At 39.2% G+C, this 57,500-nt stretch overlaps 1 protein-coding gene across 2 annotated transcripts; it reads left to right on the top strand.

Moving 5' to 3' along the window:
- The first annotated feature begins 12,083 nt into the window (after positions 1-12,083).
- GCP1 (glycoprotease 1) lies at positions 12,084-19,306 on the top strand. Of its 2 annotated transcripts, none has more exons than XM_086803736.1 (13): positions 12,084-12,480; positions 12,575-12,619; positions 12,756-12,830; positions 13,646-13,742; positions 13,825-13,915; positions 14,221-14,270; positions 14,444-14,634; positions 14,755-14,840; positions 15,089-15,194; positions 15,499-15,579; positions 15,675-15,789; positions 18,862-18,950; positions 19,033-19,306. In XM_086803736.1, exons 1-13 carry the CDS (start codon positions 12,169-12,171, stop codon positions 19,165-19,167), a joined length of 1,473 nt encoding a protein of 490 aa, XP_086659862.1. In that variant the 5' UTR covers positions 12,084-12,168; the 3' UTR covers positions 19,168-19,306. The 2 variants fall into 2 exon arrangements, with proteins under 2 accessions (XP_086659862.1, XP_086659863.1); XM_086803737.1 differs by having other exon boundaries at positions 12,085-12,480; positions 15,089-15,167.
- The last annotated feature ends 38,194 nt before the right edge of the window (positions 19,307-57,500 follow it).

Here is a 57,500-nt window from a genome sequence, read left to right as displayed (position 1 = left end):
TAAATAAATAAAATTCCCAAGCCCCATCCCAAGTGGTGAGCTCGCTAGTTGGGATAAGGCTTGGGTTTTTTTTCTTTGCTGTTTTTTTATGGTGAAATAGTAAAGAGAGAGAGAGAGAGAGAGAGAGAGAGAGAGAGAGAGAGAGAGAGAGTGAGAGAGTGAATCTTTTTGTTAAAAAAACCCAAGCCACATCTCAAGTACTTTGGGATGGGGCTTGGGGTTCTCTCTATAGAGAGAGAGAGAGAGTGAAATCTTTTTGTTAAAAAAACCCAAGCCACATCTCAAGTACTTTAGGATGGGGCTTGGGGTTCTCTCTCTCTCTCTCTCTCTCTCTCTCTTCCACCATCAAATTTTTAAAAAAAAATAAAAACAAGTGAATCTAAAAATTAAAAAAAGAACCCAATCCCCATCCCAAGTGGCAAGTTTGCCACTTGGGATGGGGCTTAGATCCTTTTTTAAAATTCTCTCTCTTTCTGCCACCCACAAGTGGGGCAGATTGGCTAGTACGAGGGCCCTTATAAAGGCCATGATCCACCCGAGTTCAAGTCCCACCGTTGGTCGTATATGCCCTCGTATTGCATTCTACTGACGTTAATACCTCTCTCTCTCTCTCTCTCTCTCTCTCTCTCTCTCTCTCTCTCTCTCTCTCTCGCATCTATTCCACCATCAAATTTTTCACCTTTTTTTCACTTAGGATGGTGTCGATGGAGGCATTGGGTGAATGTGTAGACATGGGTGTGGTGGCAAGAGATGGGATGTGCATGAGGACAATAGAAGAGAGAGAGAGAGAGAGAGAGAGAGAGAGAGAATTGTCCTCGTGCACATCCCATCTCGTGCCACCACACCCATGTCTGCATGTTCACCCCCAATGCCTCCATCAACACTATCCTAAGCGAAAAATTTGATGGTGGAATAGACGTGAGAGAGAGAGAGAGAGAGAGAGAGAGAGAGAGAGAGAGAGAGAGAGAATTTAAAAAAAAAAACCAAGCCTCATCAAAAGTGGCTAGCACCACACTTTGGATGGGGCAAAAAGGTTTTTATCACTTTTTAGTTTTTTTAAATTTTATAAAAAATAAGGAGAGAGAGAGAGAGAGTGTGTGTGTGTGTGGTTGAAACAAAGAGGGGGGAGAGAGAGAGAGGTTGAAAGAGAGAGTGGGGGAGAGAGAGAGAGAGGGGGGGAGATTTATATATATATAAACCCAAGCCCCATCCCAAGTGGCGAGCTCACCACTTGGGATGAGGCTTTTGCTTTGTTTTGTTATTTATTTATTTATTAATTTGACAATGGAGTAAGGGGGGGGGAGAGAGAGAGAGAGAGAGAGACATAAATAATTTATTTATTTTTTAAACCCAAGCCCTATCCCAAGGGGCTAGCTCAACCCTTGGGATGGGGCTTGGTGTTTTTTCCTTCTTTTTTTTCACTTTTTTCTATTTTTAAAAAAAACTTTATGGTGGAAGAGAGAGAGAGAGAGAGAGAGAGAGAGAGAGAGAGAGAGAGAGAGAGAGAGAGAGAGAGAGAGAGAGAGAGATTTTTAAAAATAATTAAAAAAACCCAAGCCCCATCCCGAGTGGTGAGCTTGCCACTGGGCTGCTTTAGTCATAATATGGAGAAGAGTAGGGTTTTTGGTGTGATTGCTAGTGTTATTCAAGAAACGATTATGTTTGGACAAGAGTGGATTGAGACCACTTAATGAGGTCTAAAATGTAATGAAGAATCGATGGAGCATTAACACTCATCATGGAGATTGAGACCACTTAATGAGGTCTAAAATGCAATGAAGAATCGATGGAGCATTAACACTCATCATGGAGTATGATGGAATGAAGAATAGCAAGATAGATTTAAAGCTTCATCAATGGCTAGAACCTATCCTATCGAGGCCATCTTGAAGGAAAGGAGCCTGTGTATCAATTCTAGTCAATTTCTTCCAACACATCCTAATCCTCACCATCCATTGCTCCTACCCTATATCATAAAACCCTTGTTGCTATATAATACCTTACCACACAATCATAGCTTCTATCAACACTACCAACAGGACCCCTTTCACATTAACCCCACAAAATCCTAACAACTCTGACTTTTCACAAAACTTCCCCAAACTACCAACGAAATGCATCACTAAATAGTGTTAGGTCCTGACAAGCTTACTAATAGCTTAATGTTATTATCATGGTTACACAATCCCTTCCTCCTACTATTCGTTCACTTTGGTAGGCTAGAGGTGGTGTAATGCATCTCCCTACCTAGATCTTTCTGGATTCCTTGCCTCCTTGACAAGTCTTGGGGTATAGGTGTTACCTTCCTCATCAACATATGTTGTTTGATTAATGGTGTGCTGGTCAATAGGGGGTGTATTAGGGAATATGGTCAAATCCCTTGTTGGAAGAAGTCAAAGAATAGATAAACCAAGATAGCTCCTTTTCACTCATCACTGCCTTACTTATGCAGGAAAGTAAGAAAGTACAAAAATACAAGTTAAATGAAGGATGCTTACATTTTAATAATCGGTTGTGTAACCCCAATGTGGATGGGATAATAATCGGTCAATCATAAGAGCATGAATTATGTCTCAATGAGCACCAAAGAAGATGCAGACTCTTCATTAAGAGTTTGATTTTGAGATCCAAGGAACTAGAATGTGGTTGCAGGTGCTCTTAATATAAAAGTCTCTTTACTTGCAATATCTATGGTCAAATCCCTTGTTGGAAGAAGTCAAAGAAAGTACAAGGATATGAGTTAGATGAAGGATGCTTGTATTTTAATAATTGGTTGTGTATCCTAATGTGGATGGGACAAAGAAAAGGATTTTGACACAAATAACAAGACATCCTAGTTACATAAAGACCTACATGTTAGTGTGAAGAGTTTCTTTTGGCCTAGACTCAAGAAGGATGTATTACACCACGTATGTTAATTCTTGGTTTGTCAAAGAGTCAAAGCTAGACAAGTCAAGATGCCTGAAAGGCTACACCCCTTGAATTTCCCGCAAATGAAATGGGAATACATAAGCATTGATTGCATTACTGGGTTACAATAATGGACAAATCGACCAAAGTTCCCCATCTGATTTCCCACAAAGAAGACTTACACTGCATTAGATATTACCAAGAATCTTCTTAAAAGAGATATTCATATTATATGGGTTACCCATAAGGATTGTAAGTGATAGAGATACTATGCTTACCTCTAGTTTTTGGACAGCTTTTTGCATCTGGTAGAATTTGCTTATAGTGCTTCATATTATTTGGTTAGAATGCTTTCTATCATTGTAGCATTTGGGATGAGCCCTTTCAAAAGTGGATGAATTATTTGTTTATAGTGCTTCCTATTATTGTTGCATTAGGATGAGCGCTTTCAAGGCACTGTATGGTCGGGATTACCTTACACCATTGACTTGGTCAGATCTGTTGATTAGGGTCGAGGTGTCAAAGGAAATGCTAAATGAGATGGATCGATTGAAAAGACACTAAGGCTTCCTAGGATAGAAAAAGGTAGTATGCTGATCCCTTAAGGTCTAACAAGATATTTAAGGAAGGAGACATGGCATTCCTTCGTGTACGACCCAAGAGAAGTTCTTCAGACCCTATGTGATCACAAGGAAAATAGGAGAGCATACATATGACCTACTTCTGAAGGTTCACAATGTACTTCATGTTAGCTTGCTCAAAAAATATGTTCCAAAACTTAGCCATATCTTAGATGATGAGAAATTATCTCCACACTCTAGTGTTAATTAAAGTTAGGACTTGAAGAAATTTTGGATGTTTGGGAAAATGCTCGTAGGAACATGATTATAAGAGAATGTTTGGTTAAATGGAAGTTTTACCCAATGGAGGAGGATGACCTTGGAAAAAGAACAAGATCTAATATCAAGGATTATCCCCAGCTTAAGATGAGGGCATCTCGATTCTTCCAAGTGGAAAGGGAAATAAGATCCCTCCTTGATGGCCCTTACATGGTATGATAAAAATCTCTTCATTTGTTAAGCAAAAATCTAGACAGAGAAAATAAGTCCAAAGAGAGAAAGGTGATTTTCAAAAATTTATTTGAAAATAAATCTCCCTTTTGATCCAGAAACTCATGTGAGAAATTATCTCCACAATCTAGTGTCAATTAAAGTTAAGACTTGAAGAAATTTTGGATGTTTAGGAAAATCCTCTTAGGAACATGATTATAAGAGAATGTTTGGTTAAATGGAAGTTTTACCCAATGGAGGAGTATGACCTTGGAAAAAGAACAAGATCTAATATCAAGGAGTATCCCTAGCTTAAGATGAGAGCATCTCGATTCTTTTAAGTGGAAAGGGAAATAAGATCCCTCCTTGATGACCCTTACATGGTATGACAAAAATCTCTTCATTTGTTAAGCAAAAATCTAGACAGAGAAAATATTTGAAAATAAATTTTCCTTTTGATCCAAAAACTCGTGAATAAAATGCTCTTAGGAACATGATTATAAGAGAATGTTTGGTTAATGGAAGTTTTACCCAATGGAGGAGGACGACCTTGGAAAAAGAACAAGATCTAATATCAAGGATTACCCCCACCTCAAGATGAGGGGACAAAATTCTCTTCATTTGTTAAGCAAAAATCTAGACAGAGAAAATAAGTCCAAAGAGAGAGGTGATTTTCAAAATTTTATTTGAAAATAAATTTTCTTTTTTATCAAGAAACTCGTGTGAATAAATAGAACTCCTATCAGACATCAACGAATGAGTGAGATTTTTAGAGTTCTACCTTGTGACACGAAACGTAAAAGTTAGCTAGTTGTTGGATTTTAAAAAAAACTGATCATTTGGTATCATTTTATCCTCTTGTAACATATCAAAATTCATCGCCTAAATATTTTAAGAGCATTCGAATAGTAAGATTTTAAAAATAATTCCCTAAACTTACTCATTAGTATTAGGGTCATAATTGATTTTTTTAAATCATTCCCTAAACTTACTCAATCATCAGTATTAGGGTAATAATTGATTTTTTAAAGTTAAAAAAACTCAATATTATGACCCTACTAACCAGAGAGAAAGGTGAGTTTCAAAATTTTGTTTGAATGGGAATTTTTCTTTTGATCCTAGGAGCTCGTGTGACCAAATAGAACTCCTATCGGACACCCATGAATGAGTGAAATATTTAGAGTTCCAGCTTATGATGGGAAACACATAAGTTAGCTAGTCATTTGATTTTTTAGAAACTGGTCATTTCATATAAAATGGTGGCCTTGTAACATATCAAAATTCATCACTAAATATTTTAAGAACATTGGAGCAATAATAATTTAAAAATAAGTCCCTAAACTTAACCAGCTAGTATTAGGGTCATAATTAAATTTTTTTAATTTTAAAAAGAGTAAAATGACTAGTCTTGAAGCTTCTTAATTGTGTCTGTGCATATGAAAGGATTGTAAGTACTTGAACCTTAACCAAATGAAATAAAATGCTATTTATAGGACAAATAAACCATAAGGATTATTAGCACCCGTAACTTCATAAGAGGTTGCCCGTCCCATATTGGTCCCAAACCCAAGGTGCCAATAAAAAAAACACTTAATTACTTATATAACCATCATTAACTAGGATTATGATCCTTAATCACCCCCACCAAGTCCAAAAAAAATAAAAATAAAAACTTCAAAACCAAGCCAAACAAGCTCTTGAGTTAGGCGATGTTAGCCTATAATTCCATAGGAAAAAAAGACGTGTTTAGACATATGAACCTAATGACGTGAGCTTGGACATGTGAGCCATGAGTCCGGACACTTGAGCTTACTAAGATGAGTCTAGACATGTGAGACTCTCGATGTGAGTCTAGAGGTAGGTATATCTAATATTGTACCAACCTACTATTACCACCTTAAAGACTTGTAAGGACATACCTACTCATGTCCTTAAAGGATTTTCTTGTCATACAATATGTACCAACTATCATTTCTAATGAAAATTCTCATCCTTTGTAATTATTAGGATATTAAAGTATAATTATTATGCCCAATAATTACACAGCCAACATTGTCATAAGCATGTTACATAGAAGTCTATGCCCATGGTAGGCCTATTTCATAAAAATAATATATGTGAGCCTAGTTCATAAAAAAAAGGCGTGAGCTTGCATATGTGAACCTATAGAAGTGAACATGCATACATGAGTCTAGAGACAAGAGTCTGTAAATGTAAACCTGCATACGTGAGCCTGGACATATGAGTCTAGAGGCGTGACCCTAGAGATGTGAGCATAGCAAAAAAAAGTTCAAAAACACAAAAATAAGCCTAAATTTTTTAAAAGGAAAAAGGAAAAAGTTTTTTTTTAATAGGGTTGAGTAGAACAGACGTATTTGAAATCAATTTCAAACCTACTTCAAGAAGCACTAGAGCACATTTCACTAGATTGAAACCCTTGATGCAAACCCGATAAGTACTAATAAACAATAATATAGTTAACTGTAGTGTATCAAACCACACTTCCTTAAACCCACCCAGCCTTTGGTCCTAGCAAACGACTAGCACTCAACATAGCAACAATAGAGCACTCTCCTATTATGAAAGCAAAACTTCGTCAGATCCACCTTTGACAGGGAGATTTAGGATAACATGGGCCAACTAAACACAGATGTGAGTCGAGGAATAGCAGAACACTTGTAAGAGCCACCAATGGTCCTCTAAGCCTCGATTCACCAACTAGATCTTTAAACAACACCATAAACTTCATGAAAAAAGCACTAAACCACCCTATTTTTGGGCAAAGCTCTAGTGATGGAGTGAAAGAAGGACTAGGAACCTCAAGATTTTCCCCCTCAAGAAGTGGTTAAACCATGCCTGACACTATAATGTTTCTTCACATTTGGTGTCGATCTTAAGATGGATTTATCCCAAGCAAACCATGCCCATAAAACAACCCCAACAACTATAGTACGTCAATCGAGACATGTATTCTTTTATGTACATTAGAATTAAAGTAAACACATATGGTGCAAGTAGGAGTCCCACCTTCTCAAGGAGCCCATTATACATGCTTCTTCACCAAAAAACAAAGTTCGAGTTCTTCTTCATTTTGAGTATTAGGAGACCATGGTTCAGGTACTAGAGGGACTGTGTTCAAGATGGAGGCTTCTATTATAACTTTTGGCCAAGAAATCTAAGCACACATTTGGATGATATAATTGTTGATATTAATGATGAATTCTTGGGATTCGAAGAAGTTGATGATCACTATTGTGGACCATAAAGTAAAAGGCCAAAGCAAGCTTTTCAACCCATGGTTGATATTAGAAAGGGAGACTTTGTTGTTATTCGACCATTGGAACCAATATATCCTATATGAATGGGTGTAGCTTAAAGTAACATAGATGTGAAAAAATCATCTAAAAACTACAAGAGGATTTTAATACAATATTGGTCACTTGTATGCAAATAGAGAAATGTTCGTGATGCTGAGGTTTATAGAGATAGTTGGAATAAATTCTGGATGTGTAACAAGAAGGATCTTATGCGTTGGAAACTATCAGGACATGATAGTTTTACTAAGGGACGGAAAGTGCCACAAAAGATTCAAATTCTAGCAAATGTGTGTGCTAAGGCAAAGGAGAGTTCGGCAACATAGGAGGACTCTGATGAAGGCCAGTGAGTTTAGATTATTAGAGTACTAGTTGGATCTATGTTGGTCACTTTTTGTTTATGAGTTACTACATGTTAGTCCCCTACTATTTAGAATTTGATTTTTTTTATACTTTTCTTTCAAATTTTATGGATCTTTTCTTGGCTACATTTTAGCTCAAACAATGTTTGTAAACACCCCATATGTGTTATTATCAACCTTAAGTAGCAACACTTTCAAATTTAGTGAAATTACCAAAGTCATCGAAATTACCAAAATTAATTTAAAGATGTCATTTCATTTTTTCCAAAATGCATGGATTTTTTCAAATTTCTAAATATGGACTTGTGGCTTTATTTCATGATGATGAAGGAGAAAAGTGATGTGTTTGCTCACTTTTAGAGATTTAAAGCCTTGGTTGAGAAGGAGAAAAGGTATGTATATCAAATGCCTAAGATCATATGGTGGGGGAGAGTATTTCTCCAATGAGTTTAGTGATTTCTTGAGAAAGCAAGGAATCAAGAGATAATTTACATATGCAGGTACACTCCACCAAAACAAGAGGATGGTGTTATAGAAAGCAAAAATATACACATTGAAGAAGTGGACACATGCCTTAATGCCAAAAGAATATGCTAGATTATTTTTGGGCAGAACCAACATCAACTATGAACAAAACCCCCTCCCCATTGCATCTGTTCATGGTATGACACCTAAACAAAAGTTTTCAGGTATAAAACCAGATATATCTCACTTGAAAGTATTTGGGTGTATTGCATATGTGCATGTTCCTGATGAAGTGAGAAAAATTGGATCCAAAGGCAGAGAAATGCATCTTTGGTTATTCTTTGGAGCAGAAAGGTTATAGATGTTATAACCCTACTACTCTCATGAGATGTAAGTAAGCAAATATGTTATCTTTGATGAGACGAGTAGGTGGTGTGCACCAATAAAGAAAACAAAAGATTTTGACGTAAGAAGTAATGATGCTGCCCCATATGTAAAGCAGTAATAATAGGTACTTAGTTGATTTGGAGAGTCCTCTAGTAGTGGATCCAATATTAGTCCATGGTCAGGTAATTTGAGGAAAGATGTAGGTACACATGTATTACATAAAGGATGCATCTTTTTCACTTGATGTGAAAAAGATAATAGAGGGATCATGTTATTAGTTATTTATGTGGATGACTTAATTATCACTGGTGATAGTGATGCCGACATACATGATGCCGAGAGGCTTTTAAAGCAAAAGTTTGAGATGAAAGATTTGGGTGTTATTGGACATTTTGTCCAAGCATGGTATGATAGACTATAAGCCTATTTCAATGCCATTGGAGCAAAATACAAAGCTTTCCACACATACAGGTGAGCTTTTGGAGGACCCCTCTATATACAAGCACATAGTGGGTAGTTTGACCATTACTAGGCCAGATTTGAGCTATGTTGTTGGACTTGTGAGTCAATTTATATACAAGCCCCCAGGAAGCCACATTTGGATGTGTCTTGATGGACTCTCACGAACATAAAGTCCACAGTTGATTATAGACTTTTCTATGAGGCTAGCACAGAGATACAACCACATGGGTACATAGATGTTGATAAGGTTGGTAGTGTCGAAAACAGGAGATCTACCATTAGCTTTATGTTTTCTTTTGGGACTGCTGTTGTGAGTTGGAGTAGCAAGAAACACTCGACAATTACCTTTGTCAAGTATAGAGGTAGAGTACAAGGGCGCTGCTATGGGCAGCTTGTGAGGTAGCTTGGTTTCAGAAACTACTTAGTGATATGGGTGAGCCCGTAGGGCTGTTGTCATTTATTGTGACAACATGAGTAGCATACAACTAGCTAGTAACCCAGCATACCATGTTAGGGTGAAGCACATTGAGGTGTATTATCACTTTGTGAGGGAGAAGGTTCTATAACAGGTGATGTAGATTTGGTATATGTTAACACAGAGGAACAGGTGGCTGACATCTTCATGAAGGCACGTGGAGCAAAGAAGCTCCATAAGTTTAAGAGCTTACTTGGAGTACAATGTGTGAAGTTGAGCTTGAGGGGGAGCGTTGAGATATCAAGCTTAACTAGTGTTATGGACATTGATGACCCGCCTGGGTGATAGCTTCTACACTTATGTCATTGGCACGGTTGGTGAGATTATAGTTGATATGTTGCCAGTAGAGGCGATAGGTTATGTGATGGAGCCACTTTAGATTACTAGAGTCATGGCATAGTTATAGCACTAGTTCATATAGTCGGCTTGACACTATGGATCAACTATTATATGTTATAGTATGAGAGTACTTTCCCTTATAGTAATATACTCTTATCTCTTTATGTTAATGGTTGCAGAGAAGAGAAGAAGATAGAAGAAAATTTAGCCATCCATATCTCTTGTGTCTTGCTGTTTGTGGTGTGTGTGTTTGTTTATATAAGGAACTCAAGCTCTCCCCCTCCTCCATATTCTCTTTATATTCTCTATGCTCTTATGTATATAGATAAGAGCTCTATGCTTCTATCTATGCATAGCTCTATACATAGAGCTATCCACACTCTATAGAGTTAAAAGAGCTATGCATGCTTATGGAGCTCATGTCTATGTATAGCTCTATGCATAGAGCTCTTATGCATACATAATGCATAAAGCTATCTGTGCTCTATGGAACTCAGAAGATCTATGAATGCTTATGGGAAACCTCTCTCTAAGAGCATGCATAGGGCTCGAAGGGGAGCCGTCCACAATAAAAAAGAAATTTCACACTGACATAGTTGTTTGCTTGCTTGCCAGCTTGATAGAATTTGTCATATATGCTTGCTAGACTTCAACTTACAAGGAAGTAAAAGAAGCAAACAAAAAGTTGAAGCAAGGGAAAAAGGAAGCAAAAGGTGAATTTGTTTTACTTTTTAGCAACACTAGAGTTTAGGGTTTACCTTACTTACTTTACTCATGTGCTTGATTCTTGGTTTTGTGCTTGAAATCTTAGTTTCTAGAAAACACATAAAAAAGGAAGATTTGTAAACCATAATCCCTATTAAAAGTAAGGACAACGCGCATGCGATTTCAATATAATGATTGAAGCTAATATGAGAGGTACAAAGCTTTTTGAGGTGCCAAAATTTTGAAATGCAAATGAATTGCAACATTATAAACATTGTTGCATCACATTTGTAGAGACACAGCTAGTGAGACAGGAATGCATTCGATCATATTTTTTAAAAGGAGAATGACAATTAGGGGGCATTTTTTTGACCCCCAGTTTTTTGATAGTGGTTTAAGTTGACTATGGGGGTTAAGGCTACATATGAAGAATCCTTGTTGACTATGGGGGTTAAGGCATTTTTTTGACCCCCAGTTTTTTGATAGTGGTTTAAGTTGACTATGGGGGTTAAGGCTATGTAAGTAAATTTACTTACATATGAAGAATCCTTGTGAATAATATCTGATCACTTTGTATATGTAAGTAAATTTCACTACACTCTAATGGACTTTTGCATGCTCAAGCTTCCTTTAAGAGCTCAACTCCTTCTTTCCCTCTTGTTCTTAAAGCTTTCTACCTACTCTTTTTATTTTTATTTTTTATAAGAGGTTTATTGATATAGCTTGAAAATAAAACACTATGTCATCAGTGTGTCATAATTGGGAGGCATGAATTAAATTTTTCTTGTTTATTAGGCAAACCCTCTTGATTGAAGCATCTATTTTGAGTGGAATAAAGCATGAAAATGTAAAGTAAATGGAGCTAGTAAGTTGTGAGAGGTACACATAAAGTGCTTTTAAATAAACCAACTTGAGTTGGTGTTGGGATTGAAGAGTGGAATTGTGAGTTTGCAAGCATGAGTCCAAACTAAGGAAGTACTCCAAACTAGTAAGTTGTGAGAGGTACACATAAAGTGCTTTTGAATAAACCAACTTGAGTTGGTGTTGGGATTGAAGAGTGGAATTGTGAGTTTGCAAGCATGAGTCCAAACTAAGGAAGTACTCTCTCTTTAAGATAGCATGGGAATGCATTATGCACAAGGAAGCATTTCCTTGGAGATGGATGCTTGGTATAGAGAGTTGAATAGGTAGATCGTGTTTTTTTCAAAACACCCTAATTGGTGCCCATCAACATGATTACTAATTTTCCACCCCTAAATCGTGCCCTTTCTCTTCCATCACCGCTAATTAATATTACATGGAATTAAGAAAATTATCTTCTAGCTTAAGTTGTCGCCAAACTATTGGCGAGAAATTTGAATGCACAATACTCTCTCCTCGATCCTTAAATTACTAATTTTTGTGCTAAACCATCCTAATTTTTGTGCCAAACCATCCTGAAAGAACGCCTTGTGTGTGTAGATTTTTGAGCTAAACCATCCTGAAATGCCCTATACATTTTTGTGCTAAACCATCTGACTCCTCTAACCATAGGAAGTCACCCCAACTAGCCCACACACACCTAAGGCTAGTAATTTTCCGAAGGTTTGAACATATGGTGTGCACCCTTGTCCACTCAAATGAAGGATACCCACACTTGAGCAGATGCAAATACATACATAGTCGAGCAGAGAGAGAGAGTCGAGAGAGAGAGAGACATCATGAGGTTACTTGGGCAGTGCAAAATCGCCCACAAAGTAGTTCCTGTCTCTACAAGGATGATGATGATGATGACGGGTTCTCGGTTGCATCACTACCAGGTCGAGAGGCTTCTGCCGCTCAGCTTAAACTTCTCAACCGGTGCAAGATCTAGCAAGTTCTTTGAATCTCCCCGCCATCGCAGCCTCTGTTGCGCAGCGTTTACACTAGCTCACAGGCTTCACACCACCGCTGTGCCTCAGAACAATATCAGTCGACGTGATTTGTTAATACTGGGCATCGAAACCAGCTGCGATGACACTGGTGCTGCCGTGGTATGAAAAAAGCATGGGTATGGCTGATGAATATATAAGAAATTTGGTGAAGTTCTTTTCTGAATTCGTTTATGTATTTGTGGGTCTCAACCAGGTTACAAGCGATGGTGAGATTCTCAGCGAAGTTGTTTCTTCTCAGGTCTGTACATCCCTAAGCCTAGCATATCATGGTTGCCAAAGAGCCTATGCCTCACTAATGAAAGTAACTCATTTTTAGACTTGGAATTCCGAAGCTGTTTGACATGCTAAGTGTTGTACTGATTTTATTAGTGAAGGCAGAGATGTTGGCTCAGTATGGAGGTGTGTTTCCAAAAATGGCAGAGGAAGGGCATGCGAAAGTTATAGACAAGGTTGGGGTTTTCTCACTTTTCTGTTACCTTGTTGTGATCGACGCTTGTTCAATGCGTGCATTTTCAATGCAGACACAAGCGTGCAGAGGATAGGGGCAAACACATGACTACAAGTGCTTCAAGCACCACTAGAGCCCTAGAGTGTATTCATGAATAAGGGATACCTCCATGTATTCTGTGATCATGAACCGGATTGAGTTTATGTTTTTAAATAGTAGCATGTCAACTCTGGATTTATTTGAGCAGCATCCTCTGCGATTGAAAAATTCTCTTACCGGTAGACCTGGAAGGCTTCGGAGCTGTTATAGGGCGGTTTAGAGTTCATCATTCTTGCATACCTGTATGCTGACACAGCTAGCCAGAGGCAGCCCTCAGCAAGCAAAACAAGTATCTAGAGATCATCACAAATGCTGGCCTATAAAATCATTGTACTTGATTGAAGTAATACAAGTCACATCTTTGAGTCATGCAATTTATCTCTCTTTGAAGCATTGTCTTTCTCTCTATAACTCACACTCTCTCCCTTACTTCTCTGTTAATCAAATGCCATAGCCATGTTTGCCTTCAAGGCTCCATAGCTATCATAGCTTCCATTAGCCCTAGCATAACACATGCATCTGATGTATGGGCCTGATGCATGTGACAGGAAGCTGTGATTTACACTTCTTATATACTTGACATTCTGTGTGTGTACACATTTTCCTTTATACTATCTTCTTTCTGTGCTATGTGTCAGCAGCAATTCCTACTGTTTGCTACTCAGTTTTTTTGTAAAATATCTTCTTTTTAGTGGTCTGCTTTTTTGCTTTGAAAAGGTTGTGACTGAGGCCCTCTCCCGAGCACACATAAAAGAATCAGATCTATCAGCTGTGGCTGTTACCATTGGTCCTGGATTGAGCTTATGCCTAAGGGGTTAGTGTTAATGACATGAATATTCAATCTACTCATTTTAAAGGAATGCTTCGTATCAAAGTGAATTGATGGATTTGTGCAGTTGGTGTAAGGAAGGCCCGTTCCATGGCCCGGACCTATCGGCTGCCTTGGATTGGTGTGCATCACATGGAAGCCCATGCGTTGGTTGCCAGGTTATAATACTGCAAACTAATGAAGCATGGAATGGAAAGATAATATGGCTTTTTCAGTCAAGGGAAAATTTGCAGCTCTTTTTTTGTGGGTCGGGGGATTTTCGCTTGCTTATTTTTATGATACCAACATGTAGAAAACTCTGGTGGGCTCTAGCCTGAGTGGTTGCGACCAGGCTCGCTTAATGGCTGGTCCCAGGTTTAAACCCTGGCACCTTAGGTTTCAAAAAATCCTGGCACCTTAGATATGCCTTTGCTTCTAGTGAAACTCATCTTTGGTGATATGACTTCCCCTTCCATGTGTGCAGGTTGACAGACCGGCAGTTAGAGTTTCCTTTCCTAGTCCTCCTTGTGTCTGGTAATTGACTTACTATTTCGTGAGATCCATGGATTTTTTCTCATTGTCATTCAATCACACCCTTGGTTGTGCTGTTTAGCTAGGGAAGCATCCTGCACAGTTAGTGACCATTATGCCCACATACTGGGGCTAGTGTTTTGCTTTTGGTGTCTCATACATGGGGTGGACTGCAGGAGGCCATAACCTTCTTTTGCTGGCTCAGAAGGTTGGAGACTACATCCAATTAGGAACAACCATAGATGATGCAATCGGAGAAGCTTATGATAAGACAGCAAGAATGTTGGGCTTAGATTTGGCAAAAGGGGGTGGTCCAGCTGTTGAGGAACTTGCTACAGAAGGCAATGCTATGTCTATCAACTTCTCAGTAAGCGCGTGAAGCTTCCTACCTTAAGCTTTTATCATGAAGCTGGATAGAGCAACTGTAGGTGGAGTATGCATGCATGTACACACGTTACAATCTGATGGAGTGGCTTTCCTCTGCCAGGTCCCCATGCGGAGCCATCGAGACTGCAACTTTTCCTATGCAGGTTTGAAGACTCAAGTGAAAATGGCAGTCGCATCTAAAGACATGTAAGCTGTCCGTGTGACGCATGCATGGATCTTTAATAGTTTGTACTTTGCTGACATCTACTCAGAAGACTTGTCTTAGTGTTGTTGCTGTCAGATGATCTGACAATAAGCAAGGGGCCCACTGCTCGTGAATGGGGAATCAAGCCCTTCCATAGCCTGCCGGCCTCCATTTTGTTGACTACTTGTGTGAAGGCCCCAAGTAATACTTAACAATAAGCATTTTAAACTTAATTGAATTCTGCTTTCAGCAAACCGGACTGTGTACATATAAGAGATGCAAATGCAGAAGACCGGCAAGTTCGAGCGGACATTGCTGCCTCTTTTCAGGTCCGAAGCAATTGCCAAACATGTAAGGTTAATGTCTTTCAAAGTCACAATGATTATTGCTTGTAATCCCACACTATGCATAGAAGCTTCGAAAGTGGGACTTTTCAACTGCATCCAATCATTATACGGTAGTATGGTAGGGAGCTTAGCATTGCTGCACAGCATGAAAGATATATCACACTTACTTGAAACCTGCTTAATCAAGTGTATCAAAGCATTAGTTGAAGGATTGTCAGAGAATTAACAATGCACAAAAAATCATAATTGTTTATGAGACCAAAGCAAGGCCTCAACCATTTTCGGCCTAACCCAGTTTGGGATCTTGAACTAGAGAGTTGCTGTCCTACACTTGGAAGAGAAGTGCTCGAGAGCTATTGAGTGGGCTAAATCAATGAGCTCAATCAAATTCCTGGTACTTGAACTGGTGTTGATTGTTAAAATTAGGCCTGCTTTTTCTTTTTCCTAATGTTCATGCTGAGTTTTTTTTTTGGGGGCCTTTTCGATCAGGTTGTTTCAGGTGGTGTTGCTTCCAACAAAGTGGTGCGAGAAAGGCTTGGAAAGCTAGTAGAGAAGCATAATCTTTGCCTTTCTTGTCCACCTCCAAGATTGTGTACCGACAATGGTCTCTCTCTCTCTCTCTCTCTCTCTCTCTCTCTCTCCACACACACACACACACACACACACATGTATATATGCGTATATATGTACGCACATATATACATGTACATGTATGTATTATACATGTATTTTATATATACACACGTGTGTGTGTGTGTGTGTGCGCGCGCGCGCGCTCGCGCACGTATATATCCACTTACATGTGCACACACACACACACACACATATATATGTGTGTGTGTGTGTGTGTATACACAAGTATGTGTGTATATATATATGTCACACACACACACACACACACACACACACACACGTGTGTGTGCACTGTGGGAGCATATATTGATACCAAGTTCTACACCCACTATTGGGCACTAATGAGGTTAGTGGGGATGTCGTAGTATCTAGTCCATTCTATGCATGATGGAGTTGATGGTTTATTTTCTTGTGGATGACTACCATGAGGTTATAAATTGCACTTTCTTATAAGGTGAATTTGGGCATGTTCCTGGATTCATCTATATATATGACACATGGCATACTTACCTTATCCACACCTAAGGGTGGGTTCACACACACTAACACACTATATGCACACACACACACACACACGCGTGTGTGCGTGTGTGTGTGTGTGTGTGCATATAGTGTGTTAGTGTGTGTGAACCCACCCTTAGGTGTGGATAAGGTAAGTATGCCATGTGTCACTTGTCTAGTATGTGTTTGGGATTCCCTTGAGTCAATAGATAAGGCTTACAGCCTGCAAAAGCATGCACTTATCAAGCTATAATCGAGTCGTGCAAATACTCTCAAGAGCCTTGTGCTCTCTCTCTCTCTCTCTCTCTCTCTCTCTCTCTCTGCACACATCATGGAGATCTTCCATCCCCCATAGCTCTTGGCACTCTTGGGATGTCTTGATTTAAAACATGGTATCAGAGCTGGTTTAGGGTATTAGGATTAGCCTTTCAGGGTTTCTAAGCCACCCTCAGTTGTGATGCAGTTCATTGTCTAGCTCATCTTCACCTTCTTTGTGTGTGCTCGCCTAAGCGAATCTTCACCTATTGTCTCTGCTGCGACTCTTAAGTATTGGTGCCGTCACCCATCTCCAGTACTGATAATCGATGTTTCCTGTTGCTGCTGCTGCCGCCTTCGTCACATGACGTAGATTTGCTGCCCTCGCCAAGTGGCCCATATCTGGCTCCACAGCGGGCAGGCTTGCCTCCTTTGCGCTGACCACGATCATCAGCCACCGCAGTCCATTTCTTTGCCACCCACTTGTGCAGCTTTCTGTCGTTTCTGGTTGCCACTGTTCCCGTCAGCGCTTGCCCGTCGCCTTGCTCTGCCCAGTGCCACCTCTCCTGCAGCCCCTGTCCACGCCTTGTGTCCCTGCTCTGGAATTGCTACTGCTCCAACCACCTGTGCCTGCAAAAAAATCATCATCAAAGGTGGTGAATATCATTTAATTCAAGCATATATATTCAATTAAATTTAGGGCTTTACCATGAATGTGCTCAAAATCAGTCAATTGAAACCCTGCACTTCACCGAAAATTGGGGATTTCTATAAAATCAGAGAAATTAGCCCAAAATTGAAGCTTCTGCAACACTCAAAAGTTGGTGGTTTTGCAAAATTTGAATCATTTGCATCAAATTAAGATTTCAGCATCATCCAAAATTTGGGGCTTTTCCAAATTGAAGGCTCCGTCGACACATTGAAGACATTCCTTGGTCCTTGGGCCTAAAATGATTGGCCAAGCGTCAATTGCTTGGCGACGCCATCGAAAATGGCATCTTCATCGACACTTCACCAGCTTCGGAAGTTTATTAACTTCCATAAAATATTTCTTTTCTGTTTTTTATGTGTGTTGGGTCATCCTCGGAAATAGATTTGTAGTAAGTGTTCGTCATGTCTATCAATTTTTAATGTTTTTGTACCGCTTTATGCTATTAAAGGCTCCACTATTCTAGTCTACTCGTGATTTGATCAAGGGAGGGTTGATTTTCTGAGAGACTAATGTAAGTTATCAGTGGTCAAGCTCTTTTGGCACCTATTCCAAAGACCTTTGATTCTCTACGCATCCATGCTTGTTAAGCCTTTGAGCTATGCTTGTTGAGTCTTTGAGCCTTTTGTGCCAAGCTCATTGGCCTTTAAACCACACTTAGTAGGCTATGAGTTTGCAGTAAGGAACATATCATAGATGGAGCATTAGAGTGGATTGTTGAACCCAAATCATTGTGGCTATTGAAGGTTATCTCAAGTCATTCCACCATCGCTCCGAAGGGGGGTTTGTTGGATATTTTGGAGTCTCTATGTGTGTATCCATTGTGTAGGTGTACTTGGGTTTGTGTACCCGCTTGTGTATGTGTGTGAACAGCCCCTAAAAGGGTTAAGTGTGTTAGTGTGTGTGAACCCACCCTTAGGTGTGGATAAGATAATACCGTGTCACTCGTCTAGTATGTGTGTGATTTCCTTGAGTCAAAAGATAAGGCTTACAGCCTACAAAAGCATGCAATTGGTGTAAGTTCAATGTATCTAATCAAGCCATCATTGAGTCATGCAAATACTCTCTAAGAACCTTGTTCTCTCTCTCTTTCTCTCTCTCTCTCTCTCTCTTTGCACACACCATGGAGATATTCCATCCCCCATAGCTCTTGGCTTGCCTGGGATGCCTTGATACACACACACGTACGCGCGCGCGCGCGCACACACACACACACACATACATATCTATACACATATATATCTATATATGTGTGGTGTGCGCACAATTCAACCGTATATGTGACCGTTTCTTGCACGAAGCACATGTTATATATGCGTGCATGTGTGCGTGCGTGCGCGTATGCATTTGTATCATTCAACCTTATATGTGACTGTCCCTTGCATGAAACACGCGTGCGTGCGCGTGCGTATGCATTTGTATCATTCAACCTTATATGTGACTGTCCCTTGCATGAAGCACATGTAGTCATCAGTGAGTCCTGGCTTGCATGATAAATTATGTGCAACTCATAACAGTTGACGTTAAGTTAGCTCTTTGTATGTAAGTAGGACCTTTTATCATTTGTACATTCGGCAGGTGTAATGGTAGCATGGGCTGGAGTGGAACATTTTCAGCTTGGAAGGATTCAGCCACCTCCACCTATCGATGAACCAGAGGATGTTTATGTAAGCAAAACTTAAACCTTGCCCATGATACTCAAAGACAAGTTTGTACCTGCAGCGTCTCTTATTCTTTTGATGGATGCAGTTGGATTTAAGGCCTCGCTGGCAGTTGGGTGAGATCTATGCTGAAGGGCAGAGCAGTGCTCGATCTTTGAAGACAGCTCATGTTCATCAATCACTCACAGCTGAAGTTCGCACTGGCATGCAGTCTTCATTGTGATTGATTAAGCCTTAAAATGTTATGGGTCTTACTCAATTCTTTTATGCTTCCCTGATTGGAAAGAAGCTATGCAAATTGTATCCGTTTGCTGATTGTTTTTACTGTGTTCCTAATTTTCACTGCCAAGTGTCTTTCTGAAGTTAAAGCTGCATGCCATCGTTATTGTGCCCTTCCTCTCCATCTTTGCATCTCATACCTGGTGGCTCCATTTTCCATTTTTTGTGCATGACAGCCCCCTTATCCTTTAGACAACTTGCATAATGCTTAATAGGGCTTGATAGCATGCATAGGATTTCTTTGGAGTGATAGGTCAAACTATCTTTCTTGAAGCCACTATCTTGAGTGGAATGAGGCTCATATGAGAATGGAATAGTGAGTTATGAAAGATTATCTTGAGTGTATTTGAGAAACTAATACGAGGAAGTGTAGGGATAGAATAATGGGATTGTAGGTTTGCTAGTATGAGTTGCAGAAAGTAAAAGATGATGAAGAGCCAATAAAGGAAGATCTTGGCTAGATTACAAAGAATACATAGGAAGCAAAAAGTATGTGTCGAAAGAGCACTCAAGGTTCAAATGAAGGAATCAAATTTGTTTAACTTGTCTGATGATTCAAGATGAGAAGCATAGATACCATAAGGTGAGATCAGAGAGACCGTACCATCAAGCACCCAAGCCCATATTCTCTTTCACAAGTCACCCACAAGGTGCAACAAAATATAGAAGGAAGAGAGTGGAAATCCCCAACATCCCATATAAAGACAATCTAGTGTAAGGAGAGACATATCCACCATGGAATGGCATAGAGAGAAAACGCGTTATGCTTGCTTTCAATCAAAGTTTGCTAATGATATTACAATGGAAATATTTTGAAGGTGTGGAGATTGTTAAAGAAATGGATGGTAAAAAGGAGGTGGTAGTGACGACATGCTTTAGAGATGTCAATGCTCTCAATGTGATCAAAAGACATGGGAGAAATACTCTTTTGATGTAACTAGAGTTGAATGGTTTGGTGGATGTCAACCTTGGATGGGCTGTAGAATCAATGTTTTTATAGAAGCTTTATATGTGATTCAAGATGCTCTCTTGAGAGAATATATTTTGCTGTCGAGCTTCCTAATCAAGGACTAAAACCAATGAGATTGACGAGGGATAGTAGGTTTTACATTGCCAATTTTCATTGAGACACTTACAAGATCCGAACTTCTACCAATCTCTTTTGCAATCCTAAAAAGGCCATAGCTTAGAACAACAATGGTTAATCATGACATTGGTAATAGTCATAGCTTCAAAATCAAGTCAAATTCTAGAATAGAGAAAAGAAAATACAAATTTATACTCACACGAGTCATAACATTGGTAATAGTTATAGCTTTTAACCATTGAGAGGACTTCTATTAGCTCAAAGGATGTTGATGATGGTATCCATTGTGATGAGCAATTAAATCAATGCACATGCTTGTAGGGATTGATAGCCTAGTCATCCATTACCATAGGATACATGGGATAGAAGAGGCAAGGTCAACTCAAATCAAAGCAGGTGAATATGGCTTGACAGAGAATGTCTCTTCTTCTCACACCTCATCTTCAACCGGCTCTAAGTTACATAGGACAAAGTTTCCGTGATTCCAATGCCCACTAACGATTAGGAACTAATCCTTAGTTCTACTTGCACAAACGTGCAGTCAAAAGTTTTTAGGAGGGTGAGGCCTATTGGGTACTTACTAAACCAATACACTTTTAGTGGATACAACACTATGAACTTTATTTCTAGCTCATCAGGTTGACATGGAGATGAGTTTTGAAAAGGAATTTAACGTTAAAGGAAGATGCATTTTCAAACTCAAAAGAAGAAATGATTTTGCCTAAACCAAGAGGCAAGCAAAGAAGAATATCTCAATTACCTAGAAAAGAAGTGAATGTGTTAGTAGATCTTACTCATTAAATAAGTTGCAAGTGCTTATGGATGTTTCCAAGATAAGGAGCTCAATCCCATTTTCCATTTCACTTCATGGCACTCCATGAAGAGAAACTTCTAAGCACATGTACCCATGGGAGCTTATGCTTCATAATAATTATATGTCATTGATGCCTTTTGATCTAATGAAGGTACAAGTTGTCAACAACAGTATTTGCACAACTGAAAAGGCCATCCATATATGAAGGCTATGCTCGTGGTGGTTTGAATAGCTTGCAGGTGATGGAGTACATGGGCTTGCAGCCAAAGTGGAAAGCCAAGTTAAAGAGGTGGAACGTTAATCACTTTGGTTATGGCATTGCCCAAAGATGCCCACATCCACTCTTTGTAATTCATTCTTCTCTTTTGTAGGTTGGCACTAAAGCAGCCTTACTTGAGCTTAATAGATAAATAGGAAATCTAATGACTTGATTTGTAACATTATAACACACTAATCTCGTGAGCCAAGCACTACCTTTAAGTCTTGGCTAGGAATAGTGTGAAAATGACTCATGTACGAAAGACATTCTCTTGCTTGTTTGGTGCATTGATGCATGATGTTGGTCGAAAGCTTGCATGTAGGCTAGAGAAACAGAGTTAGGTTAAGGAAATATTCCCATCTTCTTTGAGAAGCTTGGAGAGAAATAGGTTGGATGATCACTTCAAGCATCCATCCACGTGAGGAGAGAAATAGGTTGGATGATCACTTCAAGCATCCATCCATGTGAGGAGAGTCTCTCCGAATCCCCCATTGATGACAAAGAATCTCTTGGATGTGACAACAAGGAGATGTCAATGGAGTGGGTAGCACATTGTCAACATGAAAGTTACATTTTGTTGCTCTTGGCAAGTCTTACAACACATGTTAAGGTAAGGCAAGTGCTTGAATCTTCTTACACTTACTACAAATAGTTGTTGGTATTTGTATTGGTCCAAGTTCTTTTGTCCCTTTGTTACTCATTCCCAGATAATGGAATTAGCAATCTCCTAATGAACCAAACATACTTCACATGCACCATTGGCATGCACTAAAGGTTTGAATGCCTCCTTTTCTTTTTCTCTCTTAGAGGATCATAATAATGACCATCTATTTTTCCAACCCCTAAGGAATGAGCATTGAGTTCCTTACTTATTCTACCATCATTTATCACTTATGAAGTTTCTTGCCAAAAATCCTTTTATAGCCATTGCTTTAAACATTTGATTTTCAATATTTGTTATCATGGTTTCCAAAGGAGAATATTTTTTGGTGAGCTTTTGTGGCAAGCTGCAATGGCAAAATAGTGAGCTTCTCTAGTTTCCTTTACCCCCTCCCCTATGAAGAAATGTGTTTGGAAGCTCACCATTTTAATACATACATTTATCATATATGTATGTTAATAGTATGCTAAGCTCACTAAAAGCTCAAAGTTGAAATGATAAATCAACTCACATGCAAGGACATTGTGAAGTAGAAAGTTTTTTTTAAATATTCTTATGAAGAAAATAAGTATTTTCAAAAGTATAGAATTTTATAATTTTAACATGCTAGATAGACTCATTGGGCCTATTCTTCAGGTCGATTTAAGTAAATAAACATGATGATATTCCAATGAGTTTTGAGAAAGTTATGGCCATTTTAAGTTTTGGGGGCGTAGGGACCTAGACAAGCCAGCACTGGCTTATGTGGGCTCCCAAGCCCAAAACTGAAAATGGCCACATTTCTTTAAAAAAAATAAAATAAAAGTGAAAAATTTTACAGTTCTGACATGTTAGATAGTATTTGGTAGTATTGGATTTTTGTAAGTGTCTTTTTTCCACAACTGAATGCACAACTGAATGGCACCTTCTTTTTGCATCCAATCACTTGCTTTTGGGTACACTTTGTATTGAATTATTTGGCACATTACTCGACAGAAAGAACCTAAATTGGAGAGGTTTAGAATATCCCACTAGTGTATTTTAGTCCTCACATAATTATCCATCTTTCTATATATCTCTTGATGTCAAATAAAATTATACCATACATTACCTTATAATAAAACCCCCAAAGTATATAATAAGGGTGACTAGTCACATGATTGCTTGCTCTAGATGCTTTTATTCCACATCGTGCTTTTTAAAAGTTTTACTCCCAGAAGCAGAGGAAGCTTACACATGATGTATTTAATATCATCCATTAATGTAGAGAGAGAGAGAGAGAGAGAGAGAGAGAGAGAGAGAGAGAGAGAGAGAGAGAGAGAGAGAGAGAGAGAGAGAGAGAAGTTTTAGACTAATGTCTAAAACTTGGGGTTAAACTTAAAAACCTTTACAAGTTTCTTCTTTGGGAGTGATTTCCACCAACAAATGGCTCTTAGCTCTTAGGGAATATCAATCTACAAATATTTGCACTTATTTCCAAACCTTGGGCTTGGGCTATAACAACCTTAACCAAGGGACTTTGGGCGAGGATATATAAGGATTTGAATTTGCATCTAAAACTTTGGGTAAGGCTTAGGCCCTAGTCATATAGAAGGCTTGAAATTGTGTCAAATTATTATGGTTGGGCATGCACATGCCTTGAACTCCCAAATATGTGGACACAACTCGTGATCTTCTATGATTTCTTTGGAGGTAAAATTGCTTGTGGATAAGAGATCTTGGGCCTGATATGACATTTTTTCAACTTGTGGTTTTTACACATAGGCATTCTCATTAGCTCTTGTTAGAAATTGTGGGTTAGGCATACACATTAGCTATTGTTCCTAGCTTGAACTCCAAAGATTTGGACTTGTGTCCAAATCTCCAAGTGCTCACTTCAAGGGTGGGTTCCATTTTGGGAGTAAATTTCCCTAGGCTAGAACTCTATGTCAAAATCAATCTTAGAATGTTTAAATGTGTCCAAACTTGTGGTTGGGATTATACCCTTGCATAAATCTATCATGTTCAAATCTTTGGGCTAGGCATGTAATCATAAAGTTATGGGCACAAGACCAAATATCATCCAAGTGCTTAGTTTGGGAGTTGTCTACCCCTAAACCTTTATTTCCAAATTAATATTTGGGCTAGGAACGTATTCATAAAAGTTTTGGACATGTTAAAATTTCCATTGCTCAATTTGGGAAGTAGTCTAACCTAAACCATTATAGCCTAAACGTGAATTTGGGAGTAGTTTAGCCTAAACCTCAATTTGAGAATAGTCTAGCCTAAAACTTTATGTCCAAATGTCTTAAAAATTCAAGACTCAAGTTTGAAACTCAGGGTTAGGATTACTCCCTTATATGTATCTATAAGGATGGATTCCTAGTGAGAAATTTATGGAGCCAAACTGCATGATAGAAATTTGTTTTTGACATGTCCTTATTAAGTGGGTAATTTGTGCATATCAAAGCCTGTTGACAACACTAGGGTGTGCCCAAGAATGTGCCTTAGGCTTATTTAATTTGTAGATCACATAGTGGATAATTAGATTAAGGTATAAGTGAGTTATGAGCATTGGACGCTTATCTATCCACATGTACATAATTCAATTCCTCTACTTTCTAAGCACTACACATGCTTTATCTTAAACTTTGTGTTGCATCCTTGTTTCCCTCCTACTAATGATTCTAACTACTCTCTAATGTGACTCTTTCTCTAACTTTTTTGCACCAATGTGCTTATGAGTGATTTAGCTTTTGTTTTATAGAATTTGAGTGATTTAGCTTTTGTTTAAACTCTTTTTTACAAAATTTAGAGAGTGGGCATGTGATTAGCTCAAGATCTTATATGTAGGTATGGCTATGAAGAGCAAAGCATGCATAAGAACTTCTTGAGTGAAGAGAAATCATCTTGCATTCTAGAGTGAATAGGTGTATAATGGAGCCGAGAGAGAGAGAGAGAGAGAGAGAGAGAGAGAGAGAGAGAGAGAGAGAGAGAGAGAGAGAGAGAGAGAGAGAGAGAGAGAGAGAGAGAGAGAGAGAGAGAGAGAGAGAGAGAGAGAGAAAGCAGTGAGTAAATATTGATTAGATTGAAGAGGTCCAAGAAGGGGTGCAAGTCTAATCCAAGAAGGGGTGCAAGTACAATAAAAAATATCACCCAAAAAAACCCCAAGAGCCCAAACGCAAATTATGGCCAAAAATATAAAGCTTCCATGATTAATTAATCCCAATATCTCTATGCGAGGTTGCAATCCCAAACTCTCGTTTTGGACATAATATTGATTAAAACACAAATATTCTTTTAGGTTTAAGCCTAACTCTAAAAGTTTGACACAAGTCTAAATTCTACAAAAGCTATAAGGATCAAAAACAGCTTTCATGACAGAATGGGGGGCTTTTGCCTCCAATGTAATGACGTTTGGGCTGAAAAATGCTCCAGCCATATTCCAAAAAAGGGGGATGGTTCATGAAATATTCTATGAATATTTAATGACCTTCATGAGGGTGTTTGTGGATGATTTTAGTGTAATCGGAAAGAAAGAAGATGACATAACACACCTCACAATGTGCTTGGAGAAGTGTAGGAAGGCCAAATTGAGCCTTAATCCAGCTAATAAGTGCGCCTTTGTTGTACAAGTGGATCCCTCTTAGGGCACATAGTATCTGCAGAAGGGCTAGCCATGGATCCGGCCAAGGTTGCAATCATTATATAAAGTTATAGCCGACCAAGAATGCAAAAGAACTTGCATTATTTCTGGGACTAATCATGTGGCATAGCAGATTCATGAGGTTCCTGGTGAATGTGGCAATGCCCCTGTATAATCTAAATGAAAGATGTAGAATATGTTTGGTTTGGATCCTGTTAGGAGGCATTCCAGAATCTCAAGCGAATATTGTTGGTGGGGCAGCAGTACCCATTCTCCAGCAGTCGAACTATAATCTTGTATTTCATGTATTTGTTGATGCCTCTGATTTTGCCATTGGTAGTGCTTTGATATAGGAAGCACAAGAAGGCTGGTACATATCAGTTTACTATGCAAGTAGAAGACTATTCAGACCTGAGAAGAACTACTCCACTACAGAAAGGAATCACTAGGAATGAGCTACTCCATCAAGAAGTTCAAGCACTATCTGTTGGAAAAAATTTTAAATTTCATGTAGATCACAAAGCACTCTTGTATCTAGTGAATAGACCAGACCTGGTAGGAAAATTGGCGAGATAGATGCTTTTGTTACAAAATTTTGAGTTCAACATAAGGCACACCCCCGGAAAGAAGCACTCTTGTATCTGGTGAACAGACCAGACCTGGTAGGAAAATTGGCGAGATAGATGCTTTTGTTACAAAATTTTGAGTTCAACATAAGGCACACCCCCGGAAAGAAGCACGCAGCACCAGATTTTCTATCAAGACTAGAGTCAAGAGAAGATCTAGAGGAGGTGGAAGATGATTTCCCGAATGCGCATCTCTTCCTCATAAATGGAAAAAAACCCAGCTGGTACGATGAGACGATGCATTTCCTGTCTAGCTTGTCTTTTTCAGAGTACATGTCTAGAGATCAGAGAAAGAAGGATAGAGGCAAAGTCCCTGAAAGACTCTAAGGCATCGTTAGTAGCAAAGTTTCTCTTTGAAACTATCATGACAAGATTCCAATGCCCAATAGACATAGTCAGTGTGACCAAGGGACCCACTTCCTTAATGAAGCGTGATTTCAAGAAATTGACAAAGAAGCATATGATAATACATAAGAAGTCAACAGTCCACTACCCATCATAGGCAAATGGGCAAGAAAAATCAACAAATAAAATCCTAAAGGGAATACTGGTCAAGACATTGAATGAGAATAGGACCGACTGGGACACAGCTGCACTCAACATTGTGGGAATTCCAAATAGCGTATAAGAATGCAACATGACTTATGCCTTTTAGCATGGTGTATAGACTAGAGGTAGTAGTGCCCATGGAGTTCCTAACATAGAGCCTCATAATAGCTATAGCAGAATGGCTCTCTCTGGAAGAATTAGAAGTGCACAGGATCATGCAACTCCTTAAGCTGGATGAAAGGAGACTGCACAGTGCATGGATAGCCGAGATCCTACAAAAAAGGAGAAAGTTGCAGGTGGACAGGAACACAAAATTCAAGATCTTCAAAGAAGGAGATGCAGTCTTGTTGTTCTCATCAAGAATGGGACCCCACCCATGAAAATTAAAAATGAGATGGACGGGCCCATTCAGAATTGTAGGAAAATGGGGACAAGAACATTTGAGCTGGCAAGTCTGAATGGACAAAGCCTAAGGAAACTAGTGTATGGGTATAGGCGCTAAAGCCTTATTTCAGAAGAATGCCAGAACTAGCAAGAAAAGTATGTCCAGAGAAGGAAAAGTGTGTCTAGATCCAAATCCAAATCTAGAGAACTCAAGAAAAATATGTCCAGATCCAAATCCAGATCCAGATCTAGAGAATGTCTAACAAGAAGAAGCATCCAGTCAGGATCAGAAATTGAAATCTAAATAGAATTCCAGAGAAAATAAAAAAGAGAAGAGAACAAAATACAAAATTAGGATGTACATATGTAAATAAGATTGCAGTGTGCAGAGAAATCGAGGAGCCAGCTATGGCAGCAATGGCAGCAATGTGGAGGTGGTAGGAAAATCAAGACTACTACCTTGAAAAAGGGTGCATGGATGGAAAGGAAAACGTGTGGTGTCACCCCATCGCCTATTCTCAACCCAATCATTAATGACCTTGCAAATGGTGCAGCAGGAACTCATGATCAAATTATGAAAGAGATTTAGGGAAATCATGGAGATGTCGAGCAGTTATGGCCGTACACCCAGGGAAGGCGTACATCACGACAACGGCCGGCTACCTCTCCATCTCAAAAGCCTAATTCAAAAATCATTGAGCAAAAATTTCTTGCTACCTTGCACTCTAAGCTACTTTGTTTCTAAACTCTGCTTTCACCCATGCCTTCTATTACTCAACAACACACTTGAAGCTAGAAAAATGGTGGAATTTGAGTACTTTGTCTCTAAACTCTGCTTTCACCCATGCCTTTTGTTACTCAACAACACACACGAAGATCGAAAAATGGTGGAATTTGAGTACCTCTCATCCACCCTATACAAGGAGGCAAACAAGCATGCCCAGTGGTGGCTGGAGAAGATGGGATTGAAGGAGTTTGTGGAGCTGCCCTAGGAGGAGTTGCAACAAAACTTCAAGGCTACGGAGCAGCTGGAGCAATTACAGAATTTAAATATCATTACGCTTACACCAGGTGTGGAGAAAAGAGTATTCAATCCTCTCTATGTGGCCAAATTATTCAAACTACTGTAGAAGTTAAATATCATTACGCTTAAACTAGTAGGTGAGAAAAGAGTATTCAATCCTCTCTATGTGATCGAAGTATTCAAACTACTAGAGCAGGCTGAGGGAGAGGCTGAGGTCAAGGCAGCTGATGAGGATGATTTAATTAAGGATTTCAGCTCGCTAGAGGGGAAGGCCAAAGAATTCAAGATCACGAGTACGGCAAACGAAGACCGATAGAAGAAAATGCGCTTTGTTGTGCGGAGATGATCAATCTCACCCACAAGCCATATTGCATGTCGAGGAAGGCCTTTGGCATGGTGAAAGCGGCGGAAGAAGAAACGAAGGTGGAGTGGCCGAAGTGTTGTACTAACCTCAAGGTCCAAATTGAAAAAATCAACCACTCAAACACCAAAACAAAGATCGACCCATATCTGACAGCACTATTGAATGCAAAATATTGAATGCAAAAGCAGGAGCCAGAAAGGAGAAGAAGGAAGACAAAAAGAAGATGCAGGGCCAAAGAGGATATAGCTAAAAAGCCCTAGGAGTGGGCAAGTTTTGGACAGGGAAAGGAATAAACAACCTTGGGGAATAAAAGGATCTCTAAGTTTGGCGAAAAGAAGACTAGCAGGGGAGAACTGCCAAGGATGAGAGCAACGGGGCAGCTGAGACAAAAAGCAGCAAACAACTCAAGGAGGACTTGGTCGACATTAGTAAGTCCATCTTGTCACACCAGTTAGAGCAGCAGCAATAAGCACAAGTTTGAAACTAGGGCAAGAACAATCTGGTCTCCCTGCCACCAGTGCTATAAACTTTCAAGAATCCATTGATATAGATTGGGTGCAGGGAGCTCTTAGCTATTTACAACGTTGCATGACTGATGGCCTAAAGGAGATGACAAAACTGCAGCAAGCGCCAATCAAGGAGAAGGATGCTATCATCCACATAATGGGAAGCCAACAGGAACCCCTGTAGGAAGAGCTATGAAGGAGAAGCATGGAGGAAGACCACCTAGAAGAAATGTAGAGCCAGATCCGTTGTGACCTACAGAAGGCCAACGAGCAAATCAAGGAGAAAATGGGAAAGATGAGGAAGGCAATGGCCCAGAAGACGCAGGCTTATGAGCAATTGCAAGAAGACCTGGACAGGGCCAGGGAAAGCTAGGCCACAACAAAAGGCCAGGTCACCTTGATCAGAGGGCCCAGAATCGACAAGAGCTTTGGAAGAAGCTACACCCAACCAAGAGGGCAAGGAGGTTGGAGCCAATGGGGGAGGTACCAACGAAAAGGAAAAGCAAGAGGGTAAGGAGGTCGAAGCCAGTGGGGGAGGTACCAACAAGGAAAAGCAAGAGGTCGAAGCCAGTGGTGGGGGAGGTACCAACAAGGAGGTTGGAGCCAATGGGGGAGGTACCAACGAAAAGGAAAAGCAAGAGGGTAAGGAGGTCGAAGCCAGTGGGGGAGGGTAAGGAGGTTGGAGCCAGTGGGGGGGAGGTACCAACAAGGAAAAGCAGCTGTAGAAGGAAAATGAGTAGCTAAAAAACAAAGTGGAAGTCTGGAAAAGGAGATTCACCCTCTTGAAAGGAGACAGAATGAAGCCAACCGCGTAGATGAGAAGGGGAAAGAACTTGTCATATAAAAAGAGTCATCAATGGACCTAATCCTCGACGAGGAGCTGAAAGAGCATGCGTGGGCAGTAACAAAGAAGATGGAAGAGAAGGAGAATAACAAAGCTGCACTCAGGGCACAAATCAAAGAGCTAGAGGCTCTCATGGAAGAGTTAAAAGAGAAGTAAAGGCAAGACTAGTTGACAATAAAGTCCCTTAAGAAGGATGTTGAGGCTACCATTCCTGCAAGGATGACAAGAGGAAGAGAGGAAAAATGATAGTCAATGAGCTAAATGCCACATTGACAACATCCCATATACTGATCTCCAAAAAACACAAGAGCAACTGGACACCATGAGAAGGGAGCATGTAGAAGAGGCGCAAAACATACAAGGGCAGATGGACGCTATGAGGAGGGTGCATGCCAAGGAAGTCAAAGAAAAAGATAAGATAATGGAGGCTTTCCAAGGCTTGGCACAAAAAGGGAAAAGGGGGCTAAAGAAGATCTGCAGAAAAGAGTCTAGGAGGAAACGGGCCAAAAGAGCATGGGTGTCTGGAAGGACACTGGCCTTAAATGTATGCATACTTTAATCTAGACATCCCAGCTGGTGCCCTGAGACCTTCCAAATAGGAAGAGATTGTAAAATTTATGACCAGTTGGAAGACAAAAAGACAAGGCCAAGGAAGCTCTCAAGCAGGTGCATCAAGACAAGGCAGAAGCCCCTCCCTGGATTCAAAGTAGTACGTGAAAGTAGCAGATTCAAGAAGCTCTCAAGCAAGCGCATCATGACAAGGAAGAAGCCCCTCCCCGGGATTCAAATTAGTACATGGAAGTAGCGGTCTCTTATGACTCATGGATCAAGGTGAGGAGGCAACAACTCATTCAAAGAGCGACCCTGCTAAATCCCCTTGCCAACAGAGTCAATATGCAGAAAGGAAAAGGGAGGTGCTAAAGCTAGAACCTACAGGAACACCACCCTATGGGTGGAAATGGAGTCACGGTGGGAAAAGAAGGCCAAAGGAATCGGAGCATACCATATTTGAAGAAGACCTCATCACCCTAGAGCAAACAGAGTCCCATGCCTTCGCAGGCAGGCATGGCTGTGGAAGGAATGAACAAGGCAAGGGCAAGGCATCCAAAGGCAAGCCCCATCGATGTGCAGTTTTTCGAAGGTCGATGAGAGGACTAGCATAGGGCATGCCTGGGTAAGCGCAGTAGGAAGAGGGCTTATGAGCCATGGTATGCCCATGATTGCCCCATCAAGTTCATCTCAAGGGGCATTGCAACAGAGGAGGTAGAAAAAGAAGGCAACTGGAACAGGCCACAAGAAATCTAGATAGGAGGATCCAGACGAAGTGGCAATCGAGGCACAAATTTTTCCAAATAGCAACTGTGGGCTTCGCTACGCAGCGTCCACAGGGATAACCAAGTGTGTTGGTAGCCAACCAGCCCGTTTGGTTGCTTCCCAGATTTCTCTGCTGAACTGATCATTGTGCAATGAACTGAGCCTTATTGTTTTGTAACAATCTTGTAACAACTCTTGATGAACAGGCAGTACGCATGGTTGTAATGGAAAAAGGGAATTAGTCAGATAAGGGGATAGAGGAGTTAGAGAGGACCTTGTCTACTTGGTTGAGATTGTAGGAGTGAGGGCATTATGTCTAAATAAAGAGACTCATGTCGGGTCTACTCAGGCCCTGAGGAGAGGAGAGGAATTAGTCAGATAAGGGGATAGAGGAGTTAGAGAGGACCTTGTCTACCTGGTTGAGATTGTAGGAGTGAGGGCATTATGTCTAAATAAAGAGACTCATGTCGGGTCTACTCAGGCCGCCCTGAGGAGAGGAATAGTACTGTTTAGGGGCACAGGAGAGTTGAGTGAGTAGTTCATGAGTAGACTTCTTACTAAGGCATTGTATTGTAATACTCAAGAATGGATTGGTCCTTGTCTTACTATTGCTTTCTCTCTATTCATCTCTGTCTATTTAGTGTTCAATCTTGTGTTAAGTTATTATGTCTGGATGTGGAAGATTTTCAAGAATCTGGATAGCCGTAGAAACTAACCCGCTTTGCATTTATGATCAATCTCCCCACACTTAGGCAATCAACATCCTAGTGTTGGCTTATCACATTGGTCACAACTGCCTTAGTCGCTGCTCCTTCGGAGCCAACTAGGTGGTCTAGAACCACATAAGTGCTGGGTCGTCCTGATGACCAAACATTGGCATAAGGTTACTTTATATATTCTAGCATTGTCTTATAAAGATAAGTGCCCATTCAAGTGGGTAGGATGGCAAAGCGCCTTACTCCTTATAGTAGGTCGGGCATGTGAAATCATGATAACCGATGAAGTGGTTAACATAATAGCACACTTAAACTTGGGTCATTCTCATGGCTCAAAGTGTAGGATTTCAAGTGATTTTAGTATGAATAAACATTCAAGTCAACTTTATCTTTGCAGTACTATGTTTAGATTCAAGCCTCAACTTTATCCTTGCAGTGCAATGTCTAGATCAAGGAAAAAATAATGGGCTATTTTAAGCCCAAGGGCTATTTAGAGGTGTCTTTGATATTATCGGGCTATTTCACCAGAAACTTTTTTAGGAAAAATCTACCAATTTGTTTTGTTATTACTTGGTTTTAGATACAAATTCGCCAAAAGTACACTACATACTACCATATAAGATAGAAAATTTCAAAGATTTGCGCAAGTTTTTAAAAGTTATAGGTTCATATATAAAAACATTCGCCAACTTATCTATACTTATACTATTTTTTATAGGTGTCTTATTTTTTACCATGGTTTAGATACAAGCCTCAATAATAATCAACTACTCAAAACTTCAACGTACACGCACCTAAGGAGGAGGTAATGTTAACCTAGTCATAATGTTGGTCAAAGAGTCAAAGGTTAGGCTCTAACGAAAGGGGTGCATGACACCTCATTTTGGGTCAAAGCACTAACTAGCTATCTAAAAATAGCAATTTATGACAAGTAGCTCTAGTGGGTTGGATAATGGCCTCAGTCACATCAAATTTGATTGTATTTGGATCACTTACCAAAATTAGCAATTTGCATAACTACTAGTAAGTGGATCCTATAGAGGTCATGGTGCTATTCGGAATGCTATGGGCAGCCCATGGTCAAAGTTTGGGCAAATTCCAAGGCTTAGGAAAGCTTACAAGCACCATCACACCATGGGAATGGGAGCCTGAGGAGAGGTGTGGTGTAACCCACCACTAAACCCATCCATCTAGGAAAGGGTATGTCTCATGACCGGCTAGAACAGATCCGATATAGTGGAGGCGTTTAGCTTGCGGTAGTCAATGTGCAGACCCTCAGCTTCCCATTCTTCTTTAAAACAATGACTATTGGTGAAAGCCATTTTGCCAAGTCTATAGATGAACCCTACTCTTTAGCAGCTTGTCAATCTCCTTCTTTATTTGTTGGTGTAGTTGGGGTTCATTCTATATCTGCTCTGTTGAATAGGAGTAGTTGCATCCTACTCTTTTTTAGCAGCTTGTCAATCTCCTCCTTTACTTGTTGGTGTAGTTGGGGTTCATTCTATATCTGCTCTGTTGAATAGGAGTTGCATCCTCTTTTAAGTTGATCCTGTGTTGGTATAAGCTAGGATCAATCTCCTTCATGTTTGAGTAATTCTAGGTGAACACATCTTTGTAGGACTTTAGTAAATCCAGTAGCCTTCCTCTGAATTCTTGATTCAACTAGGCATTGATTCTGACAGTTTTTGGCTATTGGTCATCCCCTAGGTTCACTTCTTCCAGTTCATCTCCTTGGACTATGAAGTTCTGCTTCGTGAGTTGGGCTTCCTCTTGCTTGAGAGCCATCATGGCCTTTTCTGCTCTGCTTGCAGTTCTGCCACACTATCTTGAGTGTTATCCTCCTCTTCCTTTTTGCACTATCTTTAGTAGCACTTCAGAGTGAGGCACCAAGACTTCTAGATCGTATCTTTGTAGTACAATCCTTTCTATATCCACCTCAAATAGCGACAATAGATCTGGATTTTCCTTCATGATTTGCTCTTCTTCGTTGTCTTCTACCCCTTCCAGGTAGTTTATTCCCTCTACATGCATCGGTCGGCTATCCAGATTCAGCTTATCTTTTCCTGTGACCAAAATGTAGACCTTCTTTTTCCCTCTACTGATTGTGATCTTTTTTGTATCTCAGTTGTGCTTTATCCTTCCACTTCTAAGCCCCATGGACTTCCAAAGAACATGGGATACACACCTGTTATCTCAGTCATTTTGGGGACTATCAACACGAAATGAACATGCATCCTACCACTTCTATTTGTTCTCCCTTGATTATTCCAACTGGTCGGACTCTTCTTTGGTCAGCCATGTGGATTTGGAACGGAGCTGGGTGTATGTCAGTAATTCCTAGCTTTTTAGCTAGACTATTTGATATTATGTTCACTCCCAATCCTCCATCTAGAATGACCCTTATCACTATCTGTCCTCTGATCTTGATGGTCACTTCCAGAACGGACGTGTCACAGTCCTGGACTGTTTCCACATTCTTGCATTCTGCCTGTCGGGTTTTTCAGTTCCTGTTACTACAAGGGCATCTACACTAGTTTCTCAGTTGGCACTATGGCTTGAAGTAGCTTTTTCCTGTAATTGGGAACCAGATTCAACATTGGTCTAGCCTGTGATGTTCAGTTTCATCTTATTGAGATCCTCCCACAGGTCGTATTCCTTCATGGAGTTGCTGGTTTTCTCCTTGTCAGTTGCCATGCCTTGGCTTCTGTACATTCTTCCTTCTTTCTTTTTTTGCTTCCCTTTCCTTTTCTTGACTTTCCCTCGTCAGTTTTCCTATCTAGATTCCTTCTAGATTTCCCTCCATTTCCTTTCTCGAGATGCTTCTGTTTCTCTGTGTTGTAATTGGCTCGAGTTGGCACTTCAACATCTTTTCTTTGATTGCTCTACCATTGCACACTGGCTTCTTTCTTGCTCCAAGTTCTTCTCTTTTCTTGACTAGGTTTGTCCTATCTAGATTTTCCTCAAAATGCTCTCCCAAGGTCGAGCTTTCCTGCATTGTCCTCACTATCCCTTGTGCGATTTGCACCAACTTGGTGATTTGTTCAAGGACTCTCTGCTGCCTTGCCCACTATTCTGGCTTCTATTTCTACTCCAGCTTGGCATTCCTCCCCGTCACCATCTTGTTAAGTCCTTGTGATATTGTCATAGCCATCACCTCTGGTGGCTTTCTTGTTCTTTACTGCCTGCTTCCCGCCTTTCTTTTTTCGGTGGTGCTTTCGCTCTTCGGCATCCAACTCCTGATTGGACTCTGATTCTGAGGTGTCTTCTCTAGAATCTGATTCAAAAGTTTCTTCCTCCTCCTTCCTTTTGTGCTTCTTCTTCTTCTTGGGGTATTTTCTTGTTTGCTTCAAGATTCCCTTAGCTTTGGTATCTCCTACCACTTGTTCAAAGGTGAGGGCATCCAAGTCATATGAGGCCACTGCTGTCTGGAGCTTTTCCCTAAGTTCTCTCACGAACCATTGGCTTAGCGTGGCTTGAGCAGATCAGTTGAGCTGATCTAGGCGCATTAGTAGCCTTGAAATTTAGCTGCATAGTCCTATGTTGGCCTCTTCTTTTGAGTTAGCCTCTATAGCTTTTCTAACACTTTTGTTATGGTCTTGTCTTTCCTGAATCTTTTCAGGAAGGCCTTCTTTAGTTCTTCAAAAGTCTGGAAGTTCTCTAGACCATATTGTGTATACGAGCTGGTGGTGGCCTTGCCACCACCAACGTTGGGTGGCCTTGAACCACGTAAGTCGACTAATGCAGCCATGCCCAATGTGATAAGACAATGCTAGGACGTTGAGCCATCATCTGCCTAAGTGCGAGGAGATTGGTCATGAATGCAAAGTGGGTTAGTTCCTCCTATGGCTATCCAGATTCTAGACAATCTTCCACAAGAATAACTTAACACAATTGAACACTAAATAAACATAGATGAATAGATAGAAAGCAACAATAAGACAAGGACCAATCCATTCTTGAGTATTACAAGTACAATGCCTTAGTAATAACTCTAATCATGAATTTCTCACTCAACTCTCCCGTGCCCCTATTTGGAACTATTCCTCTCCTCAAGGCCTGAGTAGACCCGACATTAGTCTCTATCCAGACAGTAATGCTCTCACTCCTAGAATCTCAATCGGGTAGCCCAGGTCCACTCTAACTCGTATATCCCCTTATCCGACTAATCCTATTTTTCCATTATGACCGCGAGTACTACTCGTGGTCATCAAGAAGCTGTTATTACAAGTGTGTTACAAAACACGAAGGCTCGGTTTGTTGCACAACGGTCAGTTCAACAGCGATCTGGACGGTGTCCAAACGAGCTAGTTGGCCACCAACACCTTACCTTGGTCTTGAAAGTTTAAGAACTTTGTGAACATATTTGCTTAAGACTAGTAATAGTAGTGACCGTACCATTTTTAAGTTTGGTTGGCCTAGTGCAAAAACTAGTCACTTGTATATAAGTCATTTTTTGACACTAATAAATACATAACCATTCCTTTGCGATAGAATACTTGTGAGCTCTTCTCTACTCTATTCCTGCTTGCATGTATGCTATTGGATTCTTGCATGCTATATGGCTGCTTTTGAATGGTATTTCGCTCTCTCTGATTAGCCTCTTTTTCCCCACCTCTTTTGTGAGAGAGAACCATCACAAAGGCTATCTCTTTTTGGGTCCATCTAGGCATAGGGGGAGCTATTCCTTCATCCCATTGTGAACGAGCATCCCAGTGTAAACGAAGTTAGGATATGAGCTAGCACATACCCACATCGGTGGGGAGTTGCATTGTGGCTCAAAGGTAAGACCCAATGACACATGATTCAACAAAGGCTAAGGTAAAAGCTCTTGACTTAAACATGAATAAGACGCCATTCGACAAGTAATAGGCTAGGGCTTACCTTTGGTCATCCATCCATTTCCAAGCTATTGGGATTACATAATATTATCCGGTGTTGATTAGGATGTCATACTAGCCTTAGATGTGTTTATTTTGTTGTTATTTTTATTTTATTTTGAAGCTTATTGTTATTCTAGGGCATTTTGGAAGGGAAAAACCTTGATTTCTTAGTGATTTGCATGACTTTAGAGTCCAAAATGCATAGATTTCATTTCATTGAATCAAGAAATAGCTAATTATGATACACTCCAAAAACATAAGCATTAAGCTCCATTAGAGTGAGATAGTTAACTTTTGTTCATGTATTTTATATGTTTATTAACTAAATAAAAAATAAAAAAATCACTTGTATTGCCTCCATTAACTAGGATTAGGAACCTTAATCACCCACCATCAAGTAAAAGAAATCTCAAAAAACTCTAAAAACTAGGTCAACTTGCTCTCAAGCTAGGAAACATGAGTCCAAAGTCCCATAAAAAAAGACACGAGTCAACACACACGTGAGCCTAGAGACATGAGTCATGAGCTTGGACACATAAACGTGAGCCTCGACATATGAGACATGAGTTTGGAGGCATGAGTCAACTAGATGTGAGCCTAGAGATAGGTATAGCTAATATTATAACAACCAATTATTACTACCTTGAAGACTTGTAAGGACATACCAACTCATTTCCTTGAAGGATTTTCCTATCATATAATCTTTACAAGAAGCTTTAATTTCCCAGAAAAATTCTTGTCCTTTTAGTCACAAAGACACAATTATTACCCAATATTTGCACACCAACCATGTCATAGGCCTATTTCATAGAAGTCCTTGCCCATGAATAATCGATGTATTAGGGGCAACTATATCATGTCATTGAGGCAACCTAACAGGTAGTAGATACAACAATGGATTAGTTTTATGAAATTGTCGGCATTATGAAGGCCGATCTCAACATAGGTAATGCACATCCCAGTGCTATATGGAGTCTCTCAAAAGTGGGAGCCAATCTTTGGAAGGTATGCCAGAGGATGTTGGGTCCATGAATCATCACCAAACAAACCTACAAGTAACTGGAGTCCTCTCATAGCTGGCGGCCTTAGTATCCCTCTTTGCCCCTAGTCAAAACCTCAAGGTTATTAGGTGGTGTCCACCCACAATATCATGAGAAAATGAAGAACCCTATCTTCAAGGAGAAGCGCTTAGAGAGGATCCAAATACTCACATCATTACTTTTGAAAGTTGATGGTGGCGGGCCATGATCTCGTTGTGTCCAACTTGGAATCTAACGTTAGTGTGCCTGAAAAGTGTAGTATGCTGATGCACGCTTTGCTACTTATATGTGGCATTGCATGATGCATTTCTCTGTGGTGGTATCGCACAATCATGACATCTTCGGCAGTCTTGGAAAAGCTCCACTCACTGCAATAGAAAATGCTTCTGGTGGAGGATTCCACAGTATTCGGGGGGGGGGGGGGGGGGGGATGCGGCTAATTATCCATTAAATGAACTTGCTAGTTAATGGTTTGCAAAAGACTTACCAATCAAAGCTTTGATAAGATCTAGCTTTGATAGAGATAGCCACTATTTTGATGCCTTGGTGGAAATCAGCTATATGGTCAAAAAGGACCCTTGCTATTAATTCAGAGAAGAAGAAGAAACGTAATGGTAAGAAAAAAACACATGACACAGACTTATCAAAACCCGATAGTGCAAAGGATGCAACTTTGGATGAAGATTTGAAGGATTATTCAAATGAGGATGAGATGCATAGGAGCCAAAGAAGCCATAAAGTTGACAAGAAAGTCAAAGAATGATGGATAACAGCTTTGACCAAGGTCATTGAAGGAAGTGCGGGATCATCTAGACTTAGAGTCCGATTGAAGTTTGGTATTCAAAATGTTCCAAGCTAGGACATCTGAAATAGCATTATTACGTTGTTACGTTTGGCGTGATAACGCTTTCGCCATTAACCATATTTAGATGTGTTTTCCTTTTGACGATGCCTTGTTATTAGAATTTGTTGATAAATTTGTCATGTGTAGGCACATAGACTAAGCTGATCTTTGCTGTAGAGAGTCTTTCCCTGATATAGTGGTAATGCATGAAACGTGCTTAGTGCAAGCATGAAACACTGGGTTCCTCGCAACTGCTAATGCACTCTGGCTGTGTCAGTGAAAATTGTAGTGCTAGACGACTGTCCAACAACACCCAAATCAGCCACCATAAGACGTCTGAGCCACACACACTCAACTGTAGCTGTAAAAGTTGCCCTGTACTCAGCTTCACAAAAACTAGAAGTGGCCACTGTAGGTTGTTTCTTGCTGAGCCATGATATACATGAATCACCAAGGTGAAAGCAAAACCCACTAGTTGATGAGTACTCGTGTGTAATAATATCCAGCCCAATCTGAATCACTAAAAGCGTGCCGTTGTGACTCACCCCCTTTTGGAGAAAATAATCCAAAATACTGAGTGCCCTATAAATAGCAAAAACCTGCTTAATAGCCTGCCAATACATTGTACTTGGGCTATGCATAAATCTGCTCAACTGTGAGACCGTATACTAAATATCTAACCTCGTGTTGTATACATAAAGAAGGGATCCAACAAACTACTAATACAAACTAGCATCAAAAGAGTCTCCTGCATCTTGAAGACTAAGTCCAGTACCTGTCTCCATAGGTGTAGTCCCACAGGTTTATAGTCTTCAAGATTAAACCTCTTCAATAGCTTCTGTATATATTTAGATTGCAGCATAACAATGCTATCATTGCACTGCATACACTGAATCCCCAAATAGTAATGCAACAGTCCCAAATCTGACATCTCAAATGATGATTGTAAATCAGTCTTAAAGGCTGAAATCTGATCTATATCGGGTCGCGTGAGAGCAGTATGTCATCAACGTATAGAATGATGACAAAAAATGTCTTCTTACTCCTCTTCACATAGAGGGTACTCTCTGTTGGACTATTGCAAAAATCATTTGCAGCCAAGTATGTATGAATCTTCTCATACCATGCTCTAGGAGCCTACTTAAGGCCATAACAAGCCTTTTTCAACTTGCATACTTTATAGTCTTCTCCTTTCACAACAAAACCAGGAGGCTGTGATACATACACCTCCTCATGTAAATCACCATTCAAGAATGCAGTCTTAATGTCCAACTGATGTACATTCCACCCATGATGTGCTGCCAAAGCAATGAGACACCTAATGGTACTCATACGAGATTGTTGAAATATACAAGTGAAAAGGGTGAGTGTGGGAACAAGCTCTTGGATAGAGGCTGTAAAAGAGGAGATGTAATTGTGAAAGAACCTGTGAAAAGGTTAGGAGAATCTACTGGGAGAGAATAATGGGTAGCATGAGGGAATTTAGGAGTGTGGAGATATTCTGGGAGATATTCAGGGAAAAGAGAAGAGGTGGAGAGAATCAGGCAAGAGGTGGAGATATTCAGGGAGTGAATCATGGAGAAATCAATGGGATTTGATGCTTGATGTAAACACTATAAATTGAGGCATAGCCCTAATGAGAATTTGCTGGTTTTTGAGTATCCATGCCTACATTAATCTATGTGCTAATTATTCACTAATTACGTCTTAATCACTTGCTAATCACTTTGTTAATTATGCTGATTCTAGTGTTTGATCCACCATAGCTCATCATTTAGCTCAAATTTCAACATGGTATCAGAGCCATGCCTAGAATCAACCAGATTTATGAGCCCATTAGTGAATTAATCAGGATTAGTAAAATAATTAGCAAAAAATCAAATTTTTAGTAAGCTTTCACTCTTCTCCTTCACCCCCAGCCAGTGGAGGGTCTCTAGCATCTAGCACAGTTAAAATTAGGTCTTGTGCTTCTAGCTTAAGCTAGCTAAGCTCCTTGGCTACCAGCCCATCCACTCCACGCAGCAAACCGCCGGCGGAAGCAGCAGAATTCACGATTTTTGCAGGCGCCATTTTTTTGTAGCAGTTTGAAGATTACCACTTGCTCAGTTCAAATGTCTTCAATTCCTCTTAGCACAAAGGGTAATCAAGCATGCTCTACAAGCTGGTGAAGACAGAAATCAATTTCATCAAGTCTACAGAGAGATCAAAGCTCTTCATCAAATCTGCAGGTGACTTTGGTAAAACAGAGATTAAGCTTTCATTATTTGGTCAAATCTTGTGTTTCTTGGCTTAATCCTCTACTAGACTCATTGCTATTGATGCCTTTCAAAGCATTTGAGCTCATTTGAAGTGGAAGGCATCAGATCTGGGCTCCCCGCATACTCTGTTTTCTACACACAAACCAGGGCATTAATTTGCTAATCAGTGATTAATCAGTGCTAATCACTGTACTTTGATGCAATTGAGGGTTCAAATTAACCATTAGGTATCTGATACAGATCCCTAAAGCTTCAGATTGCAAATCGGAGTTGGTTTGATACTCCAACCATCCCGTACAAATTGGTTACTCTCAATTTAATGTAATTTCTGGTGATTTTATGCTGATAAAATTATTGTAATCATCTATTAAACACCAGATTGAGTTGTAAAAGGGTAGACACTGCCCTTGAATCTTGAATTTGGATCAAGAGGTAAGACCCCCTTCACATCACCATGAATTCAGCACAGAAAATAGCCAAATTTAATGGAGAACAGTTTTATACATGGCAAACAAAAACCATGTATTTGCTGATGAGGAAAAATCTGTGGGGATTAGTTGAAGGGAGAGATGAATGCCCAGAGAGAGGGGAAAATGAGTGGAAGAGTAGGAATGAAAAAGCATTGGGGCTTATTGCACTCAGTTTAAATGATGAGATCATTCATCATATCACAGGGATACAGTGGGCAAAAGATGCATGGGATGAACTCAATAAATTATTTGGTACACAAGCAAAAAATTCCAAGATAAATCTATTAATGCAATTCTACAAACTGGACATGAAGGAAAGTGAACCTTTAATCACACACTTGAACAAATATAAAAGCATTAAGCAACAGCTGGCAGCTATTGGCAAAAAGGTAGAAGATGATGAAGCATTAGCTGTACTTTTGAAGAGTGTGGACAAGGGAGATTATGAAAACATTGTAGCAACACTAAAGAATGTACCTGAACTGAAGATACACGAGATAGAAGCAGCTCTACTAGAGCAAGAGAGCAGAGGCAAAGAGAAGAAAGAGCTCGACTCAACAGCAGGAGAGGAAAAAGCATTCTTCACCCGAGGAGGATTCTCTCGAGGACGAGGACGAGGAAGAGGCAGAGTAGGAGGGAGGACCTTCACTTGCCACAAATGTGGAAAGCCAGGACACATGGCGAGAGACTGCTACAGCAAACCCAGTGAAGAAGGAATGACATCGGCAAACTTCATGGAGGCTCCAAGAGAAGTGGAGTCGGATCATCTTTTCTGAGAGAGAGAGAGAGAGAACCCACAACCCAATGTAACCTGCCCCAATAAAGTAAAACCACCTCTGAGCCACCGATGATGTAGGCCAAGTGGTAGATGTATGTGTGAGCACTTTAGTCAAGGTCACGGGCACTTATAGTAGCCTTGGACACATAGAGAGAGAGAGTGTCAAGGACTATGGAGTTTAGGGACTTGAGGCACTGGTCGCGGGCTATCAAGTAAGAGGGAAACTTGATAAAGGGACCAGGTGTGTTAGGATTATTCACTTGAGGGGAGGTGTTGAAATATACAAGTGAAAAGGGTGAGTGTGGGAACAAGCTCTTGGATAGAGGCTGTAAAAGAGGAGATGTAATTGTGAAAGAACCTGTGAAAAGGTTAGGAGAATCTACTGGGAGAGAATAATGGGTAGCATGAGGGAATTTAGGAGTGTGGAGATATTCTGGGAGATATTCAGGGAAAAGAGAAGAGGTGGAGAGAATCAGGCAAGAGGTGGAGATATTCAGGGAGTGAATCATGGAGAAATCAATGGGATTTGATGCTTGATGTAAACACTATAAATTGAGGCATAGCCCTAATGAGAATTTGCTGGTTTTTGAGTATCCATGCCTACATTAATCTATGTGCTAATTATTCACTAATTACGTCTTAATCACTTGCTAATCACTTTGTTAATTATGCTGATTCTAGTGTTTGATCCACCATAGCTCATCATTTAGCTCAAATTTCAACAGAGATGTGGGGGCAAAGGTCTCATCATAATCAATGCCCTTTTGCTGGGCATACCCCTTTGCAACAAGTTTGGCCTTGTAGTGATCAATGCTACCATCTGCTTTGCGTTTTAACTTGTAAACCCAATGCATCTCTTCCATCCCATCTCATTTGAGCAACAATGGGAGGTATTGGTGGTGCATGTGGAGGAGCCACATCTGTATTAGATTCTACTTTAGATGTACCTGCAGCACCTAGTTGCACTGGTAGTTGTGAAATAGGACGAGTTTCACTACCACTGACCACATTCCAAAGGCCTTTAGCAACCAGTACATGCCTCATCATATAGGACCACAATGAGTAGTTAGTCCTATCAAGTTTGTCCTCAGCAGCACAACATGTTGAATACATCACTACTGCTGGCCATGACTTTTCTACCAAATGCAAAATGTTTCAACACACTACAAGTACTTAGCATTCACTGAACGCAACCCTGGATGGCTGCAAATACTGATTGAATCACCTGCAAAGTGTATGAAAATAACACAAAGTAGAGAATAGAGTGTTACTAGAAAAAGTATGATAGTAGATGTTGTTGAAGACACTACAGATGCTGCTGCACACCAAATCTTTGCCGCTACACAGCCCAAACACCCAAAATCGAGCAGAACTAATCCAAAATGATGCCTCTCCAAAACGTTTGCAAAAATCTTGTGGTGCCCAAAACGTGCCTGATTTGTGCCGTGGACCTCGAAAATTTTGTATACTTTGTATAAAACACACTACAGTATATACCTTCTTCTCCTAAGAGGGTATCTCAATCGGAGACATAAAAACAGGGTCGTGAAGAGGGAGGCAGACTACTAGATTAAGTGTCAAGGAAGCTAGCTCTGATACCAATTGTTCAAATTAGGGTTAGGGTTGCAACAATGCATACACACAAGATAGAGAAGCTTGAGAGCACACAAACTCACTAGATTAGAATGAATAAATGTGTGCTAGATACAAAAGATAAGTACACACCCCAAAATGAGTAAATAAGAGGGTGTACATATGCACGGAGGAAAAAACCTCCTAGTGAGTGAAAAAGTGTCCCGACGGTCCTAAGTGTGCTCACACACATCACTACCATATAATGCTACATACATGCTTTTAAATCATGGCATGAGAGGGCCATCAAGGTCATGTACTAGTTTTGTATTAGTGTGTTGGACTCTATGGGTGGTCATATACAGAATGTAGTAATACCTAAAGATACATGGGATACCTTGATCGAGCTATATAACAAAAGTACCAAGGATAGAAAGATCTAGTTGAACCAAGAGCTACATAATGTGACAAAGGAGCTATGTATCAATGATTATTCATTGAAGATTAAAGGGCTTATTGATGCTCTTGCCTCTAATGGAGTAGTACCAGTTAATGATGGTGACTTAGTGTTTATCACATTGAATGGGTTTGGAAAAGATTATGAATAGTTTTGGAGTTCTATTCGAACAACTTGAGAAACTTTCCCAAAATTTTAGGCCTTTTGATTAGGGAGGATATGAATGTTGGGAGTAAAGCTTCTTCTAGGAATACATAGGAGCAAGTCTTCTACTCAAACACTGGTAGAGGTAGAGGTAGATATTCATCTAGAATATGGAAACATGAATCATGGATAACAACAATATGACTCTCAATCACAAACACGTGGAAGAGGCCACTCTAGAGGCAAATGCTCAATCACTCAAGGTAAAGCCATGAATGAATATTCCTCACTTAGTCCAAGAATAATCAAAACTCATGGTTCTCTTGTCCCATAACGTCCATTTCATGTTAAGGGGCGTCCCATGACGACATATAGGTTCCTTCATGACGTCCCATGACGACATATAGGTTCCTTCATGTCTCATTCCTAGTGTCACCACATAAAAACTTATGCCTAGGGGAATTAACTAATGAAGGGGCATCCCATGACATATATGTTCCTTCATGTCTCATTCCTAGTGTCACTACATAAAAACTTAGGCGTAGGGGAATTAATTTATGAGCCTTATATCATTGGTCAAGGATAAATGTATATCCAATTATGAGGAAGTGTTTTAGGATTGAAGGAACAACTTCGACCTTTGAACGGTATCAAAATGTTGTAAGCAAGGTATGACATAAAAATGTCAAAAAATGTTATTTTAGGATTGAAGGAACAACTTTGGCCTTTGAATGATATCAAAATGTTGTAAGCAAGGTACGACATAAAAACTTAAAAAACATTGAAAATGTACTAGAGTTTGTGGGAAATTATTGGAAATGAGTTAAGTACTGATGGGAAAATCATGTGATGATATTTTAATGGAAAAATAATTATTTTGGATTTATTTTGAATAGCTAAGAAAAATAGGAATAATGATGTGTAGTGAAAGGTACATAGAAGGGCATGTAGAATGGACAAAATGGAAGGGATTTCAATATGTTTGGCTATCAAATGGAATGGATATAGAATATATTTTGTGAAAATAAGTTGTATCTAAGGATTCCACATTTTTCCCACACTTGGATGTGTGAAACTTTCTCAATGAACTTTATGACAAAAACCATATTATCCCCATATCATGTATAAGGCATTCCCTTTTAGATTGGAATGTGGTAAGCTACTAGAATGAAAAGGCTAGACACCTATGAGGGTAAATTTCCTAGCATATGACTTGTAATTGGAGGAGAGGGTGACACCATCACTTTAAATATGTCATATACCAACACATCACATCTTCATGCACATCTTTATGCGATTGAGGACGAGTAGTCATATTTATGCGATTGAGGACATGAGTTGGGAATGAGGTAGTCATTGCTGTTGTGATTGGAGATAAGGAAGGAAATGCAACAGAATGCTATAAGTAGTCACATGTATTGAAAGGGAAATGACAAGGCACGTTTTTGTTCATTGTATTCTTTCTCTATTTATATTATGGGAAAGGTTGAGGGTTTGGGATTGACGAAGGGCTTCAACTGGAATTGTCTTTCCTTAACTCTATTTTTCCATGTACGTCTTAATCAGTATATTGATTGCTCTTTATACTTTATAATCTTCTTTAACTTGCAACATATTCATTAGATTGCCTTCCCTTACTAGCCTTTCCTAGAACATTGAACATAGCCATTATTATAACTAGGTTTTATTATAACACATTGGATTCCTTTGTTATGACTCGGGTTTCATTTTGTGTTTGAATTGGATTCATTAAAATGTGTTGGATTGATTAGAATTATCCATTAAGAAAATTAAGAGTGAAAGTAAAGGGAACCTTTGTGTTTGATGAGGATATATCATTGTGTTGTTGTGGAGGTTAGTATGTCATTGTGTTGTTGTGGTTAGTAGAGCATGCAACACATATGAGAACTGTGATGTGAATAACCAAGGTGGATAATCACACATGAATTTTGGAGAAATTCACACCAATGTAGAGATGATTATTTTGAGTCAGAATGATGTTAGTCTAGTCCCCTAATGCAAAAGAAGGTGTAGATCATGTGAATCATACATTTCCTCTAGACTTCATCCTTTCATGAAAAACCAAACTGGTTTTTCATAGTGTGAATATCTTTAGAAATTTGCACGTGAACTTTGTTTATGGATGTGGATAAAAAACCCAAAAATTACTTCAAGAGGATTTCTTGACCAAAAATATTAGTTTTTTTCTTAAATCGTAAAGATTTGTGTATCGTGAAAGACCATACTGGTTTTTCACGATGGAAGAGTCAATGAAGTTTTTGGTTTTTTATAAAACGATGGGTAGTGGGAGTTAGTAAAAGAGAGAAATGCCAGTTCTTTACAGCATCCATTGGCATGAAAACCCAAAATTGTTCACAAAGTTTCTAGCATTTCTGACCTTCTATGCTTTCATGAGTATGATGGACTTGGGATAGAGAGAAGAGAAAGAAAAGGCAACTCAAATGCTACCCCATACAAATTTTGAGGAGAGTTTTTACAAATTAGCGTGCAAACAACCAACATTTTTAAAAGAAGATATATAGATGAGAAGCCCTACATGATGGTATGGATGCAACCAATGCTACACGCAGACAAGTTGCAAACAACAAAGGGGAGAGCATGTGATGGTGACGATGATGGATGCAAGAAAACTCTGATGTAAGATAAAAGAGGGAGAGAAAAAGTGGAAGTGATGATAAAGAAGACCACACAAATAGTATAAATGTAAACAATCATGCATGATAAAGGGATATCTTAAAAAAAGATAAACACATAAGAACTAGATAACCACAAGGTGAAAATCTTATTCTTTTGTGTTTTTGAACAATTGTTGGTTGTCTTACACCTGAGGAAGTCCTTTGTAAAATCGATTGATAGATTTGAAGCACCTTTTTGGGCATGAAATACTTGAGATACTTAGGGCGTGAAGGTTCCCATTGGTTTTTCTCATACTTGAGATACTCAGGGCATGAAGACTCTCATTGGTTTTTCATGTCAATTGGTCTTTTAATTTTAATGCTTTTGAGGTGCCTTAGTGGTTCACTTTATCATTGTGAAGGGCTAGACATGATTCATGCTACTATTGGAACACTTTTTTTAAAGGCATGGAAAACTTAAGATACTCATGGCATGAAGATTGCCATTGGTTTTTCATGTGATGATCTCTTGGATTTTTTTTTTCTTTTGAGGTGATTTTATAGCTCACCTGATAATTTTGAAGGGCTAGAAATGATTCATGCTACTTTTAGAACACCTTGTTTGGGCCTCGTTCGGGCGTGAAAAACTTGAGTATTCACGGCTTGACTATTTAGGAAAAGTCACGTGTGAATATCCTAGCTGGTATTGTTCATTCTTTTCTTCAGAGGTTTCTTGTTATTTCTTCTTTTGAATCTTAAACTTCCCATCTTGTTCTATTTTTCCCCACTTCCTAGTACATATTGTTAGTGAAGGTGCTCTAGCTCCTTTTTTGAATGTTGCATCTCCTCCTCCAACCATTGAATGAAGTTGGTAGCTAGTTCCATGATGAAGGCCAATTCATAAGACACCACCTTGACTCTGAAGGGGGGAACTGGAGTCCTTATGTGTGTGAAAACCCCTTAAAGTGCTAGTGCTTATGTGTGTGAACACCCCTTAAAGTGCTAGTGCTTATGTGTTCATGTGAACCTACTCTTATGAGTAGATATTATGTGTGAGTTTGACATATGCAATGATGTTATTGTTATGCCATGTGTCATTGCCATATGGTGTTTGCATGGGTCAAAAGATAGGGCTTAGTGCCTATAAAAGCATTGTACTTCGTAAAGCTTCATATCCATTTATCTTGTAATGTGCAATCATTTTCTCTATTGTCATTCATTTCTTCCCTCTCTCTCTCGCTCTACCTATACATCATCTATAATGTAGCAAATTTGACCACCATAGCCTTGCTCTCTCAAGCCCTGACCAATAGTTTACACCTTAGGCTTCAGAGCTAGCCGCCGCCATTGAAGCTTGAGATTTTTACTTTTGTGCAACCTTAGAAACCTCTTAACCAAAATTTCCACAATTCTACAGATGACATGTAGTGTACAAGGATGGACTCATGTTAAAGGAATGTCAAATATAGGATCCCACTTTGGATCCACCATAACCATTGTTCTACCATCGCATATGAATTGATCACCAGTCGGTGCACCATCCTTTCCAATATGCATATTCCATGCCTTTTTTCCATTCTTACTCTTTTTCCTTGAGTTCATGCAATATAAACAAGAAAACTCTGCATTTGCAACATTCGAGACACCAAATATGCACTGTAGTCTCCAAAACCATCCACATGTAGAATTCACCTACCTTTTGACATTGAACCACAGTAGGAATCTCTGTTAGATTGAAAAACATCTTTAAGATTTCATAATCCTCTTTTGGAACCTCAAATGCTGTGAGCCACCAAATTTGGTTTTCAGATTGAACACTGAAGTACCAACAAGGATCACTTAGCTTTATGGAAGGATCCAATGCCTTGTTCATCAATGTCAAACTTACTCTTTCTATCTTTTGATTCTTCACAATTTTACTCTCATCAAGTTTTAGTACAAATTTCAGTGTGCCACCACATTCTTTAATAGACATCAAAGAACTTCCCCATTGCAACTTGTTGCAATTTGTACACATCCAAGACATAACTCTTGTTTGGATTTAGATCAAAGGTCACTTCTTTAGCAAAATGCTTGAATACATGCGAGAGTGAACTATCTGTTTAGGCTCACCAATGAGTTTAAGGACATTGTTATTCAATTGTTGCCTTGCTTTTCTAACACTAAAAAGATACGACAGAGGAGTCACCCTTTTGTTTTGCAACACGGACTTAAAACATGCATTCATTTGTTTGTAGATCATTGCATAAGATTCTTTACAACCAACTTTGTCACAAATACCTTGAGCATCAATTGTAGTAAATGCTTTCTTCACATCTTGCAATAGTTCATGCACGATATCATCACTAATTATTCTGAACTTTGAATGTGAAAGTGTAGACTTCACCATCTATCTTGACAAGACTTGTAAGAGTGTTCCAACATTTGTAGTTTCCACTATGTTTTGACAATTCACTAAGTGGTCTTCGTTCCCTTACTCATTCACGTGCATCCAAATTAGAGGTGGACTATCTTCTCTAATACCACTTCTAATTTAATGTTCTTGGCCTCTAGATCCTTCTCTTTTTGTTCCAAAACATGGAGCATGAACAACACCTACCAACTCATTGTATTCATTCTCCTTATTATTAGACAAATGTTGATCTAAGCTTCCTTTATCATCAGTATCCTTTGTGACGATATCCAAATGCTTTGCACGTGACTTGCAAGCCTTGTTGTGTACCCAATCAAGCCAGCATTTCTCTCACAAACATATTTGATCAAAGAAGTTAGGCCTACAAATTTAGGTGGTTGTTGGGGGTTGAGGGATCAGGTGGATAAATAGATCCTTCCACCCAAACATCAACATGCTTTCTCCCTAATGCCCTGGCCTGGTGCATTACATAAGGGTTGACCTTAGAAGCCTCTGTTCTCTTATAGAAAGCAATTCATCTAGGTCTACATATATAAATTGCTTCTTAGAATTATTTTTGATGTTCTACAAACCCTAAAACAATATTGAAATTGTAATTAACTATTTTCTTTGTAAAACAATTAGTGAAGTAAAACATTATCATTAATTTCAGATACTTGCATTTCAAATAACATAAAAGTAATGCTCTCTAAACATATCCATACCTCCATTGAGCACTGTAGCAACACCTCTCTTGATGCCCTTCTTGATGCAACAATAAACAATATTGAAATTGTAATTAACTATTTTCTTTGCAAAACTATTAGTGAAGTAAAACATTATCATTAATTTCAGATACTTGCATTTCAAATAACATAAAAGTAATGCTCTCTAAACATATCCATACCTCCATTGAGCACTGTAGCAACACCTCTCTTGATGTCCTTCTTGATGCAACAATACTTCTTGGTAGTAAAAGAATCAGGGATAGAAAAACAATCAAGGCAAATATGACTTTTTGGTTCCACTTGATGGCACCAGAAAGCCAAATCTCTCTTCATTGTTGTCCATGCATAAATAGTATATGAGGAGAGAGGAGATTCAGGTGAAATCTTAGAGGCTTGCTGAGAGATTGAAGGGAAATTCAAATAGAGACTAGTGGTGAATGAGGAAAACTCACCCAATAACAATCACCATAACTTCATGAAAATGCACTAGAACAAAACATAAGCATATTAATATGCACTAGGAAAAAACTTTTCAAAATACTAAGTTTGCTTCAAGATATATTTGAGGTTTTTTTTAATGCCACTTTTTCCAATCAACATCTTTGAATTCCATGTTATACTTATGTTGCATTGTTACATATGTCTAGTACTTATTTTCTTACTTTATAGAGTACTAGTTTTTCACATTTATGAATTTTGACTCACAATAGTTGTGAAATTTAAGCACATTAGAATAAAATAAGCATTTAATCTATTTAAATATGAATAAAGGTAAATTTAGATTCTAAAAGAAGAGAGAGAAACCCAATATAGTAATATTATTTTTACATGTTTCCTAGATTTCAAGGAGAGAGAGAAAGCCTTAAAAGGGCCCATTTGGAGCCCAAATTTCCCCTAATAACCAGATTCTTAGGTTATAAGCAAGGCGTATTCTAACGGCTTTGTGTTAAATCCTAGTCAAAGACGAACTGTCTATTTTGTACAATCCCAGCCTAAGATGATATGATGATATGTGCGATCTAGATGATGATCCTACTATTTTGACGATTTCAGTCTCTACTGGGTGCCTAGGTCATAGATAAGGCTCTAGGATCGTATGTGATCCCAGCCAAAGTCGATCCAACGGCTTTGTGTTAAATCCTAGTCAAAGACGAACTGTCTATTTTGTACAATCCCAGCCTAAGATGATTTGATGTTATGTGCGATCTAGATAGACAGACGATCCGACACTCTGTGTGCAATTCCAGCTAGAGACGATCCGACTGCTCTGTGCTCTGGTGCTCAGTGAGACGATCCCAATGGAGTTACAGATTTCTATCTTATAATCGTTGCTCACAACAACATTGTACTGACTGTTGCAAACGAGCAAGGCAAAGGTATTTTCCCATAGGTGACTTTGATTTTGCAGATCTTAGTGTGCGTGACCATTACATGCACTCACATGGGAGTGTAGCCTTTGGGTAGGGGGGGCGCATATCTGCAGGCCAGCATGCATGAGCAAATTGAGAAAAAGCACACTACAAAGAAAATGAATTTTTCAAAGAAAATAGACATCAGCTTTGGCCATCATTGAACTTGAAGCTCTAGGCTACATTTGTTAGAAAAAGTGCAACCAAGTGAGAGGGAGAAGTATAAGAGGAAAAATAGAGGTGAGATCGAGAAGAAGAAGAGGGAAAAAATTTCTAGCCCTTCACCAAAGGTCTTTATATCTTTAAACCTTAGGGTTCTAACTCCCCTTTTCACACTTTCATAACCCTAACCCAATTGGTCCATTCACATTGGCGTTGTCCATCCAAACCTTATCTTCCATTGCCTTTTACTTGTGACCATTTCCCATCTTTCATTTCACTTATGGCCATTTCCCATTATTATCCATTTCACTTGTTGGCCATTTTCTAGCCTACATTTCACACCCATACTTTAGCTTGAGGTGTATTCACATGGCTTGAGTTTTGTGGACATTGTTCACACATTGGAACTAACACCGAGCTCTTTTGTGGATATATATTTTTTACATCCATCGATTTCCACCATTAGGGATTCATGATGGTACATTTGGCCAAGAACGAGGATTTTTATGCATTGTGGAGGTGTCTCAGGATATGGGCGATGTTGCTACATAGATTCACCATGGGCATGACTTATCAGGAGTTTTGAGATGGTTGGATGATGCATGGTCATGATATTGGTGTTGTTGAAACATGCATGACTACATGGTAGATGATGATCATGATTTTTATTTGTGTGGGGAGTAATCTATGAGTCATGGTTTGACAAGATTAGGTCCTTGCAGAACATGTGTCATGCATGCTTACACATGTGTTGCTATCACAATGGTGTTCACATGGGCCCTGATAGTTTCTATGACTCATTCACGACATCTACTAGCCATTATCTCATTGATTCTCATCCACCTAGACATATCTATTCATTATATTATGATGATGATGATGATGATGTATCACACACAGGTGTACATGATGATACACATGCATACACATCCACATGATGATATTGATGCATGTGCACATGATGATACACATGCACATGATGATATTGATACATGTCCACTTGATGATCCACATGCATATGATGATATTGATATACATGCACGTGGTGATGATATTGACACATGCATATGATGATGATATATGTGGTGGTATTGATGTGTATGAGTTAGATCATGTGGACATGAGGGCAAGGCTAGCACGAGCATTGTGGGTGATGGTACACCTATGCCTACCTTCCTTCCTAAGGATCATTTGGATGTACTAGATGATTTATGAGGATCGATTAGAGGGTGATGATACATTGGATGCCCATGAGTGTGTGATTAGTGATGTGCCCATTGTTACACATGGGTTTGATGATACTTCACATGTGTGTTCAAGGGATATCTATGAGCATATGTTGGACCATGAGGAGCATAGGCATGAGTTTCTTGTGTTAGATGTGTTAGGCTACTCTTCTAGGGTGTTCACATGTGGAGAAATTCATGATTCATCCACACTACTCCTAGTTCTCATAGCTTTTCTGGCAACGTTTGTGTGGATATAGCTTGATCACTTTCTTACAATGCAACAACACGAAGAGGTCATGTTATCACATATATTTGGTGAAGTATTAAGGCCGCCCCATAGAAGAATCTCAATGGCTCCCTTTCTAGCAAAACAACAACACGTAGAGGTCATGTTTATCTCAAATATTTGGTGAAGTATAAAGGCCACCCCATAGAAGAAGCTCAATAGCTCCCTAATCATGCCCTCACATCGCCTATCCGTCTTTGATTGCATCTCACTATTATGGGAATATATTTTTAAGCCCTCTTAAAAATATATTCCCATAACACTCACAAGGATACTCACACTTGATACTTTGAGATTCTTTTGTGATAACTCAAGAACATTGCTTCTCACTCCTGGTGGATGTTATGAGGAGTAATTCATGGAATTTATATTCAAGACCATGTTTTTATTTATTATAAAAACTCCTAGGCGGGTTTACATTGAGAGGCCTTTCTTAATTCGAGCGATCATAGCCTACTTTGAACATACGAATCTATATATGTGTGATGGTATTGGTTGCATCATTTTAATTATTTGGATTTTATATGGATATTTGAATTGATAATTTAATCAACTAATTTACTAATTGATTGGTGTAGTTGATGTAAGTGTAGATACTTGGGTTGGATAATGGAGATGAGCCGATGGACCCATGTAGATTTTGAGATGCTTGACTTTGGGCACATCGATGGATTATTATTTTATCATGTGGGATGCTTGCCGTTCATTACATTTTGGGCAACATTTATATTATTCTATGGCAGTGGATACTTATTTATTTTGATAATGTGGATACTAATTTGTTTTGATTATAGACATTTGATTTTTGGTACAAATGTTCATAAGGTTATTGTCCAGTTTTATACTAAGAGCTTATATGTAAAGTAAATCAAGCTATTCTTACTTGAGTTGTATTTTGAGCCCCAAAAGGATATTTTGAGTACAATTGATTAAAATACACTAAGAGGAAGAGTTGGCACTCTTGTGTGGGAGCAAGAGTGAGGAAGCATTGACTCACTCTTGTGTGGGAGCAAGAGTGAGGAAGCATTGGCACACTTTTGTGTAAGAGCAAATTTAACCCTATCTTGTGTTCTTCTCTCTACTATTTTATTTTTGTGAAATTTAATATTTGAAGGGTCATTGTCTCCCAATAATAAAATATCTTCCAAAAAAGGATAGGAGAAAGAAGATATAAATGAAGCATAAATATTTATATAAATGGTCTGCCCTTTTTTTGTCATAATATTTGTAAAAAAATCCAAACCTTTGTCTGCCTCTTTTTTCGAATGAAATATAAAACTTCTTTCCACTCTTTTTTTTGGGATGGCAAGTTGAAAAAGGGGTAAAACGTGCCCACCCTTTTGGAAATTTTACTATTTGTAAAAATTTCACCCTATTTTTGGGGATAAAACTTCAAAAAAGGCCATACTTTTTACCATCCATAAAAAGTATACCCTATTTTTCAGATTACAAAGGGGTGTCCTTTTTGTCATTTTCCATCTATATAACATGTGGAAAAGGGGAAAAATGCATGATGAAAGGAAGGGAAAATAGTCCATATTTTTATAACTCCTTTTTCTTGTAGTGGAAGTAGAAGCATATTATATGAGACATAGACAAGATGACTAGGATTGGCAATACAATATAAAGAGACATGCAATTATTACCTTCAAATCAAAGGAAGCACAATCAGAAATCCGAGCTCGTGAAAGACTTTAGGTATCCAAGAGCTCACACCAATGCAACTCAAACAAAGAGGGGTGGAATTAGAATAGGTGAAGATAGAGGTAGAAGAGGGGTCCATCCTTTGTGAAGGTTGAAGGACTCTTGCCCAAAAAATTATCACCATCAAAATGAACTGACTCTAGGAAATGATAGCCATCAACCAAAGCTTTTGGGCATGAGTAATTAGTGAAAGCTCTTTTCTTTTTTCTTTTGTAAGCCCCAAGTTTCTTAATGGCCCCTCAATTCCTATGATGTAATGTGCTTACATTGATTCGGCAAGTTGTATATGGCATCTAGTAGTAGGCATCATCATCTCTCTATCTCTCTCTAACATTTGAGTGGAGAAGCCCTCATCCAAATTTTTTGTGACCCACCTATTGTATCATAGCCTCACCAGCATCCTCACAAACATCCTGCCCCTAATCTCATACTCTTCTCTTGTAAATGGTGCATCTCCTAGTGGCAGAATAGAGGAATAATAGGATTTTTAAGGTTCTTTTTCTTGGTTTGATGTTTTCTTTTTCAGATCATAGATGTGGCATAAGACCTCCATGGTCCTCATTTATGTATCTGGTCTCATAGGTCATTTTGGCCTTCCACGATGTTGATAAAACATTCTTTCTCTCTCATTTGGAGTGTCTACTTTCACCCTTATTGAATACCTAAGGCCATATAATAGTGTTTGTTTTATCGATTGGTTATATGGTGTAACTTACTGTCAACATTTAGCCTCTTTTACAAATGGTGAAGCTTGTTGTTTTATCAATCGTTTACATGGTGTAACTTGCTATCAACATTTATGTGGTGAAGTTTCTTTTACAGAGATGATGTGATCGATCATCATGACAAAGGGTTAAAAAGTTATTGAAGTAGAGGAGGGTAGCTTCGTTGAGCTAGGATGATGTGAAATGGCCCTAGAAAGGCTTGCCATAGGAACCTAAACTTTCAAAATGGAGAGTTGCTAAACTTGTACGCAAAATCAAAAGTCGAAAGTTTAAAGCTTCAAATTAGTGAAATTGCCAGCTACATGTTACAATTTAGAACCCTAGAACCTGAGGATAGAAGGATGTCAATACCCGCACACAAGGATGATTTTTGATGGGCTAGGTCACCCCTCAAAATGAGGTGTTTAGTAGAAGCCTATTTTTTCATAATTTACCTTATTTTTTAACGGTCACTCAAAATAAGTGGCTGTATTTTACGGTCAAAATAAGTGGCTGCATTTTACGGTCAAAATACCCAAAAACGGGCATGACATGCTCGTCAAAAAGAAACCTTGCGTGCATTACATACCATGATGGGTAATGCCTTCAGAAGTTTTAGTTTTTGGGGTGAAAGCATACTCTATATCTATATAAAAAAGAGGGGATTACAAAAAGCTTTTTGTAAGAGAAGACTAACTTTAGGTAGGACTGTAACCTCTACAGGTTGGTAGGACTATTCTCAATATGCATACAAAACATTCTCAATAAGCAAGGTGAACGTATTACTTAAAGCTTAAACTGTCCTGTCTTTATGAAAGGCCCCCAAACAAAAGATCAAGCAAAAGATGGATGCATCAGAAGCCACCAATTTGACACAAAAGATCAAGCAAAAGATGGACCAAGGACAAACTTGACCAAGAGCACCCCCCTCATGAGTGTTACTCTAAAAGCTTACTTGATTTTAAAAGATGCTTACTGTGGCATACATGGTTGATAAACTCTTGGTGGATAGTTTATCGATGGTTCCACTCAAGTGGAACTTCTGGACTGATTATAGCAAGAACAGTTCCACCCATAACAAACTTTGGAAGCTACACAATTCAACTAACTAGAAAACATGACAAGTCCATTTTAGGGGGTGGCTCCATACAGGTGGTAGCCATGATACTGGACCCACACTAATACCAACAAGCACATAGAAGCCATGAAGCATAAAATGAAAGAAATCTTGCCACAAAATCAACTTAGGATAAAAAAAATCCATGACCTTGAGAACATGAGAATTGCCAACAGACCAAATAGTATGCATAGTCATCAAATGCTTGTGCCAAAATGCTCATACCCAAAACCAAGGAGAAAGTTATAGATAGAACTTCAATACTACTCATAAAAGGTCCAGAACTTCAATACTACTCATAAAAGGTCCAGAATAGCAACAACCCATGCTTCTAGAGCTTAAAACAAGGAAAATTCATCAAATGATAATTCTCAAGATCTTCAAAATGGGTCAAAAAGCAACCTTGCGTGCATTGCATATTATGATGGGTAATGCCTTTAGAAGTTTTATTTTTTGGGGTGAAAAGCATACTCTATATTTATTAAAAAAAAGAGGGGATTACAGAAAACTTTTTGTATAGAGAAGACTAACTTTAGGTAGGATTGTAACCTTTTCAGGTTGGTAGAATTCTTGGAAGGATTAATGTTCAAGATGAGGCGAGTAAGTTGTTGCACTTCCTCTTCATGTTGTTTTCCTTCTTCTGTCCAAGGAGGTGGCTTTAATGCTAGATTCTTCTTTGATTTGAGCGATTTGGGCATTACATTGTCTTTTGGCC

The sequence above is a fragment of the Cibotium barometz genome, chromosome 10 (assembly GCF_041138505.1).
Source record: "Cibotium barometz isolate CiBa-2024 chromosome 10, ASM4113850v1, whole genome shotgun sequence".
NCBI lineage: Eukaryota > Viridiplantae > Streptophyta > Polypodiopsida > Cyatheales > Cibotiaceae > Cibotium > Cibotium barometz.
The sequence above is the reverse complement of the archived record's forward strand: the minus strand, read 5'-3'. Positions and strand labels throughout refer to the sequence as shown.

What these genes read in the sequence shown, in the direction of transcription:
- GCP1 (XM_086803736.1), top strand. Translation starts at nt 12,169, where the DNA reads ATGAGGTTACTTGGGCAGTGCAAAATCGCCCACAAAGTAGTTCCTGTC. An exon ending in GCCCATGCGTTGGTTGCCAG is followed by an intron (nt 13,916 to 14,220) that starts GTTATAATACTG and finishes CCATGTGTGCAG; the next exon opens with GTTGACAGACCGGCAGTTAG. An exon ending in CTATGTCTATCAACTTCTCA is followed by an intron (nt 14,635 to 14,754) that starts GTAAGCGCGTGA and finishes TTCCTCTGCCAG; the next exon opens with GTCCCCATGCGGAGCCATCG.